Below are 72,089 nucleotides of genomic sequence, written 5' to 3' on the forward strand. Positions count from 1 at the left end.
GATTTTTATTAGATATGGACTTGCTATTTTAGATTTTCCTATTAATGTTACCTAATATAGCCTAATTATGTAAATTTAGACAGGGTCATTTTGCAACCCATTACTAAGTGACTTCACTTTATATCTTTATATAGATGTATGTGTGTTTGATATTGAATTTGAATTCGAATTTTGTTGTGTGTTGAATTAGAAGTAGAATAATTTTCGTTGTCTGTAACTATGATCAGTTGAACGGCAATAAAATTATATCTATTTATTTTATTTATTGGAGGGTTAAGTGTAAGAGAGAGCCCTAACTTCGCCCTCCCAGATTTTTAATAAAGGCAGCTAATCAATCAATCAATCACTTCTTCTAATTGAAACTAAAAAGTTTATCCTAATGAACTTGATACACACGACATAAATTCCAGTATAAAATACACATTTCTTTGGGTATTGAAAAAAATCCAGTATTAATACTTCAATAGTTTCCCCTGAAATGAATATTTTGAAAAATTGTGTGAATACATCGTTTTGAAGCCCAAAAACTCGTTTACTAAAGCTGAAAGTTACTAAATCTTGTCACGAAATAGGAGAGACGGTGGATAAGAAATTTTACACATCCAACTCAAGAGCCAACAAATATAAAAAACGACAGAATTAACAAGAATTCAACTCAGCTTGTATCTCCAAAAAAATATTCACCAAGTCCAGACCTTTTGGAAATTCTCAGAAACCTGAAAGAAATTTTAAAGAAGATTTAGATGTAAGTGGAGAGGAGAAAATCGTTGGTGCCTCACCCGCGCCCAATTCAAACAATGAATATAAATGCAATTATATGATCCTAATCATATTACTTATAATGTAATTAAGATTTGTGATTTTCAATGTAATAAATAAATAAATGAATAAATAGCCAGGAATTATTATCTTCCAGCGAATTATCGGATGAGATGTTAGAAATGCGTCCTAATTATGATAAATTGAAAATGAACCCTGATAATTCCGAAGTGAAAAATGTACTGTAAAAACGATTCAAATCTAATATAATACACGATAAGCATCCACTTACTTCAAGGCAGGCCAGAAAGCAAAAATTCAGTCCAAAAATCCTTACGCGGAAAAGATTCAATCTGAACAAAATAAGAGATTATTAATGGATGTGATCAACAAAGACCAAACGAATTTTAATTTGAATCGCAATAGATCAAAATCATTGGAATCTCTACATAAAACAGTTACCAATTGATGTGAGAGACCTACTTTCAAACTTTCAACCAAAGAAAAACACAAATCACAGTTAATTTCTGAACAGCAAAAAAGTAAACAAAATTTGGTAAATTATAAAACTTGAACAAACGAAAAATAAATGTAGAAGAATTTGTGCAATTCAAGAAAACCTTGGACAGGAAGTGTTTTAGGAATATATTTTTCAAAGAAGATTCAAACAGGGAAAATACAAAAGGTTTATCAAAAAATAGCCATCAGTTTCATAATGAACATAGGTATTTAAATACCAATAAGAATGCTTCAACTATTTATCAGAAATACAATAGCCAAAGGTCTTTGGATGTCTCAGCTACGCGTTCACCACGCCTACCTCAAAGACACATTTTTCCGAAAGTTTAAATTAAAATAAGTGGATGGAAGAAAGAGCGATATAATAAAATATGTCAAGAACCATCAAGGAAAAGCAAAACAACTCACTGAAAAAATTCAAGATGTGTTTTTACAAGCTTATAGATGCTGGGTTTCGTTTGAATTTTGAAAAATGTAAATTGTTTAAGAAAAACATTTCTTATCATGGACATATCATTGATGCTGTGGAAATAAGAAAAGATTTGATCTATCGTGGAAGTTCCTAGGCCTACTGATGTAGCAGAGGTACGTTCTTATATTGGTATGTGTAACCATTATGGTAAGTTTGTTTCACAAATTTTCAAAAGTTTTGAATCCTTTGTATAGTTTGTTAAAGAAAAATGTTAAATTTGAATTGAGCAATGTGTGTGAAAAATCACCATTGTGGTATAGAGAATCATGTGGTCTGATTTAGTACTTGTTCACTACAATCCTGAATTAACCGGCAAACTGATATGTGATGCTAGTAGCAGAGATGACAGAAATAATATTTCCTTACTTTATGCTAATAGCAAAGGTATTGCAGGGGTGTTAGCTCATGTATTCAAAAACGATTATGAAAAGCCAATTTTATTTGTATCAAGAGAGTTATCTCTGGTTATTACTGGTCTGAAAAAAATGTATCAATATTTGTTAGGTAGGAAATTCACTCTAGTAACTGATCATAGGCCTTTATTAGCAATGTTGGTGAAAATAGGGGAATTCCACTGGTGGGTTCAAACCTTGTACAGAGATGGGCATTATGTTTGTCTGAATACTATGAAAATTCAATATGTTAATGGAAATAAAAATTTTGCTGATTGTTTTTCTCGTTTACCTATTAATGACGTATAGATTCACATGATGAAACTGGAAAATGTGTAAATCATTATGTAATTTTAGTTGGTGATTATGTGCCTATTGCTAATTTTCAAATTCGTATTGCAACTAGAAAAGACAAGATTCTAAGTAAGGTTCTGCATTACATTAGGTCAGGTTGGCCAGAGAATTGTAACTTGCCTGAATTGAAACCTTATTTTGTAAGAAGGTCTGAATTGAGCATTGACACTGTTCATTGTTCAATTGACACTTTGATAAGTAGATTTTTATTCACTTATAGAAATACACCACACTGGGTTACTAATGAGTCTCCTTCTTTCAGAATGTTCAATAGGAATTTTTAGAAACAGATTTCATTGTTTGAAAGAGTCTACATTTGATTGTAAGCCTAGCTATTCCAAACCTATTCCTACCTAGTGGTAGGAATGAATACTTTGATGTTGGAGCTTATGCCTGTGATTATAGAAACCCAAATACAAGAGTATGGCAAAAATTTTATGTTGAAGAAGTTGTTGGTTGTAGGAATTACATTGTAAAAATTGTAAATGATGGGTTAATTTGGCGTAGGCTTGCCGACCAGATGATAAAATCCTGTAATTACTATTCAGATAATGTAATATCTGATGAAATTGTTGACAAAAGTATGATTAGACCTAACGATAAGGTAGTTGAAATTATTGTACCGGATATTGTACTAATTACGAAATTTAATTGTACCAAATGAAATTGAAATGAAACTTAACGTTTTTGAAGATGATAAATCAATAAATGAGCCTATTGAAGTAGGAGGTGATGATAATGTAATTGTAAATCAAGGATTAAATTCGGAAAGGGCTTAAAGAGTTATTAAGCCACCAGAGCGTTTGAATTTATAACCCAAGTGTAAGTTGTTTTGATGGATTATTTGAATTGTATTAATTTCTTATTTGTATTGTATTTCACTATTTAATGCTGGATTATTGACTATGATTTATTATTGATTTGTCATTTGTATTAATGTACTTAATGTGGGGGTGTTTTATATCGATATTTCAATTTATAATTGTATTGATAAATGTATCGATAATTTGAATAGTAATCGATTTTTTTCTAGGTATGCCTGTAAAAACTCTTCTGCAGGACGGATGCAAGTGGCGCGAAGTCGGCTTTATTCACAAGATCCCAAACTACTAGTCTCTTAGTGGCGCAGCACTCTGCAATCTGCAATGGCTTTCGAAGAAAATCATTGAAATTACTTTCCGGACAGAGCATATAATTGATACCACCTAGTATGAAAAAAGTATCAGAAATATTGTGTAAATTACCTCAGTGGAGATTATTAGAATAATAAAATTCTGGAATCAAAATAATGTAATAATCAATTACATTAGATGATGTTTGATAAATTTAGATCATCGATTTAAGGGCTCGCTGATTTCTTTATCCAGAGGACTGCAATTTACAACATGCGTACACTCCAAAGTAAATTAGAGAGATCACGATTGAAGAATTCGTTTTAGACTACCAATTTATAAGCAATCCTGTAAATTGGGAAATATTTGCTGTCAAGGTTTGTTAAAATAATCTAAATCTAGAATAAAGCTGTGTAAATTCACATTCGGTTACGATTACAGTCACAGTCACATTACGGTCAAAGAGATCACCATTGAAAAATCCGTTTCAGACGTCTTGTAAGTTGGGAGATGAAATATGTTGAATAAACACATTTGGATTAGTTCGACTAGATTAGTTCGCTCTACAAAACAAAACAAAAAACGTCTTATAATGATATGTGGCATTTTAAATGAATCGAATTCAATTAAGAAGCAACCAATAAATATGACTAGTTTGACTAGCATGGAACTTAATAATTATTTAGCCTTACTGTCACATTAAGAAAAATGGTAGAATTGACTAACGTTTTGTAATATACTACAAAATGGCATTTCTACCAGGCCCATCAATTGATGATAACAATAACTGAACCAATATTTTTGTCTTTTCACCATGAAAAGACAGATGAATGAATTGACTATTTTAGAATTCACCGAGGGAATTGATGAAGACCAAATCCAAGTCCTAGGCCCCTATGTGTGTGAGTGCTTACGCGAGCCACTTCATACTGCATCTCCATCGAGTTGAACATTTCCTCTTGCTTCTTCATCGAATCGTTAGTTGATGTACTCGAAGTACCACTTCCAAATTCTGAAAAAAATTATACCAATCAAGCAATTGAATATAAAACAGCAATATTTCTTATTCATTTGCACAAAATGTTATTTACGGTCTCTGGCCGAGTTCAAATTATAAATATTGAGAAAAACTCAAATATGGATTAACTTTTCTTAATGTTTGCTAAAACTAAATTTCATTTTTAGCTGAAATGAAACGAATTCAAATGATAAATTTTGAGAAAAACTCAAATAAGGGTTAACGTTTTCTATAATTAATCCAAATGTTCTTCTAAGACTAACACCTACTGTGAAAATTGTGACTGAAATTGATAAAAAAATAAGGTAGAGGGAATTTAAATAATCTGATTTGAAAGAATAATTACAGTTAAGTTCTTTCAATTAATTTGGAAAATATGGAACTATTGCTAGATAACGGAGTAATGAACCAAATGGGTAGAGCTGCAATGAAAGTTTGAAAAAATACATTTAGATTGTAGTTGAGTTGCTCCAAAGTATTCTGTATTCAGGCAATATCTGGTGTGTAATTGGCACAGTGCCACCTGTTGTCTGTCCTGATCTGTTCTGATTGATATCACAATGTTAATCATATGCGCTTGCTATTAGATCGCTGTTAATAGCCTACATAGGGTTGGGTGGAAAGCAAACATTTAAAGGTTCATACAGTACATCATCATGAGAACTGCTCACTAGTGATCTATGTTAGTTTTATGTCCAAATTATTGTTAAATATAAGAGTAAAATTGAATTGTGTAGCTTACGTGCTTCAGCTTCAGTTGGTTTCATTCCCATCAAGCGTTTAAATTTTGCTCTTAGTCTTCCGTCGGTGTCTTGGGAAAATTTAGCATCCTTCCAATGATTGCTTATGGTTTCAGCCTTACTTTCACAGCCAGTCCCCTGAAAAGTCAGAGTAAATGATAATTATTAATGAACAAATATAGTCTAATTGCCAAAAACTGTTTTTCTTCCAAGGAAAATCCAATTTGTCCTAATTGTAAAAAATCAACAAACTGGCAATCATGAAGCAAATGATTCTGAATGCCAATGTTACTAAAATGCTTTGCAATAAGTAATTGACAGAACTAATTATGGGATTCTTCAAAAATTGGAAAATAGAATTTTTAACCATGAAATACAAAGTACAAAGTAAAGTAAATATTAACAAAGAGAGTCAATCACCATGAAAAATTATTGAATGATATTAATAGATTGAATGTAAACAATCAAACAGCAAAGAGTAGAGTATCATTAATAAATAATTATGGGAAATTCTCAGACATCAATATTTATCTATTGCCTACGTAGGTAAAAAGAAAATTCGAGTGTCAGATGGACTGTCACAAATCGAAATTACTGACACCCGAAGAATGGAATAACCTTGATTCTATTTATTCCCAAAGTAGAATCACCAACTGTTTTATGTTATGTAAACTTATGGGACAATGAAGAAGTTTAAAAATAAAATAAATTTAAAATTAGAAACAAACCAGACAAACAAAATGTACGGAACTTCTTGCTATCAGTGAATAATGAGAATTTTCTATAGGAAACTAATAAAATATTATCAGTGGGCATCAAACTGTCTGCTTGCTGAAATATCTTTAGTTGATTTTCTCAGCTTCATCTTAGAAACCGGTAATTTGAAATATATTTTCTTTCATCGAGGCACTGGCAGTAGAAATTTTCTCAATATTCCCGAAGCAGAACAACCGGACGAGACCGAATGTCCAAAAGGCTTTCTAGCGAGAGATGATAGAAATAATAGCTTAGGCAATTGCATGATAGAACTGAGAATCGTTTACAGCAATACGATAGTCAATGGAACAGTTTTCAAAGAAGTTTTATTGACACTCCAAAGCACAAATATAAATGCTTCTTCGGCGATTTTCAGAGAGATTCATTTGAGGGGTATGAATGTGTATAACAACGAATTGAAAATGTTTCTGAAACCAACAAGTTCAAAATACAGAATGGGGTTTAGTCTTGAACGTGGCGGAATTTATGTACCATTCAATAAACATTCTCACATGTTCATTAACGAAAAATATTTTATTGTTAGTAGATATACTCAAGTGATGTTAAATGAGGAATTTATGGATTCTATCAAGAAAGTTAAAATGGCAAAATGTGAATTACCAAAGGTCAGATGGATAGATGGTGTTCCAATTAGTGGAAAATCACATATTTCAGTTATCAAACCTCGTCCTAAATTTCATGAAATATCCATCAGTAGTTTGGGATAGAATAAATTACAAAAAGTGGAAAACAATGTCATAATACTAGTGAAGAAATAGGTTTTCACAATGTTATTTATGAGGGAAAGAAAAAGTATACAAATTGGAAATAGATCTCTAGAACAATCTTTGAACCCAAATCTCCATTATGAATAAAAATAAATTTCAACTTAGGGAAACGTCCGTCCGTAAATTGATGCAGTTGATCTAACTGAATCTATTGAGACCTCTGAGATTGGCTTCATAATGTACCATTTTCTTCAGATAAGGAATTTAAAAACAAAGGAAGAGGAACCCATGAAGTGTATGCTGATGAAGAGAATGATATAACAGCTGTAAAATGGTTTGACAAGTGTGATGTTGTTGCATCAACATACTGTGGCATGTCACCCATTCAAGAGGTAAAGAGATGGAGTGTTCAAGAAAAAAGAAGACTCGCCGTTCCAGTAGCTATATTAGAGTACAACCGCTCAAAGGGTGATGCAGACCTGCACAATATGTTGGTCGAGCTGTACCGTATTGACATCAGACCAAAACGCTACTACCTCAGAATTTTTTCCTTATGATTGGCATGTGTTGTGTGAATGCATGGCTGTATTATAGACGTCACTGTAAACAACTGAAGAAGAAACACAGGCCACTAAAAGACTTCAAAACAGACATAGCTCTTGCACTATTGAATGCAGGAAAGACACACCAACGGAAAAGAGGCCGCCCTTCACAAGAAGACCAGATGCTGAAGAAGAGGAAGGTGATTGCACCACGTCCCATTGATGATATCAGATATGACAACCTTGGACATTGGCCTAAACACATTGAACCGAAACAAAGATGTTAACTCTGTATTAAAGCATATTCCAGAAGATATTGTGAAAAATGCAAAGTTGCCCTGTGCTTTACGAAAGACAAAAACTGCTTTTATACTTTTCATAACAAATAAAAAACTCTGTGAAAAATACAAAGTTGCCCTGTGCTTTACAAAAGACAAAAACTGTTCTTATAGATTTCATATCAAACTCTCAGTTTAATGTATAGAAATGATCTTGTGTATAATCCCAATGATACCATATGGAATCATGTCAAGAAAACAATAAAAATTTCCAAAAAAATCTGGGTGAGTGCATTTTTTTATTTAGACTACTATTTTTAAGCATATAAAGCATGAAAAATTTTGTTTTTATATTTGGGAGATTATTTTGGGGCTGAGAGGTTTATGACGAAATATATTATTAGGTTTGTTTCTAAAAATGATAACAAAGGAGTTTGTTCCATTAAGAGCCAAACAGTGGAAACCCGTTCATGAGTTCATTGACATGAGTGACGCAAGCTCGGTTCTTCCTATAGAAGGGTGGCTGCTTCGTGATAAGATGAATCAACATCAGTTATATGGTTTATGATAACCTTTCTGATCCCACTAGACATGAGTTCAATTCTTCAATTGAACTTTGTAGAGCTTTGAACTTTGGATTCTTTAGCATGAAAAGCATCAACTGTGGAGCATTATTCTGGGCAAACAAATTCTTTACAGAGAATGATGTAGTTATAAAGTGTTAACGATGAAAAATTTACAACAGATTGTAAGTAAATAATTAGTTGACAGTGTATAAAATAATTTACCTGTTTTTCACCACTCCAAAGTAGCTTTCTTTTTTGGACTTGATCAGCATACTTGGTAGAATAAGCCGAACTCCTATTACAATTATTTGATAACTTCATATCCATGGTTGAATCTTTCGTTTGTGATGAATGGTCATCACCCAACTTCTGTGCACAGTTTTCAACACTGCTGGTTCTTAATTCTGGAAGAAGAAATATTTGAAGAATTTCTGATCGGGAAATTTATTTTTTTGAGATTTAATCATGATTTTCTTGGTATTACAATCTCAAATGATTTCCCAGTTATTGAATATTTTTCCATTCTTATCAGTAATGATGTAAAACAGTAAAACAGAAAGATTTCATTCAATGAAAGTATGCTAGTAGAAACAAGTTAAAACAAAAACGAAAAGTTTTTATTATATTATTTTATTTTATCAAGTTCAATAAGTATTAAGATCTGGGGCCCGTTTCTCAAAAATCACAAGTGTCATATCCACTAGTAAATTTAAACAGATTTGTTACTTACTTTTTGTCTCATGCAAAAGTCACCTAAATTTCTGTCAATAGCAATTTCTTTGAATCACCAGTGAGATTTTTGAATTATCCTTTTATTTTCATGATATTCAGTTAATTCCTTTCATAACCGGTTATCACTAGTGGAAGCAAGCCAAAATTATCACTACCTTTTATTTGAAAGTGAAATTCAGATGTCAAATTGAAAATAAAATGTTAAATTCTCTATTCACAAATGATAGAGGGTTGAGGAATATCATATCACTACAAACACATATAATGATGCTCTTTAAAAGTATGAAGTTAGTCACTACAAAAACATATGATGTTCTTAGAAGTAAAGTTCGTTTTTTTTTTCTATAGTAGCTGCACCACTAAGGCCCATATGGCTATTTTCAATAGTGGATTGAAAGTTACCGTATTTATGGAATAAAGGAGATGTTTTATTTGAGTCACCTGTTCCGTTGAAATTCATAGGTAAATATTTATCTAGTGACTCAAGAAATGGGTCCCTGGCAACCAGAAATCCACATTATGGATATTTAGAATATTATAAGGGTGATATCTAATTACTACTGTTGGTGAGCCACGTTCTGTTTAGGAAGACTTGATTTCATCAAATAAAGAATATTTTCATTCAATTTCCTTTTAAAACTGTCAATAATGTGCTTCAAAATCACTTCCCGGTGTTTGGAATCAACCTGAAAGTATGGGTTAATCATCAACATCCCTTCTCACTACCCACACGTGATTTCAGTGTTCCACACCGAAAATAAATCTTAGCTACATTCTTAGGATTAATTCAGTGAACAACGGAACATGGATGGTGTTTGGTTAAATTAATTATTTGGGAAAAATAAATCTTACCCAAAGGACTGAGGAAGATTCAATTTTCAAAAAAGGTTTTGGTGCTGGTTACTTGTCACTCATATCAATAATACAGAGTGTTTAGGAACACCCTAACAATACTCTAGAGGATTGTTCCTGGGTAAAAAACATATCTAAATATCATATTTAAATTATCCGCAAGTTTATACAGCGGCCATTTTGCTTTTTTCACTTATTATTTTTTCCAAATAATGGTTTTACATACGAAATTGAAACTTTGCACAATCATTTATAACAACTAGACAAAGCTACAAAAAAATCATGATGATTTTTCAAATGCATAAAACAAAATGGCGGCCATTTGAAATTTTGTTTCTTAAATAACTCAGAAACTGATGGTTTTACATAAAATTACAAGAGTAACTTTTTTTAGTGAATTCAATTGCCTATCGATTGGATAGATTTTTTAAGATTGGACCAATATTAACTGAGATATGGCAGCCTTAGTGATAGGTGACCACTGAAAGTTTGTTGCAGTGCAAACCAAGGCATGCTGATAGAGTCGCCTCAATGATGCAACAATCTCTATTTGCATTGCATATTAATAGTAAGCGATTTTAGGTCATTTCAAACAAAAAAATAACTTTACACAGTCCTCTAAAGGTGCGTTCAACTACTAAAGCTGCCATATCTCAGTTAATATTGGTCCAATCTTGAAAAATCTTGCACCAATCGATAGGCAATTAAATTTACTAAAAATAGTTACTCTTGTATAATGTTTGTAAAATCATTGGTTTCTGAGAAACACAATTTTAAATGGCTGCCATTTTGTTTTATGAATTTGAAAAATTATCATAATTTTTTTTTTGTAAGTGAAAAAAGCGAAATGGCCGGTGTGTGAGTAACTGACGACTTACGGACAATTTAGATATGTTTTTTAACCAGGAACAATGTCCTATAGTATTGTTAGGGAGTTGGTAAACCTAAGCACCCTGCATAATCATCTTGTATTGTTCACGCGAATCAACTTACCTGATCTTTCATCATCACTTTCACCACATCGTAGTCGATAATTTTTCTCGTTATCTGATTCTCTAAAACAAAAAAACATTAATTTATTAGTTGCATGATTGACCATGGTAAATGATTCATTACCATTTTCATGATGAATCACTTATACCAACAACATTTTGTGATACAAGTTCCATTTTGTAAGTTATTATTAATTGATTGTTTGTTGCTGCAATTCATCACAAAATGCACCAACATTTGTAAATCACATATAAAAACAAGGTAGATTGATAATGGAAGTTGACAATGTGATAATGTATATATTACAATGTTAAGTAAAGTATCTGAAATGGAAGGACTGAGGAAGATTTGATTCCGAAAAAAAGTTTTGGAGCTGGTTACTAGTCACACATATCATAAGAGAATCTTTTCCATCAGAATAATGTTTGAGGTTTTCAAATTTGAAATTTAACTGGAGTTATGGAGAACTTTACCTTGAATATCTTCGGCTGTGTGACTGCGAGTATTTTGAAGTCGATCCTTGATGGTGGAACTTTTCACTGGAACGAGAGCTGTCATCGTATTCATACCTAAAAAAATATTAAATTAGATTACATTTCTTTATTTCTGAAGACCACAAAATATACTGGCTTGGTAGTCACACAAACAAATGATAGCACATTTGAGGTTTGGGTTACACGACGTTTCCATCACTACATACAATATTGTATTATATAGTAGACATATACTCAAGACGCAATGTTAAGATATAAGATATTGATGTAGGCTAGCCATACGTGGATATCATGTGAGCACGGTTGTCAAGGTGACTGTTTTAGCAACGAACGTTTACAAGTAAATAACTAGTTGAAGTTAGAGTTTGATGAAGAGTTCATGAGAAATGTTAAAACATGATGTTTTATTTTATTTTTAATCTTGTTCAATGTAAACTTTTAATTAATAAAGTGTTAATTACAAAAGCACATTTACAACATTGGTGTCAGAAGTGAGATTTAATCATTGAAATAGTTATTTGTGCAACTAGTGCGCAAAGTGACAGTTTGCTGCATCGAAAGAAACGTTTACGCCCGAGCCGTAGGCGAGGGCGGAATGGTTTCTTGAGTGCAGCAAACGAACTTTGCGCACGTATTTCACATTAAATTTTTCCTACAGTTACCATTGAATATGAAAAGTGGGTAATTATGGGTAAAATTGCCTGAATAATGTAGTAGTGTTTGAATGGCGGGGGGCAGCTGTGTGGTGTGTGCTGTGGTGGCACTGTGCTGTCGTTGTCCTCCATTATAATATCTACTTAATAATTAGCGCGTTGTGCTTCGTTGCACCTCTGCTCACTATAGCAGCCACAGCAGTCACTGTTACCAACTTAATTTTGATTTTGCTGCACTGGTGCTCCATATAACCTACTAACTATTTTGCGTTGTCATGCTGCAAATCTGGAGTACGCAAAGTACTCACTTTGCGTACTAGTGCGGAAAAGTGATTCTTTGCAGCCTGCAATCAGTGCACAAATGGTCACTTTTCAGGGTATCTGTAGGAAAAAATAATTGTGCTAAAAGTTTGTTACACAAAAAAAGTTTTACATGAAAACAAGAGCAAGATCAAAAAGGGAGATGGAAGCATTCAACGAGATGGTAAATTCGATAAAAGAAGGTATGCAAGAATTTGTATCTAATATGGAACAAAATTTGCAACAGGAAATCGAGGAAAGTTTTAAAACCGTTTGAGATTATTTATTTTAGTGTTGATGGCGAAAAATAAAAGATGCTGGATGACTTTTAGAAAAATCATTGCCATTGGTTTGCTCTGTACTTTGATGAGCATTTTAGGTTGGCTCTGAGATCTATGTATAACATTTTTAGTGTGCCAAGAGTTATTGTGATTCACTGGGGAATCTGATCACGTGATGAGGCTTACAAGAGATACAGGCGATTGAAGTCAATGTTCTTGTAATCTGGTCTGACTGATTTGAAAATTTAATGAATTTTAAAACAAGATTTTATGATTCTAAATTTCTTTCTGATGAAGAATGGTTTTATTCAAATAGATGAATTGAGAATGATCTGACTGATTGTGAAATGGTTTTAAATATTAAAAGTTATTCAATGACAATTCCAAGATAAGAAGGGTATATCTATCTCTCGACCTAGAGTGTCAGATAAATAGTTGGAAGCAACAGACCGTCGGAAGCAACATTGTTTGGTGCCTCAAGGAAGTCACACATAAGGTGTGTGGTTACGACATGCATTAGGGTATGCATAAGTGAGAAGAACAGGAGCAAGTGATGATGTCACTAGCTCGAATGGAACTCCTCAGTCCTCAGCATGTAGCTGAGTGGAAGCACAGCTGTCCGCAACTGCAGAAGCATGGCTGTCTGGCAGGGAGGAAGTGTGTCTGTCCTGAGGTTTGGCTGAGCAGAGTATTGTTCGATTTAGAGGTTTGACACATCGTTGGTGGGGACGCGATAAAGCCCACAAGGTTGAGGATCACATGCTGCTATACCTAATTGTTCAAGTTTCGTTGGAAATCAGAAGAATCCAAATTGTTTGTTATTTGCAAGAATTGAATTTGGCAATTTAAAAAAAATTTTTGCTCAAAATAAGAAAGAGCAAGGGAAGGCATGTACTACATTGTAAAGAGGATAATTGTGTACAGGATTGAGAAAACTGAATGAAGAACCAAATCAAAGGTTGAAACACAATCGTCTACCACCTTATCAAGGAAATCTGGATATTGGAGACCAATATCCCTAAGGGGGGGATAGTGATGTAGGCTAGCCATACGTGGATATCATGTGAGCACGGTTGTCAAGGTGACTGTTTTAGCAACGAACGTTTACAAGTAAATAACTAGTAGAAGTTAGAGTTTGATGAAGAGTTTATGAGGGATGTTAAAACATGATGTTTTATTTTATTTTTAATCTTGTTCAATGTAAACTTTTAATTAATAAAGTGTTAATTACAAAAGCACATTTACAACAATATGTATATGTGTATATCTTAGTACTAAGATATACAGTATTATACATACTAAATGTGTATGAATTGAATACGTATTTCTAGTTTTAATCAGATTAGGTGTGTATAATTGGCTGTAATTTTATTTTTCCTTGTTTATTATTTTCAACATATTCTGTAACTTACTGCCAACGTATAAGATATTATTTGCCGGTAGTGCCATATTGTAATTGATAATATTAATTTTATAATTTGTAATTATTTAATGGCAAATAAATTAATTTGATTTTTTAATATTTTTCAAATATGTAATTAATTTTGAATCACTTTGAAGTTTGAAGTAAATTTTTCAATTTAACAACATTAATTTTTTACATTTAATCGAATTGAATAACTGAACAGTTTGATAACAAGAGCCTACCACTCTGTTAGTAGTAGCGGAATCAGTTATACAGAATGTACTAAGGTGTAGCAACCGGAAACCATAGATTCCCCATGTAATTTGCAACAAAAAATGACCAGTAAAATTTTCTCATATCGATCTTAGTTTTCGAGATATATAGATTATTCGATATTTTTGAAAAATGTCAATAACTATAGTCCGAGAGATATTACTTTTAACATGAAGAGGGGACCCAGATTTCGCCTCCCACAGTTGAATGGGACAGAGTAGTGGAAAGGAGTAAGCATGCTGCGCACAATTGGATGCTGACACAAAAGTAGGGGGAATGCTGTTAGGTAGTGGCAGTGATTAGTGAAGGAAAGAGCATCGTACCTGTCTTCGAGAGAGAACAGTGTAAAAATGAATATCTCTCTGACTTTAGAAAGCTGTCATTCAAAATCGAATTCTCTAACTTTTGATGAGCGTTCAAACTGTTTGAAATTTGGCTTTGAACTCGACGAATATATACATTTTTCAACATTGAACGCTCATTCAAAGTTCAAAAAAGGAACAAATCATAGCCTATAATTTTCATATAATTTTTATAAGATTCATATAAATCTTGTTGGAAATTTCTTCCTCTTTCCAAACATATCCTTGGAATAAGTTAGATGTTGACTGATATTTTTATAGTTATTGACGTTTTTAGCAAATCGAGAAATCTATACATCTTGAAACTAAGGTCGATAATATCTTATATTAAAAGAAAATTTTACTGGACATTTTTTGTTGCAAATTTCATGAAGAATATATAGTTTTCGGTTGTTACACTTTCTTGGGACATCCTGTGCAATTGAATTGACTACTATCATGTTGAAATTGTCCACTATTTTAAATACTGTTACTTTTATTTGAAAAAATAATAAATCCGATGTCAAAAAGACTAACAATATTACAAGATCCCAATTTTTTTAATTGGGATAACGGGGTGTACTCGGAAAGGTTATTTAAAATAAACTGGATGAACATCTCTCATTCTTAGTAGACCTACACTAATACATTTCTAACTCAAGCAGACATGAGAATGTACAAAATATTATTTAAAATTTTTACTTGATTCATACTGGAGTAATTCACTTTGCAGTTACATAAGGTACCATGACCATATATAACATATAAGGTAAGGTCATATGAGGTGTGTAATGATCAAGACATTGGTTTTCAAAATTAGAGATGATTTTCAATTGATTATGCTCTTTTTACGCACTTTCATAGTTCAATTGAACACATTTATAATTATTAATAATTATTATTATCAAACAAAAATCCAAATTAAATGTTGCAAATAAAAAAAATTGATTAAATGCGATATCTCAGTAATTTCAATCTCAAGACATTTATCGATCATTCTGTACAATATTAAAAAACTGTACACAGTTTCGCTACAACGGAAGCGGTAGAGAACTGAACACCCAATCTATTGCACCGTTTTTTCTCTCTACTCCTTGGTTGAGAAAATTCTTCTCTATCATCTTGCTTCCCCTGCTTCTTATCTGTCTCTCTTATATTCACATCGTGCATATAGAATATATTTCAAATCTTATTTAAAGGACATTATTCAGGGATTCTGCTGGGAGGCTTGCACTTGGCTCCGAAATGAGTTTCTTACAGAGAAAACGTAAAGCTCCTTAGAGGTTAGTTCTGATATATGAGAGAGAATGAGTATGACTTTACTATTAAATTATAAATGCTTACCTTAATTTTTTGGAATTTGTTAATGAAGAAGAACAGGATGATAATCTTGCCAAACCTTCAGTGCCCAGTTTTCTCTTCCTTGATCCATTACTTTCATCCCTAGTGTTCTGTTGATAAATAAAAGGTTCGGTTAATAAATTAGACATTATACATTCATATATTTATGTTTTGGTATGCATTCATATTATTAAATATTAATATATTGAGTTGATAATAGTAAAAAGATATGTGAACTGAAAACTTTTTTTAGTAATAATGAAATCGAATAAATAATGAAAGCTATATAAACAATAAAACTAAGGACTTCTGGTACTGCAAATATTGACCGAAGAACTAATTAGCAGAACGATAATTAGGATTCGTTGAGTAAAATTGCCCAAAACCGGGAATCGAACCCGGTACCTCTCAGTTGCTAGCCGAGCGGCTTTACCTCTGTTTTACCTCTGAAAAATGGTTTTCTTCAATAACAACACTATTAAAAGTTCGTTGCGTTTGCCATAGCAATGGCACTCATAAATCTGTAGGCTAACACATGTGACGCCATATTACCCCCGCGACAGACAATTCAGCTATAAATTTTAATGTTGCTGAATTTGACCGGTCTGCCTGACCATGTAGTATACCCAGAGCTCGGTATCGCTTTGGTTCTCCCCATAGTCAGGATCCGGTTCCGGGACAGGTTTTGATTCAGTAACTTCATCTTGCTTAATATAGGCAGGTTTCACACGGTCAATGGAAATTTTGTTGGGTTTACCATGGACATTGAATGTATTATTTTTTCGTCTGTGTCAAGAACTTCATACGGGCCATCATATGGTGGTTGAAGTACCTTCAGAATTGATCCTTCTCTCGAAAAAAACATGACTGCATTTGGAGATTTATTTGAAAACAAAAACACCCGGATGTCCATGTCATCATGATGCTGGAATTGGGCGTAAGCGTGACATGGGTTATCTTAAACTTGAAATGAAAATGCTTGAAACATCAAGATTCGCATTTTGTTGGTTTGAAGATAGTAGTTCAAAGGGCAAACAAAGAGTCTCTCAATAGCCTAATTCTGATGAAGTAGTCTTGATATGTTCCTTGCAAACATAGATTCGAGCCCAGGGCCTCTTGATTACAAAGTCAGTCTCTGAACCACTCGACTACGGACACCTCTTTTCGTAGTAATAATATTGTGAAACTAATGACGTAGAACATAAAATTGTACTTGTAAGCTTGATAACAAACATGATTTATAATAAAGGTTAACTTGGTGCACTAAAATCAAAATTTTAGTGAAGGTTTACGATAACTTGAAATAATATTTACAGCATATAATATTAATAATAATGATAATAAGTTAAAAAAGTGTGAAATGAAGATAGGATAAAGTACGATTAAATCATTTTTCGCCGGCAATGCACAAGAGTTGGACGTACTTGATAATTTTTTCTATAAAATACATTTTCAGTGAGAAAAAACCCTTGGCTCTCTATGCATCTAAAACAGTACAGTAGGGAAAAGTAGTATTCCATTTACGAAAGACACTGACAAATTTAAATTCAGAATAAATACTAGACAAATGATTCTGTATCCTAAAAGTATTTTCGCCTTTTGAATTGGTATTTAATTTAGTATCAAATATTTTTTACAAGAAGGAAGCCTCTTGAACTAGTTTAAAATCAATTTGTGATATTGTGTGTAGACTGGGCCTATAATTATAAAGTTCACTGCTCTCATAACCTCAGAACTGCTTGGGACAATTGAATGGATAAGGTGCAGTTTTATAGTTTTTCATACAATAAGATTTATAGTGAAATGAAAATTAATGGTTTGTCTTTAAGACTAGTTTTAATGGCAATCATCATAAAATATTTTGCGACCGTGTGTACCGCAAATTCGGACACCAGTGAGACACCAGCCAGGATTGGTGGCTGGACTGGCGACCCGAGTGATACCACCCGGTCGCCAGAATCTGGTGACCCTCTATCGACCCTAGTGTGATTAGTGCAACAACACCTAATGCCCCGCGATTCACTCTAACCTGATTCCACTGGTAGCCTAATTTGATACAATCCTAGTCAACAAAAAGCATTTATTCATTCATATGACTTTTATTGGCAGGGAGATCCTTTCGGATGTTCTGCACCGCCGTATTACCCAATGTCACTTCCTATATAAACTCAAGTTTATAGGTTATATATTGGGTTCATTAAGTTTTATCACTAAAAATTCACACTTGAAATGATACTTTACAATTTACAAGTTCTAAAAACTTGTAAACAAACAAACTTTACAAGTTCAAAACTAATAAAAACTATTCCTAAACACCATTTCACACTGAATAAAAATATTAAGTTTCGATAATAATTTTCAAATTAAAAATTTCACATTACAAATTTCAAAATAGCATTTTGGTGACAGTCAAGATTGAAGATACGTGAAATGTTGTAAAAATATCCACTCTATTTTAATAAAAATTATTATATGTGTGCTCACACATCAAGCATGCTCCTGTAAAATAATAATTTTTATTAAAATAAAGTTGATATTCTAACAACATTTCAAGTCTCTTCAATTATGGAAAAGTTCCACAACATCAATATTCACGCTACAGTCAAGATTTTTAAAAATGTCTGAACCGTACCTGACTTTTTGTTATGTTCATAGCAACTATCCCATGGCTTCCATCTGAAGAACAGGAAATTGAATCAGAACCGCTGATCTCCGACGACTCAATGGCGCTGGACAAACATGTTTTTGTTTCAGATTCCAACGGTGATGATTTCTCCTAAAAGATAGTAAGATAGTAAGAATTATTTATTCACGTAAGTTACAATACATTCTGGTTTGTACACGAACTTACAATAAATTACAGTATAGCAGCTAATTATGCAACAAATTTCACATATTATGAAAACTTATTAATTACAATGAAGATTGAATGCAGCATTAGAATATTGATAATATAGTATTGTAATGTAACTACATAAATCGGCGGTGTTTCAACAATGAATAAATGAGAATTTCAATGAATAAATATACACCCCACTATAAATTATATGTGTTGGGCTATAAGTAATTAACTGCTTATTGCGTGTTATAATTACTATTTACAAAATTCATTCACTGATATGGGACTAAAGTTTTTTATAATAAAATTAGTAAAAATTTACAATACAAACCAAATTATGAAATTAGTAGATAATTTCATAATTAAATAATATTTATTAATGTTCTATTAAGGATAATAATAAGAAAGTTAATTTTTAGAAAAATGAAAAACAGTAAAGAAAAGAATGAAGAATAAATAGTTTCAATATTTACAGTCTAACTAAATTTTCACAATTCTCCACACCAATATCAACCAACCAGGAAAATAAACTTTTCTTGAACCTGTGTCTATTGAATTCTTCCCTAATGTAACTTGGTATTGAATTGTAAATTTTTGGTCCCAAATATATGTAGTTTCTTTGCCCAAATGTAGTGTTCATCCTTGGCACTATTAAATTCGTGTTTCTCTGCCTTGTTTGATGGTTATGATCTGCCAGTCTTATTTTTTTATTCAAATTTTATTTATTCAAGTAAGTTACAACACATTCTGGTTTATACAAGAATCTACAATAAATTACAGTACAACAGCCAATTATGCAACAAATTTCACATATTATGAAAACTTATTAATTACAATAGGACGTCCACGCAAGCGCTGGCTGGAGGATGGAGGATGTGGAAGATGATCTCCGGAAAATAGGCGTTAGGGGATGGAGACGTAAGACTGCCGACAGAGAGGAGTGGAGAGGCATTCTTGAGGAGGCCAAGGCCCTGGATGGGCTGTAGTGCCATGGAGTAAGTAAGTAAGTATTAATTACAATGAAGATTGAATGCAATATTAGAATATTGATAATATAGTATTGTAATGTAAGTACATAAATCAGCGGTGTTTCAACAATGAATCAAATCAAATCAAATCGTTTATTGCACAAAAATATATACAGAATACAACTGAAAGGAAATTGACAACTTTGTGCTACACGTCGGCAAAAGAAAACTTGTACGCCGACGTGGAGTCTTAATATAACTTATTCACTTATACATTAATATTAATATATAAAATGATCCTACAATATTATAATATAGGCTAACAGTAATTGACATTCAACCAACTAAATATTCCATTCTAAGAAATAACAATAAATTAAAGATATACATAAAGCTGAATTTAAGATTCATACAACATCAATCAATATTAAACCAAATCATTAATTGAATAAAAATAATTTTCTTTCACCCAGGTATGGAAATCTTTTATTTTAGGCTTCTTTAACAACCATCCTCTTGGAACTTTATTATAGAGTTTATTTCTCAAATATGAAATACTTCTACGGGATAGGGTGCTATCAACTCTTTCAATTGTGATTAAGTTTTGAGCGACTTGTCTAGTTACTCTTTGAAAATTTTGAATATTTTTTAATTTGAGCACATGTTTCTTAATAGTCTTTAAAATGAACAATTGTCTTATAGTGAACAGATTGGAATTTTGAAACAATGTGACACTTGGGAAATCTCTCGGATACCTCATTATTGTTTTGATAACTAACTTTTGTAAAACAAATAGAGGTTTTAAAGTTGAATCAAAAGTTCCTCCCCATATAGAATTACCATACTGAACTAAGGATTGGAATAGAGCAAAATAAACAGATTTTAGTAATTTTAGACTCAAAATACTTCTAAGCATGTACATTTTTAAATTGACCACCCTTAATTTTCTACAAAGGTAGCTAATCTGAGGTGACCAGCGTAGATGCTTATCAACAAAAATACCAAGATACTTGTAATTGTTTACACTCTCAATAACCTCATTGCAAGAATCACATGGATACCTGTTACAAGCATTATTCAAACAAAGCCTGTTCATATCTAGATCTCCTCTTGTTGTTGGACTGAAGGTCATACATTTTGTTTTACCAAGATTTAGTCTCAAATAATTACATTTTAGCCACTGAGAAACCTTATAGTAACCCACTTTTGTTTGCTTGATAACATCTTCCCAGGAACCTTCTTGGAAGATAAGTGCTGTGTCATCAGCAAAACAAATTGTCTTAGACCCAACTGAGTCCAGTACACTAGGCAGGTTATTAACATAGATCAAAAATAAAACTGGTCCCAATACAGTCCCTTGAGGTAGACCCCATGTCACATCTCTAATCTCACTATTACTACCACCACAGCTAACGATTTGGCTTCTACCCCTTAGATAACTTTCAAAGAAATCTAACTCTATTCCTTGAATACCAATATTAGATAGTTTCTGGATCATTTTATCATGTGGTACTGTGTCAAAAGCCTTGGCCAGGTCCAGAAACATTACCAAGGTTTTTTTATTTGTTTTGAAACCATTGTATATTGTCTCAGTTAAGGACTCCAATGCATCCTCTGTGCTTCTACCCTGTTGGAAACCAAACTGCCTCTTATCAAGGATTTTATTAACATCTAGATATTCAACTAATCTTTTCTTTACCAATTTTTCGAAAATTTTAGAAATAGAACTTAGCAAGCTAATTGGTCTATAATTTTGAGGTATTTCTTTACTCCCCCCCTTGTGTAAAGGAATAACTTTTGCATGCTTGAAATGCAAGGGAAAGTATCCAGATGAAAAACAACAATTGAAAATTTCTGAAAGAGGTTTAGAGATTGTGTCAGTTAAAAGTTTTAGCACGCTGTTGGATATGTTATCCCATCCAGGTGCCTTATTATCATTCAAACTTTTGATTACTTCCTTGATTTCTGTTTCAGTAACAAAATTGAAATTAAATGCATTTTCAATATCTATTGTTTGTTCCAAATATTGATCTTCATTCTGTCCATGTATATCAATTTCCTGCGCTTGATTTATACCTACATTCACAAAATAGTCATTCAAAGCATTAAGATCTTGATTTGCATGTAATTGTGAATTCTTATTTACCCCAATAATTGCTTGATTTATCACAGACCATATCTTCTTAGGGTCACCTTGAGCTTTATTTATTTCTGATTGATAATATAAATCTTTTGCTTTTCTAATTAGATCTACTATTCTATTTCTGTAAGACAGGAATTTCCTTCTCAGCTCTACATTAAATGGTTCATTTTTCAATCTTTTATATAATCTATCTCTTATAGTTATGGACTTTAGAATTCCATTGGACATCCAAGGTTTCAAATGTTTTTTAGTTAAATTAACCTTTTTAATAACTGTTGCTCTACTGATGCACGTTTTTACATTATTTACAAATTCATTTACTAATGTTTCAATACTTCTATTCGCGTCAATCTCCCAATTCATTAAAGCACTCTCCTCTAACAACTTTTCTTTATTAACATTCCTCACTTCAATAAACTTACATGGCTTACTAGATCGAGAACAAACATCTTTTTTAATTGATGCGTGAAGAGCAGTCGCATAATGATCAGTAATTGACATTTCTAATCCAGCAGTTTTTAATGAGTCATTATGTTTGGATTTAGAAAAAAAAAGGTCTAAACAAGTATTTGAAGCAGGACGAGTTTTTCTATTGACAAAGGACTCAAACCCATGCGAACTCATAATAGACAAATAATCATGCGTTTTTTTAGAGTTACATAACAAATCAATATTTACATCACCTATCACTAATGAATAATCAAAATTAAAGCATGAACCATTCATATAATTATCAAGTTGTTCTATAAATAAAGGTATACTTGTACTAGGAGATCTATAAACGGATGTTACTAAATATTTATTATTTTTAGTTTGCAGCTCAACAGCTAAGAAAGGATATTCGTTTGGACTATCAATTTTTTCGAGGAAATACTATTAGCTACATACATGACAATTCCATCTGAACGATTCAAGGAGTTACTTTTTATATATAAATTATAGCCATTAATGTTTAACAGTGATTTTTCTTCTTCAGAAGTCCAGGTTTCAGTAAAAATTAGAACCTCAAATTTTGTTCTCATGCTGTTCAAAATAATGAGAATTTGATCAAAATTTCTTTTCAAACTTCTTATATTTAAACTAAAAATATTCAATTCATAATTAAGGGGCTGGATATAGTTCAAGTATTCATCGGTACTTTCACATTCCCTAACACTGTTAATACTATCTACAAATTGCGTGAGATCATTCATAATAAATGTTTAATCAAACCTGTAGCAACACTTTATTCCTCTCCGTTGATAACTTTTTTCAGATAGTCCAGTCCCTTGACTTTGAATACAGGTGAGCCCTCCGACTTCTTAGCGCACATTTGTGAACCACGAAACCAGACGAATTTCAAATCATTTTCCCTAGCTAACTCACGAGCGGCTTTCAGTTCTTTAGCACTCTTGGCAGTCAGCTGATTCATTAGCCTGAAGTGTCCGTTCGGCAGGTTTCTGTTGATTTTTTTCACGTCGATTCCGGGGCTGCTCCTATCTTCTCTGCTTATGGTTTGGAAAGCCGTCATCCATTTGTCCCTCATACTCCTTCTCACGAACCTGACGACAATCATCGGTGTAGTCTCTCGGTTCATGGATGGCAGTCTGTGAGCGACGCTGATTTCGTTTGATGAAAAATCAGACACTTGGAGAGCACTGGCTACGCCTTGTAGGATTTCGTCCATGTTTTCGTTCTTTGTTGCAGGTATACCGGTTAATAATAAATTTTCCCTCCTGGTATATTCTTCTAATATTTCATTTCTCTTAGAAAGAAATTTCACTTCTTCTTTCAATTTTTGGTTTTCAGTGATTAATTGTTCATTAGCTTTTTTGATTTCTCCGATTTGAAACTATCAAAACTATCCGAAACAAATTTTACTGAGTGAGTTAGTTCCCCTAATTGTTGATCAATATCTTTTTTCAACGATTTTGAAAACTGTTCAAATAAAACAGTCATTTTTCGCATTAAAACATCACTTTCCATTTCACTCTCTTCTTGTCCTGGTGACACAGACACCTGTTTACAAGCACTGCACTTCCATTTATTCCGATTATCCTTTGAAAGTTTTTTGAAGTTCTTTTCGGTTAAATAGTGGCAGATGTAATGACATTTTTGTTTACACGAAGCACAAATTATTGAGTCTTCATCACTGAAATTGCCGAGGCAAACGTTGCAGTTATTCATATTTCAAACGTATCTATAATATGCGAGCTAAACAGAATACGAGTTTGATGAGTAGACGGTCACGATAAACAAGTCAGTACACTCAATAATAGATAAGCTGCAAACAATAGTACAATTCACTCCTTGTCACCACAAACACGTCCGCTCGTCACCGCTGCTCGACTAAGACTGAATAAATGAATAAATGATAATTTCAATGAATAAATATACACCCCACTATAAATTATATGTGTTGGGGGATAGTAATTAGTTGCCTATTGCGTGTTATAATTACTATTTACAAACTTCATTCACTGATATGAGATTAAGGTTATTTATAATAAAATAAGTAAAAATGAATAATACAAACAAAATTATGAAATTAGTAGATAAATATTAATGTTCTATTAAGGATACTAATAAGAAAGGTTATTTTTAGAAAAATGAAAAACAGTAAAGAGAAGAATGAAGAATAAATAGTTTCAATATTTACAGTCTAATAACTAAATTTTCACAATTTTCCACTCTAATATCAACCAACCAGGAAAATGAACTTTTCTTGAACCTGTGTCTATTGTGGTACGATTGAATGCGTGTTTCTCTGCCTTGTTTGATGGTTATGATCTGCCAGTCTTATGTATTCGTTGTTTCTCCTCATTCGCGTGATGATAGCCTGGATGTAGAGTTGTCTTACACTCAGTACTTTACTTTCCTTGAAAAGAATGTTCGTGGGGAATTGATTCTCCTTGAAGCCTATTATTTTTAGTAGGCCTATTCGTTTTTGAAGTTTATAGAGAGGTTCAACATGTATAAAATTCGTAGCTCCCAAGATAATTATGACGTATCTTAAAATTGATTGCACTAAAGAAAAATAAACAGTTTTTAATGTCTCATAGTTGAGGATTTTACGGAGTTGATAGAATTTGTAGAGAAACTTCCTGATCCGGGTATTTGATAAATTAATGTGCTTGTCCCATTTGAATTTGTTGTCCACTATTGTTCCTAAATATTTTATTTCATTGACTTGTTGAATTGAAGGGCAATCACACGGGTTGTTGGTGCTTCCAGAGTGATGCAGGATTATTGAAGAATCCGGTGGTCTCGTCTGTTCTGTCAGAGAAAAGGCTAAAAATTTCGTTTTTGTTGCATTTACTGTAAGCAAATTTTCTCTCAACCATTTATCGACTTTCATCAATTCTTCCTGTGCCAGATTAAAAACTTCCTCCTTCAAATAGTATACACGTATCATCAGCAAAAGCTATTACTCTTCCTCTTATCTTAATTGAACATAGCTCATTTGCATATGCCAGATACAGAATTGGCCCAAGAACTGTTCCTTGGGGAATCCCAAACTTCATCGTTTCCTCTGAACTGAGATGTTCTTCAACTTTGACTTTCTGACGCCGGTCACAGAGGTATGATCTAAACCATTCTAGAGGAGCTCCTCTAATTCCCATGGCTTCTGATTTCTTCAGCAGCAAACTGTGATTAACAGTGTCAAAAGCTTTTGCTAGGTCCAGGAACACTGCTGCACATTTTTTGTTATGGAACACTGCTGCACATTTTTTGTTATTTTCTATCTGTGACAAAATTTGACAATTCTAGTACCGCATCTTCTGTACTCCTCCCCTCACGAAAGCCAAATTGATTCCTAGATAGTAAGTTGTTTTTTCCATGTAATCCACAAGACGTTTCTTTACCAGTTTTTCCAAAATCTTAGAAATATTGCTTATAAGTGGAATAGGTCTGTAATTGGTGGTATTTGTTTTGTCGCCTCCTTTATGTAATGGTCTAACACATGTCTCTTTCATAGCTTTTGGAAAAATTCCTTTTGACAGACTTAAATTAAATATGTGAATTAATGGTTTAACAATTACATTTTTTATCGACTTGAATGTTCTATTATTGATTCCATCAAGTCCTGGAGCACTGTCATTTCGCAAACTACTAATAGCTTCAAGAAGCTCATCTTCAGTTACTGGGTGAAAGTAGATGGAGTGTAAAGTTCTTGAAACAGGTTTATATTGGGATATGATTTGGTCAAGTGGTTTTCTCAAGGAATCTATTATTGTCTCTGCCATTTCTTCACCTACATTTGTGAAAAAGTTGTTCACGTGGTTGAGCACAGTTTCTGGATTTTCCTTTAGATTGAAAATCCTATCATCTATTGATAGATTTTAGAAAACATGAGTTTGTGGATTTGAGTGGAACTTTCAATATTTTTTTGCAATTGTGAAGGAAGAGTTTTGTTTGGATTCGTATTTGGAAATTGATCAATCTAATAAATTCAAAATTGTAGTAGATACATTTTTTGACTCAAAATTGTGTACGAATTATCATTTAAGTTACGTAAGTAGCATAACCTTCAGACTGTGTATTCCAAATTAAGGTTTGAAGCAGTTTTGGGCAAATGCCTGTTGTTTTTACCTGAATTGTATTTGCATATGAATAAATAAATAAATAAATAATAAATAAATCTATTCTAATATCATTCCATTTCATTTTTGTTTTTGATTTAGAGTCAGTAGCAAATTTGATTACTTTCCACTTTTTTTTATTATCCTTTCCAGCTTCATACAATTTCTCTCTATAGTATTGGTCCTTTGTTTCATGAATTAAAGCTGTGAGTATATTCCTATACCGACGATAGAAGTTGGTTAAGTTAATGTTGTTTGGGTCTTCCTTTCTTCTTTTGTTGAGTAGATTTCTGGTTCTTATTGCTGCTATTATACCTCTGGTGATCCATGGTTTGATGGGTTTGTACTTCCTCTGCCGCCGATGCTGCTTCATATTATTTTGTATATGTTGTCTCAGAGTTGATAAGAAGGTGTCATAAGATGTATCTGGATTATTATCTTCTAAAACATGAATCCACTCCTCATTCATTCTTCAAGCTATTAATGTCTATTTTCTTGTTTATTTCATGTGTTCCAGTTTCATGACCAAAACATTTTAGATTGTCACAAACAATTTGAGGCACAAACAACAACTATTGTTTATCATCTATTTTCCATTTAAAACAAGAACATTGAGAGATTTATTGAAATTTCATTACTTTTGCTGACTTGAGAGATTACTCTATCTGAGGAAAATTCATAGAATAAAATTTATTTTGTTATAATAACCATAGCCTACATATTATTATTGCAACTGAATTTCCGTTTGTCAGTAAGTGAATTTGTGCCTGTGGTGATTTGAAGTAATTTGAATAGTTATTTCGTTTATAGCATTCCTGTTAAGCTTCTTATGGAAATAATAATTGGGATTTATTATTTTATAATAATTTAGAATAGAATGTTATTATAGTTATTATTGCTTCCTGACTCGAATAGCAGCTTGTTTATAGGTATTTACTAAAGTCAGCTCGGGAGCTGAGATAAGTGGTGGCTGCTCTGATGACCGCTCACCCCTCACCCCTCACCGCTGGCTCGTTAGTGTTTTGGCAGATTTAGTGGCGTAAACATCTCTGATACTTCCGCTCCGCGACGCTTACCTATCGGCGGCGGCAAGTGCGCTATCCTGCCCCATCCGGTAGGGCACCCTACCTTATCCTGTCCGTACGGTAGGGCCGACTCCGTACCCTATGTACTCTCTACGCTACGGCAACAGCTTCTTCGTCTACTTTGCGACGATTTTGTACACGAAAGAGTTCTTGAGCTGTTGAGCTACCTCAAGACTTTATCCCTATCCTTTCGCGACGACTTCGAGCGCGGTGCGAGTTCGTGAGCCGACTCAAGACTCTATCCCATTTTCTACGCGACGTCTTCGACCTCGCATAAGATCCCCGATCGTATTCCGGCATCCTGATCCCTATATCTTTTCCATAAGCAGTTTTCAGATTGCTGTTCTCTACCCTACGCAGTTCCAGACTAGTATTATTGCAACAAAGTAGTTCCAATGCAAAGCAAGAGTAGAACATACTAGTGATAAATATTTTATCAATGCAAGAAAAGTAGTGTGAGTGTGCTACACCAGATTTTTCACGGTTGCTATGAAACTTTAATTACATAAGAAATATGGAATAGCAAAAGCCTTGACAATGAAGCTTACGGTACTCCCAGTGTCTAATATTGCATTAGATCTGATGCCGTTAATAAGAATTATCGAGATAACAGTTATATCAGTTATATCGAGTGAGTTTGTTATCGGATGAAACTGGAGTAGAAATACAATTGGATAAAGCAGTAGTTTTCTTAATTGAGAATCGACTTGATTTGCAGACTTTGGCAAGATGGCTTGGTTTTCCACATTGATTATAATTTAATGATCTGGCAGGACAATGAGCACGATCATGTTGTTGAAAATTCCACAAAATTACTTTCCACTTAAAAGGGACATGTGCAGGATAGAAGCCATACAGCGGTAGGGATTCAACGGCGGCGATGTTGCCGTTCTGAACCGGCCAGCGTTCTCAAATTTCTAGTGAGTATTCAATCGCTCATGTTAAACTTTAGAAGTTTCCTCTCTGAAGGCATTGAGTAGACTGACTCTAATCGACAAATTGGCATTTTTTAAATTGACAAATCTAATCAACAACTGCGCTTCTACCTATGACTCTATACATCACTGTAATTGGCTGATCTCCCTCCATTTCTCTGCGCCGCATATTCCTCCAAGTCAGAAGTAATTTTGTACGGAGTATAGGATTTATTAGCAAGTGCTTCAGATTTCTCTGATGTCTTCCATACAACTTTATGTATAATTATTAAGTGCATTGACATTTGGAGTAGTCTTTTCATAAGATTCATTGAAAATCTCGGCTACTTCCATAAAAAGAGATCGATCTAAAGCTTTGAACAATGATAAAGATCATTTCTCTAATGATCGTTGTATAATCTGTGAAGACTGGAGACCAGAAACAAGAACATCCCTGACATGATAATTTCGATTCTGTTCTGTCGTTAGACTAAGGGCCGTTTGCACAGTGTAAGTTTAAGCTAAAGCTTGAACCAAATCTGGATTTTTTTTTGGTTCAAATTAAAATTCCGTTTGCACAGTATGAGCTTAAAATCTGTATTGAGTTTAAAACTCTTGGAAAGTTTAAACCTCCAAAGCAGGAGGTTTAAACCAAATAATTTGGATTAACTTGACATCTGTAAAGATTTGATGGAGAAACAGCTGATAGTAAATTATTTTTCAACGTTTGTTTTTAATGCTTCTGTAGACGATAATAATTATTATTTAGGTTATAAGTGAATCATTATTTGAATGTAAATATAATTATAATGGTAGAATTGATAGGAGTTTTTATTGTGATTGATAAAGATGACTGTGAAGAAATTTGGAAACTGAGAAAAATTAAGCAAAAAACGAATCATATGAATTTCTGGGATGATAAGATAATTTTTCAAACGGTTTTGCTTGAGTAAAGCAACTGCCAATTTAGTATCTGATTAAATACACTACTTGATAGAAAATAAGACAACTTTTAACAGTGGTCTTTGATTAGAAAACATGTTCTTAAAACACATAAAAGAGATATTTTGCTTTCGAAAGATTTCTAATAAACAAGGAAGACCGTAGTAGATTTAAGCGTAACAAAATAACTTTTTCTTACATTCTAAAATATATTTTTTGGTGCCAACTAAATATAAATTATATATAATAGTAATATAGCAATCCTTCATTTCATGAAGAACTTCTTGATCGCTTTTCACTTTTATTACCGTACAGCTTACAGCTCTGTGGATTTGGTACGAGGAAATAGTAGCTACATAACCTCAATTTACTGATGGTTTGTAAACAAATAACAAATTTCCTGTAAAAATCAGCCTTCCTGATATTATGAACAATGACATTCTATTACCAACTTAACGCTGAACTAGTTTAACTTAAACTGGATTAGTAAATGCTCTGAGTAAACCGATTCAAGTTTAAACTTTCAGATTAACTTAAACTCGATTAACTTAATCGAGTTTAGCAATGTATACTGTGCAAACGGCCCTAAGAAAATTACAGCCCAAGTGTAATAGGAATGAGAGTAAACACGACATTAAGTATTCAATACCTTTAGAAAGGTTTTTAATAAGTTGAACTATACAGGTTTCGAATTGGAATGAGTTTGTTTGGAGACTTAGTAACAGTAATAACAAATTCAAAAACATAGGTTGTTATACTACATTCTTCCCCCCAAAGATTTAATGAATGTAATCATTCAAATAATTAGGAGGTCTTCTATTTCTAAAACTTCTTCTTGGATGTGTATTTTGATTTTCTTGTCCAGTAGTCTGTTGTCTAGGTTGTAAGCTTTCGGCAGTAGTACTAGTTTCGTTTTCTTGGTTTTGGGTTGCTTGAGGATTATGAAAGTATTCGAGTTCAGGTTGGGGAGTTGGTTTGTTCTTCGTGATCTCTGTTTTCGTACTCTCCAACCTGAGCAAGATGACGTGTTGATACTGTGGTTTCTCTTCCATCAGGTAGCTTTACATGTGCATATTCAGCATTTCCATGTAGAAGTTGGACCTCTTCAACAAGTGGCTCATATTTAGATGTTCGATTGATTTTTTCAAATAGACAGGGCCGGAATTGAGAAGCCAAGAAGGAGCTGAAACACAATTGTTTCCAGATCTACGTGGGTGTAAGAGCATACGCTCATGAGGAGTTTGATTTGTGGCTGTGCAAAGTAATGTTCTTGTTGAGCTAAGAGCATCTTCTAAAACTGACTCCCATTGATTTATTTCTAGATTAAGTAATTTCAATGCTACCTCAATCGTTTTCCATAGAATACCATTATATCTTTCAACCTGTCCATTACCTGCTGGGTTGTAAGCAGTGGTTCTGCTAGTTGCAATTCCATGCGAGTTTAGGTAATTTTTCAAGTCTTGACTCATAAATGATGTTCCTCTGTCTGAATGTATGTAACTAGGAACCCCAAATGTAGAAAACAGGGGTTTCAGTTTTGATGTAACTGTAGATGATGACATGTCTGGACATGGGAAAGCAAAAGGGAACCGTGAAAACTCATCTACCATTACCAATAGATAACGATTTCGACTTGATGAAGGCAGAGGGCCTTTGAAATCGATATTTAGCCGTTCAAATGCAGAAGTGGCTTTAATCAAAGTCCCTTTGTGTTTGAAGAATTTGGGCTTGACAGCAGCACACACTTTGCAGGAGTTTGTTATGCGTCTGATTTCATCAATTGAGTAGGGTAAGTTTTTACTCCGAACCCAGTGGTACAAGCGTGTTACGCCTGGGTGGCATAGAGACTCATGTAAATCAACTAATAGATTTTCCTGATTTTGGATTGAAGAACATACTCTAGACAGAGCATCAGCAGCCATATTATCTTTGCCAGGTCTATATACAATATCTTAATGAAAACAAGACAGTTCCAGTATCTACCTCATTATCTTTTCATTTTTCACTTTACCATGACGGTTGTTATCAAACATAAAAGCTACCGACCTCTGATCAGTAATTAGCTTGAAATGTTTGCCAACCAAGTACCTAGTGACGCCATTTTCGCAGTGCTTCTACAATGGCTTGTGCTTCTTTCTCAACACTTGAATGTCTTTGTTCTGCTGGTGAGAGTATCCTTGAGAAGAATGCAACTGGACGGTTTGATTGAGTCAAAGTAGCAGCAATGGTGCTCTCAGATGCATCAGTTTCCACAATGAATTGTACTTCAGGGTCAATGCAGCTCACTACAGATCCAACTATTTCACTTTTTATAGTTTCAAACGATTGTAACCCTGCTTTAGACAAGGGAAATGCAGTACGCGCAAGAGGAATCACCTTAGTGGTGTTATCTGGTATTATTGATGCATAATGTGAAAACATACCAAGGGTCCTCCTCAGCGATGCAGTGTCTCTAGGCGGAGGTAAATTTTTCAGGGGTTCCAATCGGCTGGGGTCAGGCTTGATAGTTTTGTTAGATATATGATAGCCCAACAAGTTGATCGATTTCAATGAAAATGAAGATATCATTATTGATAGGTTGTATTTGTTTGCAGCTTTGATAAACTTTTTCAAGTTTATATCGTGTTGCTCCTGTGTTTTGCCACAGATTGTAACATCATCAAGGTAAGCATAAGTGTCTTGTAGCTGTTCAGACCGTATAACTTGGTCAATTACACGTTGGAACACTGCCACTCCATTAGTGACCCCAAACGGAATGCGTTTAAACTGGTAGAGTTGACCACATGCCTCAAATGCTGTGTACTGCTTTTCTTCTTTCCTTATCGTAATTTGGTGGTATGCACTTTTCAAGTCGATAGTACTGAAAAACTCATAATTTGCAACTTTGTTTACAATATCATCGATTCTTGGTAGTGGGTAAGCATCCAGTAATGTAAAACGATTTATAGTTTTGGAGTAATCAATGACCATTCTTTTCCTATGATTTTCGTTTGTAACCACTAACGCTTGAGCTCTCCATGGAGAAATGCTAGGCTCTATAACATCGTCTTCAAGCATTTTACTTACTTCATTTTCAATGAACTTTAAATCATCCGTACTGTGTCGATGATATTTGATTGCAATTGGTTTACATTGCGGTTTTAAATTAAAAAACAATGAAACCGGTTCTACAGTTGAGGCTACAGGATTGATCAAATATTATATATTATAATATAAATATATGATAGTAATATTTTATATTATTTATATATTGATCAATAGTCTCATTAGGCTGTTGTTGACGTGCAGATAGTTTATGTCTTGAAAATATTTCATTTACAGGTTTTACATAGATTCTCCTTAAAGTAGATATAGCATCGTTACACGTACCACTTTCGCTTATGTACTCATAAATATCAGGAGTGATGAAGTTGATAAGTGTTTTGAGCTTTTCAGAGTCTGATGATTGTGGTGCGACACTAGTAATGAAGTTCTGGAAAGTTTTGTGCCAATGTGTCCATTCCTTGCTTGCAATTGATAAGTTTGGATCCACACTAAACTTGTCTGGCTTTAGTATAGTATTCATTTTACAATATCAAGTTATTGAAATTGTAATAGGAATAAGAGCAAACACGACATAAGTATTCAATACCTTCAGAAAGGTTTTTAATAACTTGAACTATACATGTTTCGAATTGGAATGAGTTTGTTTGGAGACTTAGTAACAGTAATAACAAATTCAAAAACATATGTTGTTATACTACACCAATCTTAGTGCTTTAAGATATATAAAGAAGTGATAATTTTTGTTGCTTTCTACTAGCTAGGTGGAAACGGCTGTAAATCTCATTTTCGTTGCTTCCCACTAGCTAGGTGGAAGCGGCTGTAAATCTCATTTTTGTTGTTTTCTACTAGCTAGGTGGAAACGGCTGTAAATCTCATTTTTGTTGCTTTCTACTAGCTAGGTGGAAACGGCTGTAAATCTCATTTTTGTTGCTTTCTACTAGCTAGGTGGAAACGGCTGTAAATCTCATTTTTGTTGCTTTCTACTAGCTAGGTGGAAACGGCTGAATCTCATTTTTCGTCTTCTAATGGATTAATAGTTACTGTTCTATAGGTGGTGCATTCTGCTATTAAGTTGAAAAGTGCTGGATGAATAGCTCTGGATTCTTATCCTCGCTAATGTTACACAACGCCAGATAATTCTAAAAAGTTACTCGCCAGTGTTTACATTCTACTTCTGCTGTTGGGGAGTATGGATCAGAGTTGAGTCTTGCAGGTCGAAACACGTTTTCGTTATGAGAAATATAATTTTTAATGTCGTCTTCAGCAGGTATTTGTTTCTGTCTTGGCATCTTGAGCTAATAAAATTGTAGTGAGAATTGAACTACTTTTTCTAGTTGAAGTTATATTACCTCAAGAGAAGACCAAGAATAACATGATTGGTGAAGTTTGGTATAGATGTGAATTTGATATTTGTTTAAGGTTAATATGGAACTTGGAGTAGTAGTATAGATGTGAATTTGATATTTGTTTAAGGTTGATATGGAACTTGGAGTAGTCATGAAATATCATCACAGGACCTTTGAAAGCTATTACAACGCCTTAAAACAATGAACGATCTGGATCGTCTATCCATAAGTCTCCTAGGCAGTCCTCTTGTTGGTTCATCGAGTCCATTTTCACATATACAAAATGGCAGACCGAAAACTGACAGAAAGTGATAATGCAAAGAAAAGGCTACTATTGATAAACTAACTAATTTCTTTCATAATATGAGAAACTACAATTTTTTAATTCAACATCAAACATCTATTGATACAGCATGATGAACCATTTGTCAACAATACAGTTCGATTACAGTATAAAAGATTTAATTGATGGATAAAATTAGTGAATTGAGAGTCAACAAAGTCATTCACATAACTGAAGGTTGAACAAAACTGAACTCACCTCATCATCAGAGCTCATTTCCATAGCAACAGAGTCGTAATTTGCATCAAGTTCTTCGGGTTCTTCATCCTACAAACAAAAAAAAAATTAACAATAGTTGAAAAACGTGATTAGGAAATTTTCCAGGTCTGCTTTTCCAGGCCAAATTTACTTGGAGTGATTAAAGAAGTAGCCTATATGAGTGAACATTTCATAGAAATGAGTAAGTATTGTAAGTATTAATTCCCATTCATATTAAGTATGATTAGGATTTAGGATTGTTTCAAACCTCTTACAATGGACCAGGCAATATCGTTCGTATTTGGCGAAAGTTAGAAATTTCATAATCCATTTATTGTAATAAATTTTTAAGTTGATTGTCCTAAAAATGCAACACAGTTAGGCCAATCTCAATTTTCACTATTTAATGTCAAGAAATTCCAGAGTTGATTAATCGGGGTTTGTGCAAACATCCGTCAGTGAGATATTAATTGAACTTGATGCGCTTTTTTTATCAAAGCATTCTTTTAAATTTCCGTATTAACGACGGTCATATTTTTGAACTTCGACCATAAACAATAGACGAATGTATATAAAAGAATATTTTTTCACTTTAAATTACATTATTTATGATTATTCTTCGACATAATTGCCGTGAAGTTTGTCTTAACACATTTGTCTTACTAGTGGACCAGCCTACCAAGACCCTGTTCATAAGATGCTGCCGCCAAATGAGTTTAAGTGGGCTATGACGTTGTTTTGGTGCTCCTCGTTAGTTTGAGAGCTCTGCCCCAAATTCATGTCTTGAGTTTGGGAAACGGTTCAAGTTACTAGTGGCCAAGTTAAGTTTGTATGGCGAGTGTTTGAAATTATCCCATTTGGTTTGCTAGAGAAGACTTTTGGTTGCAGCAGCACTGTGAGGCCGAGTTGTCACGATTCATTTCAATTGACGTCATTAATTTTCCAACAATATTCTCGCACAATAATAACAGTAATAATTAATATTATCTCTTATAACGTATCCTGCGTAAACTTGAATAATTCTTCGTTAGATTTATGATGAACTATTCCTTATGCTTGCAAAAACGAATAATGCTATGCGACAAGCACTTGACGGCAGACTAAAGTGAAGTGGCCATGCTTCAGGGTCTATGAATCAACAATAATTGATGATTTGGCCGCACCGATCACAGGGCGTTGGTTGGGGATGAAAAGCTGTTCAGATCTGTGAAAATCATCCTCCTACCGCTTGTCTGTGTCGTATGATATGTGATCGGAGGTTGGAAATAATGACCCTCGTACTTTAGTGAATTAATATTAGTTACTAGCCTATTACCAGTTACAAATCTCATATTTTAATATCAGTAGGCCTACAGTTTGTATGCATTAGCCACTATCAGATATTTGATAAAAGATAATGCTATAAGGAAGGAGTGTTTGGAAGAAATTGAAATTGATGGTAATGTCTATAGTGCTAGGGATAATCCCAATATATGTGCTAATGCTTTTAACGATTTTTTCATCTCTATAGTAGAGAAAATGGTACAAAATATTCCTAGTGAGCCTGGTGACGATTTGCAACCAGACAATCCCCACAATCCGCAAGATTATTTTACTTTTCAATATGTATCGGAGACTGAGGTTGTGGAGGCGATCGAGAGTCTTAGAGGTGCATCTGGGCCTGGTCATGATGGCATTACTGTATCTGTTTTAAAATCTGTTAAAAGTATTGTTGCCTCTCCACTCAAACACATTATTAATGTAAGTTTTGAACAAGGTATTTTTCCAGATTCTTTTAAAACAACTGTAGTAAAACCAATATTCAAATCACAAGACAAAAGGAAAATTACCAACTATAGACCCATAAGTTTACTTTCGAATTTGGCTAAAATAATTGAAAAATGTGTAAAGAGACAGCTACATAAATTTTTGGAAGTGAATAATATTCTGTCAAAAAATCAATTTGGTTTTAGGGAGGGGATGGGAACACAGGAAGCAATTGCTGCTTTTGTTCAAGAAACAATCTTAAACTTGGATGTAGGTAGGAGACAAATAGCTATTTTTCTTGATCTTGCAAAAGCCTTTGATACAGTTTGCCATGATCGTCTACTTGATTGTCTCCGTAGCCTTGGTCTTGAGGATGTGACACTGGGATGGTTTTGCAGTTATTTAAAGAATAGGCAACAATGTGTTAGAGTCAATAACACTGTTAGTGAATATAAATCTGTTAAAATGGGAATCCCGCAGGGAACAGTGATTGGACCTTGCCTCTTCCTGATCTATATTAATGACTTTTGTAACCTTAATTTAATCAATGGGAAAATATTGTCATTTGCAGACGATGCAGTTTTAATTTTTCATGAAGAAAACTGGGCTAGCACATATGACTCAGCTGCTAGGGGACTGGGAGAACTAAAAAAATGGCTTGATAGAAGAAAACTGACTCTGAATTTGTCCAAAACAAAATACATCTCTTTTTCCTTGAATATACAGAATCAGCCAGTTAATATGTCACTTGTTTTGCATTCTCCAAATTGTCTTAGTCATGTAGATTTAGGGTGTTCAGTTAATTGTAATAAAATAGAGAAGGTTAGCAGTATCAGATATCTTGGAGTAATGGTTGATCAGCATTTAAAGTGGGATGTACATTTGTCGCAGCTTACTACACGATCTAGAAAACTTATTTATTTATTTGTGAAACTACGTTCTGTTTTGCCTATGAAAGTCATGAAGATAGTGTATTATGCACTGGCACAGTCATTGCTCCAATATGGTATTGTGGGTTGGGTGGTGCATATACAAATGTTCTAAAACCAGTAAAAACAATACAAAATTTAATATTAAAAATTATTCTGAAAAAGAATAGAATGTATTCAACAAGATTGGCTTTTTTGGAATTTTCAGTTCTACCGATTAGACAGATATACCTGAAACACATCATATTATATTATAAGAAGCTATCACTTTTTCATTTCATTAATAGAACGGATTGTGCTATTACAAGACGGGAGGAGTCAGGTCTGGTTACTGTTCCTAGATTATTGACTACTGCTGGTCAGCGTAGCTTCATATATTTATCTCCATCATTTTTTAATATTCTTCCAAGTAATTTGAGAGGTTTACTCGCCCAAAAAAACTTTGGACTACATTTGAAAAAGTATCTGGTTAGCTCTCATGGCTGGGATAGTGCCGAGAATTTCTGGATTACATTAGTATAGTAATTATTCCAATTGAATAGATTTCATTTTGTACCACATCTTATATCATGTTATACACTGGGCTAGGCAATATCAGGTCATTATTATAATTTATTATAATTTACAAATTTTGTTGCATTCTAACACATATTGTATGTAAATATATTGATCTATTATAGCATCACTGATTTATCTTGTTTATTGAAAGGATTTGATTTTAGTTGTTAATGTATATACTGTAATGTTAATTAATAATAAGTAAGTAGTCAAAGTACGGCTGCTCCTTCCCCAAGCTCGAGCTTGCTCTTTTGGGGAAGTAGTTCCTTATGTTTATTTGTATTTCCTATTGATTCATTTTGTTGTTATCTTTCTAAATTGTGAATTATTGTAATGCTTTTTCAAGGAATAAATAAATAAATAAATAATAATAAAGATCTATCCAAGATAGATATGTTAAGATATCACATTTTAACAGTTTGTCAGCCACTTCACCCTTCTCTTCCTGATGTACATAAAAAAGAACCAACAAGACTTGGTAACCCGGTCAGATGTGCATCACTACCACCAGGTTTAGATAGATGTACAAGACCAGGCAGGCATCGAGAGCTGATTACTATTCCCAGGGTGCACCTCCAGAGATCGCAGGTATGCTACAGGAGCTCAGTATTTGCTTCTTCAACAAGCTGCCAGCACAGTTTGGATTGGGTGCACTTGAGAAAGTGGTAGGTTAACCAAATACTTGAAGGTTTGGGACTACTAGTGTTCGGGAGTTTCTAGACAACGACTTGATTGAGATTTCGGTCTATTATCCAGACATGTTAACCTATAGTATGTTTTATTATTTGAAACCTGGGTTGGACCCCAACATCCCACACACTGCTATCTTTATCATAATCAAAGACCAAGTAAACATACTAGTAAGTGGACTAAGTTAGATCTGTGGTACGGGTTAGTAATAAACCATTATCTATTATGCATAGGTAATTCAACATAAACAGTAACAAGGCACCGATAATTAATTAGTGTTGTATGTTAATGAATGAAATAGTTGAGTAGAATAATGTAAGTTACTTTAGTTTTAAGAGCCATGTAAAAATGGAATACCGTATACTAACTTACACCCAGCTTCAATAACGGTCAAGTTGTAATGATTTGAGAATTGAAGCCAATTTATTGTAAATCAGAAACTTACCTTGTCTTGACTGTCTTCATCAGATTCATAATTAAAGAGAGACTCCATTTTTGATTGATAGAATTTTCGATCACTCTAGTAAAACTATTATTATAGAGGGACCAGTTTAAAATGTCATTGCAGATTCAAGTTTATCGAAGTACAGAAAATGTTTTGATTATAATGACACAGTAATAGTTATAATGTAAGGTAAAAATAGGAAAATACAGATGCAGGAATTCTATAGCCTCTGATTTATAAATAAGTCATAGCTTATTATTGGTTAGGAACAATTTCTGGCTGTTAGCTTTGGCTTGAAATGGTTGACAAATTCATGATCAGATGCTGTCTGCAGTCTGTCAGCTGGGCATCAAGGCCATCTGTGTCCAACACTAAGAGGCGTTTACATTTGTCAAGTTTACTCGAATTCCAGTTTTGTATAAATTAATGTATTTTGCAAACTTAAAGTCAAGCTTACAAACTTGAATCCATTAGCCTACCAATGTAGACAATTCTTCAAGTTTTGTTGATTCAACATGTTTGACTTTTGAATTCAACTTAAATCTTGAAGGTATAATCCAACGGCCAACCTACGAATCAGAATATGAGATGAATATTGGATACAGTGTTGTAAGTCAATGTGGAATGTATAGAAACAACTTAACAGAAAAGTATGATGCAAGAGAAGTAGGAAGAAAACTTTGAGACCAAGTAGAATTACAATTCATAATTAATTATATACTACTTTTACTTTTATATACTAATTTTATACTAATTTAATTATATACTACTTCTGAGGTTATGAAAACTTGAATGCACGTAAACTTGAAGTTTTCGAAATCACCCATTTAACCAAATGTAAAGAAACTGTAATTCTAGTGAACTTGGCTAAAAGTGTAAACCCCACTTAGCAAAGCACTGCAATACGCATGCGCAGGCAGGTAACGTATTTGTTGGATCTGTTCCGTTTTCTGTGATTACTGAGTAGTAGCGGTGACTGATCGAGTGCGCATGCGTGTGATTTATGTGTTCATTGTTAATCATAGAAAATTTTGGAACACTTCTAGTCCAAACAATGAATGCTCAAAGGAATGCATAAAGGGATATCGAAGGAAAAGTTTGGAGAACAATTTTTTACCCCGCAGTTCTGTTTGAGGTGGTTAGGAGGTAAACATATCAAAAGTACCCACCCCTATGGTGAGGTCCACGTTATAATGGCATGGTTTGATTTGCAATGGTATTGCTATCCTTGTCTATCACTCTACAAAGCGTATAGAGTGAAAGCGTATAGCGTAAACGTGAGTAACCAATAATTATGGGTTGGGTTGAGTTTGGTCGTTTGGTCTTGTCCATTCCACTATCAAACTTATGTCTTGATTCATTTTTTGCACGGTTTCATTTAGTTTAGTGATAGGACAACTTGCATGAATTTGAAGGTCATCTGCATATGTATGGAAACTGGAAAATTTTATAGAATAGGGGAGGTCATTTGCATACAGAGTAAAAAGAAGAGGGCCTAAAATTGAACCTTGAGGAACACCATGTGAAACATTCAACCAATTCGACCTGTTCTCTCCAAGAGAGACACATTGTTTCCTATCTGTAATATATGAATTGAACCAAACTATAGATTGATGACTAAAACCAAGAATAGCTAATTCATTTAGAAGAACTTTGTGATCAACAGTATCAAATGCTTTAGAAAAGTCAAAAAGAGTCAAGATTGTACATTTCCTTTGACCCATTGCTAACCCAATATCATCAGTGACATGTAGAAGTGCAGTTTCTGTTGAATGAGATTTACGAAACGCTGTGGCTACAGTGATGGTAACCGTAGCTACATTCGCGTTCCGGTAAATATTTGCGCATGCGCGGCTACCGCTATTTACATGTGCACTGTGGTGTTGATGGTTTTTTGTCACATGGTTATGATAACCTATCGTTTCAATGTTTCAATCATGAAGTTTACATCCTTGCAGGATTTAAAAAAAATTAGTGATGAAAAAGAAAAAAAATTAAAGGACGAGCTTGTATATTATGAATTGAAGTATAAATGTAATCATGGAGGTGTAATGAAAAGTAAGTCCAAGTGACATCGACCAAAAAAAAGTAAGTTTAAGGGAAAAGATATGTGAAAAGCCTTTAAACGAATCATTATAGACCTAAGCTATTTATTACCTAAACTCCCGATTTTTTTGTTGTGTTAGAGAGGGGCATAGGGGGTTTTGTACCCGAAAGATAGATTAGGAAACAACTTCAGAAGTGATACTTTTAGTTTCAGTTGGTGTTCAATTTTCAGCTGCTCTAATATAATTATGCTCTATTCAGATATGCTACACCATACATCCGCATAAATACACACTAAGCTCACCTTTTCTAAATACAGCATTGTAATGCTTATATGGATATATAATATATGAACATTAAAATGCTGCATTTAGACAAGGTAAGCTCCGGTAATGAGTGCTGTGACAAACGAAGTTTGTTGGCGCATCCGCAAACGAAGTCATAACTTTACTGGAACGCGAACTGGAGCTATGGGGTTACCGTAACTGTAACCACTGCGTTTACGAAAACCAGACTGAAAGTTATGAAGCTTCTTTTCCTACAGTTACATTGAAAAGTGGCCATTGCTGCACTGATTACAGAACGCAAAGAATCACTTTTCCGCTCTAGTGCGGGAAAAATTTTTTCTGCACTCCAGATTTGCAACATGGCAACTCAAAATAGTTAGTAGGTTATATGGAGCACCAGTGCAACAAAATCAAAATTAAGTTGGTAACTGTGACTGTGTTGCATGTTATAAGGAATATTGAGGCGGTGGACAACAGTGGATGACAGCCGCCTTCATTCATTTACTACTACATTATTATTCAATTTGACAATAAATTAAGGTTTTTATTAATAATAAAATTACACAGAAAAATATTTGATGCATTTCAGGGAATTTTACCCATAATTACCCACTTTTCATATTCAACGGTAACTGTAGGAAAAATTAAATGTGAAATATGTGCGCAAAGTTCCTTTGCTGCACTAAAGAAACCATTCCGCCCAAGCCATAGGCGTAAACGTTTCTTTCGGTGCAGCAAACTGTCACTTTGCGCACTACTTGCACAAATAACTATTTTCTGCTCAAGGAGCTCAGTAACTTGTGCATGTACAAGTCTTTCAAGTACTTTTGATAGTGAGGATAAAATACTACTGATAGGTCTGAGGTCTTCAAGGTCTGATAGGTCTGATAGCTCTATATTTGGAGATGGAACTTTATTCAAAGGACGAACTAGAGCAGCCTTCCAACTTTCAGGAAAAGATCTGTTCTCAAGAGACTTATTGAAAATAAATGTGATAGATGATAGAAAAGCAAAGAGCATTTTCTTGATAAATTTGATTGGTATTTTGTCAGCCTCAGTGGCATTGCTATGAATATGCTGGATTGCTTTGAGAGCTTCTTATTCTGAAATTGGATGGAAATGGAATTGATCTTCTAATTGTATGTTGAGGTTTGTTACTCGATCATTAAGGTCATTGCAATGATTTCTTATTGCTGACTCATCATGCTGATTTGAATGTGAAATTAAATGATTGTTTATATTGTCTAGATGTACCTAAGTCAATTTGGATTTGGGATTTCTGTTTGCCAAGACAAAATTCTTTTATACCATGCCATAGTGATGAAGAGTCTTATTTGTTGTCAGTAATGAATGAATTCAGGTACCTGATTGAAGAGCATAAGCATACTTTTGTAATCCTATCATTTGATATTATCATTAAATCTATTGCCTTTAATCACTAAACCAGTATAAAATATGAGATTTTCTATGTATGTTCCAATTACTAGGAAACATTTTTCGAAATTTAATAATTTACATTGAATGTAAATCGAATTTTGATAATATACATAAATATATTTCTTTAATCACTACTATTATTATCATTATTATATTCATTTAGTAATTAATCAACGCCACCTTAAGTACCGAACATTACATGGATATATGAACTTATTTAGGCTAATGTATAGATATATATATATATATAATATATATATATATATATATATATATATATCAGTAAAAGGATCGGCAGTAAGAAAAATGAATGTGTTAGATGAATTGAGTGACTACAGACACATTGGTTGTGAGGAGTTTGATGAGTGTGGTGTGTATGCTGGATTTTTGAGAGAGAATGGAATGAATGCTTTAAGTGTTATACATCTGAATATTAGGAGCTACCATAAAAATTTTGACAATTTTATTGTTCTTTTGGAATGTCTTGGATTTAAATTTGATGTCTGTTAGATTTCGTCTCATATTTTAGCCAGTATTATGGTCGTCCATCTTGTTTTTGTAATATTTGAATCTTCTGCTGCTACAGCCCCTGGACAACATCTCACTTGTCATGCGATCTCTGACGTCACATGAACTTTCAACAATTCTCAACATGAACCTTTGATTCAATATTTATCACTTCAATTTTACTGAGCATCAGTACACATTATTTAGTGGTTTCATTCATTCATCTTGTATGCTCGTAGGAGATACATTTTAACTTGGGAAGTTTGTGCAAGTGCAGCTTACCTTATTCAACATTTCAACTCAGGAAATTTGTGCAAGTGCAGTTTGCCCTTCATCGTCAACCGCTACTCATTTTTAGCTACTCAGTCTTAGCTACTCATCATTTATTTAGTCGAACTTTATCAATCTCAATTCTTACTGATGCCAGTGATTTCATTCGTCAAGAACATTTTATCTCGTTATTCAAATATTTATTCACTTCAATTTCATCAACATTAGGACATAACCTCAAACATTTATTCTACTTAATTCATGGTGGAACATTTTTCCAATTAACATTCAATCAGTGAAACTCATTCAATTTGTGAAGTGCCCATTCGTCAATATATTCATTACCAACTTTAATATCGGAACAGTCTCAACCTTCAATATCTCAACGTATTCAAGTCAAGTTCTCTTCTGCATCAGTCACCGTTTATCAGGATATAGTCAGAATATCAACATCATTCAACTTCTATCAACCCAGCAGCTGTCTGCAACTACAATGTACTTGACAGGAGTCAAGTTTCATCCACGGATTTTGAGTCACCATAGGCCTATCACTTCGGCAACACATCATTATTTATTCAGGGAAGTCTTATTCTAATATTCACATTTTGTACTTACCCTTTCAGAGGCACTGTGTTTACTGGTAGTCTTCATCCCATCAATTTGGTTCTTGATTAACATCTTATTCCTGAATATTACCTATTTAAATACTATCAATCATTCAATTTCATCTTATATTATTATTACTTATGTGATCTACATATGGTAATATTCCCTATGTAATTTGACATGCATTGAGCTGTCATTTCCCAGCCCGCTTATGTCATACAATATGCTGAGCTTCGTCTCCTTTCAATATTGTATTTGGTATTTTTCAACCTTTTCTATTTTTAATTATTAATCGAACCTTCAGTTCTGGACAGACTTTCTGCTCCTTCTGCGTACACTATAGCCAAGTTGCTATAGTTGTCCTCTTTCAGTGTTACAAAGTCAACAGCTTGAAAGCATCAGGTACGATTGGATTCTACCTAAACTGAATTCCTAGTTATCATTTTTGAAATTAGGTAATTGTTCATAATCTTATAAATTTTTTGTACTTTCATACCTTTAGGATTGCTAAGGATTTGCAGGACTATTTTTTGGATTTTCATCTCTCGACTGAATTTATTAATCAGGTTAGGATTCTCATCATTACTATCATTTTCAAGTATTTTAAATTCAATTAAATATTGCCAAATTGTACGTTCAATTCAATCATTACTCAACGTCAATATTGCTCTGTTATTAGTTTCAGCATTAATATATTCTATTGTGTATTTCAGCATTAATATTGAAATTCCAATTTCATCTTTGTATTATTCAATCTTTTACGCTCACAGAGGTAACGTCATTTTGAAACATTGTAACACTAATCTTAAACGTACTAGCAAAAAGCCTAGGTACAATAAACAACTTAAGTGCATTTCTAATTCTTTTTATTTTAATTACAATTACATTAATTTTAAGCATTCCAATAGTTACATACAAATATCAGCATTACATACGGATAATAAGAAATGTATTATCTATCACTCTTCAATTATTGGTCATCATTATTGCACTACTTTCGTTCATTCTACTTGTGCTCAGACGCACATTAAACCAGAGGTATTTTTTCGGATCTACACATTCAAGGTATGTAAATCCGCTCATAGCAAATAATGGAGAGCTGTCAGTGCCTAGATCAGATATAAATCTCATCTATACACTTTCACACAGTCCACTACTTTGCAGATCGGCCTTACAACCCGACAGTTAACAATGTCATTATTTTAACCGAGACCTGGTTGAGTGTGGATTAGAACATAACACACTTGGAAGAATATTCTAGCTTTCATACTTCAGTTAAATTTAATCAGAATGATGGAGTAGTTATTTATGTAAGATCTGAACTGAATGCATCCTGTGAAGAGATTAATGTTGGAGGAGTAAATTGTCTAATATTGGATTGCCAAAAATACGAGCTGAGTTATAACGTTTTATGTGCTTATCGCTGTCAGGGCTTGGACCTGTCAAATTTTATCAGTGGACTTGAAGATAGATTCATCGATAGGAGGAATAGATTGAACAACACTATATCGCTGGAGATATCAATTGCAATATTCTTACTGACCAAATTAATAATATTAGTAACAGATATCTAGATGTGCTCTATGGGGCTGGTTTTGTTTCCTGCGTTAACGTTCCTATAAGGCGGACGGCCTTCACTTGGACTTGCATCGACCACATTTTTGTCAGGCACTTTGATACGGAGGCTCTCCGTCCGGCCGTTTTCCGGTCTGACATTACTGACCACTATGTAACGTCTATTTTGATTAAAAATGATAATCAAGCTCAGAATGTACCAAGATTTGAACCTCTCCAATTCCATGCTTCCATTGATTACTTGAAATTCTCAGAAACTGTTTCACAGCAAACCTGGCAGGATGTAACTATGATAGAAAGCGTCAATGAATCTACTGAATCATTCGTTAAGAAAATTCAAGAAATTAAACATAGTTGTACAACAAATAAACCAAAAAGAGTCCAATTAAAAAAATTAAAGCCCTGGATAACTGATTCGCTTATCAAATCGATTAAAAAGAGGAATAAATTAAGTAAGCTTGTTATCAGACAACCCTTTAATTTACAATTGAAATTATACTACAATAAAATTATAGGAAAACATTGAATAGATCATTAAAAACTACAAAATATAATAATTATTATAGGAATAAATTATTATCCGATTCTAAACCTATTTCCTTTTGGAGAACAATTAATGAAATATCGGGTGTAAATCCAAGGAATACCGTAACTCATTTCCTATACAAAGTTTTCTTACTAATAGTAACGACAGCCGAAGTCCTCAAACAAGAAGTTGTACTACGGTTTCTGATGTTACCAATAAATTTAATATATTTTTTTCAAAAGTTGGAGAATCTCTTGCAGACGTTATAAAACAAGGCAACCATAATATTAATCTACCTGACATGGATCACCCTCCATGCAATTCGATTTTTGACTTACAGCAGGTGAGTGAGATGGATGTTGAAAACTGCATTTTGGAGCTACGAGGTGGTTCTGCGCCTGGCTGCGATGGCATATCAGCATCTCTTTTGAAGGATAATATGAAATCTACTGTTACTCCTCTTCGTCACATTATTAATAGAAGCTTTACATCAGGAACTTTTCCGGATATTCTCAAATTAGCGAAAGTTATTCCACTCTATAAGTCTGGCATTAAAAATGATTTAAATAATTATAGACCTATAAACCTTCTTAGTTTCATTTCTAAGGTCATCGAGAAATGTTTCAAGAAGCAATTGACCAAGTACCTTAAAAACAATAACATTCTAATGGATAATCAATTTGGCTTTAGGGATGACCGGAATTCGTCTAATTGTTTCTTTCAGCTTAGCGACTATCTGAGACAGGGTATTAATAATAATAAATATATTCTTTTACTATTTATTGATCTGGCAAAAGCTTTTGACTCCATTGATCACGATTTGTTGTTGAATAAACTGACGGCCATAGGAATAATTGGTGCTGCACACGATTGGCTTAAAAGTTTCCTGTCAAAGCGTCGCCAGTTGGTATCTATTGCAGGAGTCGAAAGTAGCATCCAAGATATCAATTATGGTGTGGTTCAGGGCAGTACCCTCGGACCAATTCCATTTCTGGTCTACATTAATGTTATTATTTAGGTAAATATGAGTGGTAAAATGATGCTTTTTGCTGATGACACAGCCTTTTACTTTGAGGGAGACAGTTGGGAAAATGTGTACAGAGTAGCTTCAAGTGAGCTAAGACAATTGAAAAGCTGGTTTGATATCAATATACTCAGCATGAATACAAAAAAAACTAAGTGTTTGCCTATTTTCCTGCGTGACAGTCGTGCTCCCCCTACCAACTTGGAATTGAGGGTTCACACGTGCGGGGCTGATTGGGGTAATGCGTGTGGCTGTGATTTAATAGAGACTGTCTATGAATATAAATATTTGGGCATTCATATAGATAGTCGATTGACATGGAGCTCTCATGTTAGATACCTTAATAGTAGGCTGAGAAAAATGATTTATGTGTTCAACCAGCTTAGGGGAATCCTCAATTTAAACCATTTGAGAACAGTGTATTATGCGTACATTCAGTCCATTATTTCCTACGGTATTATCCTTTGGGGAAGTGCACCCAAAGCGTTGTTAGATCAAATATCAGTGACTCAGAAAACTATAATAAAAGTTGGCCTTGGTCTATGCAGAAGATTTTCATCCGTACGATTGTTTCAGGTCTTTAACGTTTTCAGAATCAGGCAGCTATTCATTAAATCAATACTGATGTACATGTCCAAGAATAAAATATATTTCAATTCAGAGTCCAATCATCATTACATGACAAGACATTCCCGCTTTCATCACTCGGGTCTTCAACGAAACACCCGTTCAGCCTGTGATAGGAATATATCATACCTATGCCACACTATTATGAATAACATTCCTCAAGAAATAAGTCAGCCGGGCGCATGTAGTTTCTCAAAATATAAATCAATAATTACAAATTGGATAAAAACGCTGAATGAAGATCAATGTGAACGGCTACTTCAATCTATTTATCAATAGGATATTGGTTACTTCTAATGTTTGGATATTCTCTTTGTCCCAATCAATATATCTTTTTCCCTAGCGGTTCACCTTGTGATGACCAACGTGTCTGTGGTGTGTGTGTGTCTGTGGTGTGTGTGTGTATGTGGTGTGTGTGTGTGTGTGTGTGTGTGTGTGTGTGTGTGTGTGCGATTATGAAATTGAAAAAACTTATTTCTCCTAAGTTCAATCAGGAAAAAAATGTATACTTTAATCACACAGTACTGGACTCATTGACCCACGAACAGGCCAAAAAGGTCTATGTGGGCTCTTATATTTCATTAAATAGAGTGAATCCACTTGGGGTAGGTGCAATAAGATAAGTTATACCACAATAAAATATGCTAAAACACTGTTGAACTGGATTAAACTAGGAATATTATTATCATAAATATAATATAGATATATATGATAGGGAATAGGATAAGGTATTAATAGTATTATTTGTATTACATATCTCAAGTTGTGTATTTGCTCTGTTGAAATATTATTGTAAATTGTGTAAATTCTGCTGAAATAAATTCAATTCAATTGATCTTAGTTATGTGATATGATAAACCGAAAAATTGAAATAAATAAACTGAAATCACTCAGTTTCGTTTGAACCAAATTAATCTCTACGAAAGTTGAAAAAGTTTCTCTTTAATTTCAATAGAACATAACCCTGAAACAAGAGCATCTCTAATATGCTCGTTTTTGTTTTCTTCGGCTGACACTCTAGTGAAGTTACATGATAAGCTTAATCTTTTTAGTTCAGAATAGTAGTGATCAATGGACTCACCTATTTGTTGTTTTGCATTAGCAAGGCAGTATCGTGCATAAATTTCGTTCTTCGGTTTAACGAACATATCTTCCAACATGGATATAGTTTCTTCATATGAAGTATAGCTTTCCACAATTTCGTATAAAGCAGGTGATAAGAAGTTTACCAATATTTTCATTTTGTCTTTGGTTGTCGTTCCTTCTAAGAAATTTTCGAACGTCTTTTTCCAATGTTTCCACTCTCTCTCTTTTGACAGTTATGTATTATGTAACTGTTGTTTTACTTTATTTCTAAGGCTCCTATACTCCATTAGACTGTCTAAGTCGAAGGTCTTCCTGAATTTCCGATGTGCTTTGTCTCTTCTACCCATCATTTTCAGTACCTATGTCGTCAGTCATCCACGGTACACGTCGTTTTTTATTTATTCTCCGAGTAACATAAGGCGCACGTTTGTCATATAAGTCAAGAGTCCAATTTTCAAAAGAAGTTTCTACCATTTCATCAACTGAAGTTGAGGCTTCAATGTGATGACATGGAGTCTGAGCTACATCAGTCAGAAAAACGGGCTCATTGAAATGTTTAAAGTCTCTAAAAGTTATGAATTTCTGTGCTGGTTTTGGTGGCTTATGAGAGAGCACACAGTAAATCAGGCCATGTCCAGAAATAGCTGGGACTGATATTTGTCCTGTTTGAACAACCTCGATGGGATCACTGACTATGAGAAAATCAATGAAAGTGTCAGATTCATTTGTATGGTGAGTTAGATCAAATGGTAGAATAGTCAAGTTGAGGCACTGAAATATGTTAGTGACCTGATAATAGTCAAAGTTGCGATTAGTCATGTTGAGGTCAGTGTTCATATCACCCATGACAAGGACACGGCTATAAGATGGCATAAGAGAAAGCAAAGCATTTTCAAAATCAGTAAAATGACTGATTTTCGGAGGACGATAGCAAATTCCAAGTAATCTATTGTGTCTGGACAACGATAATTCAAGGAATATGAATTCTGGTCAAGCAGAGTATACTGGCTCAGATATGAGAGTAATATTTTAGTTTTTATACCGTCTTTGACATGCATTGCTACGCCACCACAAGCTTTATTCAACCTATCATTACGGAAAAGATTATACCCAGGCAGGGCTACTTGGTTGGATGAAATGCTAGTAGGTTTCAAGAATGATTCCGAAATACCTATTATACTGATGAAGTCCTGAAAACGGAAGATTGCTCTGAGTTCGTCGATGTGACAACTGAGGGACTGGACATTAAGGTGGGCGGTCTTAAGAAGTTTATTATTAAGGCTGAAGCTTATCTGATAACAAGGCACCCACGTCAATGTTAGAATTACTATATAACATAGTCGTTCAAATTGCTATGAATCGAGAGCAAGCGAGCTACTTCATCATTGGTGCTCAGCATTGTTGACGAAGCAGGCCAAAATTAGTCCAAACAAAGAGCATATCATGACAGGAAGGATGAAGTTTAAAAATGAATTAAAACTAAAATTACTTAGTCTAGGTGACATAGAAGTCATTTTTCATTTTATGAGCGAGTGCATAATAGATGCATCGTCAGTTCGATTCTTGTCAAAAGCCAATAAAAATAATTATACAGTTTTTAAAATCATTGAAAATAATTACAGAGAGAAAGAGAGGGTGAGGAAACAGAGAGAAAAGAAGAAGTGGAACAAGAAAAAGAAGGAAGAGTAGAAGAGGACGAAGGAGAAGGAGGAAGAGGAAAAAAAATTGAGAGGAAGAATATGAAGAAGGAGAAAAAGAAGATGAAGAAGGAGAAGGAAAAGAATAAGAAAGAGAAGGCGAAAAAGAAGAAGAAGAGGGAGAAAAAGAAGAGGAAAAAAGAAAAAATAGTTTAATAAAGTCGCACATTAAGTCGACCCGGGATAACCTAGTATAACTTGAAAACTACTGTATGCATCTTACTGACATGACTAATTGACTATCATATACAAAATTGAAGTATCAAACCATTATTGACAATATTCAAATCAAGTGTCAACCAGTGTTGAGGAAGGGCCTAGTGTCCGAAAGTGCTTCAGAAAGGTAAGTAGAAGCTAATAGCTTTATTTATAACAATCAGACTGCTATGTCGTAACTTAAGTAGGCTATTCAAAAGTGATCAAAATTATAGCTTACATTATTTCCTACAATATTCATCTCACAACTTTTCCTATATCTTACAAAGTTTTCGAATTATCCGCTCTTGAAGGTATTACATTTCTGAAAAACCACGTTCGCCTCCAATTCAATTTGTTTCTACTTTTGCTCCTACAACTTTTTAAAAATCAATGCGAAAATCCACGCTGACCATGAGCTTATGGAGCATTAAATTCAGTTCAATTTCATGTATAATTTCACGCATTTCCCCACGAATGTTGCAGCAGCTTCTCAGACGAATTGGAGGATTGAACGGTATTCAATGTGAAATCCTCAATATTTTTCTAGGAAATACTGAAATTGCATCTAACAGGTGGTTCTCAGAGAACATGATCCTATGAACTTATATCATTGTGCGATTCTCAATGTAAGGACAATGGAGTTGGTGATGATGATTGAAGCTAAAAAGGTATTTCTCAAAATACAAGGAGTATTATATAGCTTACTTGAAAATCTATATGAGATAGGACGCATTACCTGTCACAGGTTGTAGAGTACAAAATTACCCCTAGAGGGATTTTGAATTATACATTTAAATGGCAATAATCGGAAGATATTGTTGATCAAAAACTGACGAGATTCATTGATTGATGTTTTCTTGAAATTCTACCAATTTTTTAAAAATTGTAACTCAGTAGGCCTACTTATTGAGGATATAGAGATAGAGATGTAATCACATTTTATTCAAAATTTCATGATCTGAAAAAAGGCGAGAGCGAATTTTTCTTGCCGATGAATGGATTTGGTGGAAATAGCTGGAAACTGGTAAATGAACCGAAAATATAGGGTTTTTGGGCTACTCTGTATCAAGGAAATGTTGCATGAAAAAAGTGGCTTTAATAAAACATTAGAACTGCAATATAAATTACAAGCGTACCCCATTTTCCATGTTGTGAGATGAATATTGTGGGAAATTATGTAAGCTTCAAATTTGTATACAGATTTTTTCCAATCTCTCTTCTAACAGTGGCGTAGCCAGAAAAAAATTTCGGGGGGATCATAGCATTGAATTGGAAAGTACATAAATTTTGAGCTAGACGCAGGGGAGTGTGGAATACCCCCCACCTAAGGGGGGTCCGGGGAAAATTTTGAAAATATACCTTCAATTTGGTGCGATTTTACGCGACTTTCCACTTGAAAACAGACATTCTATTCAAGTTTTTTTGGTGATCAGTAGGCCATTTCTTATTTCAATTTGTCCTTGAAAATTTCATAGGCCTATGGGTTTTTGATTATTTTTATCAGTCATTCAGTTGTTTAAAAAAATAGTGATTTGCAGAAGGCCTACTCATTATTAGATGACAAGCTAGAATGTTTAAGGCTGTTCGGTACACTTTTTTATTATTCAAATTGGATAATCTTTTTCAATATAATTTTTAAGATCATTAAAAGAGTGAGAAAAAGTGGCAACTGTAATTTTTAAGTGGTCTAATAAGCGAGTTATGGGTTCTTTAAGTGCTAACTTTCCAGATTCCGTTTTCTTTCCGGATCATAAACGGTCTCGACTATTGATATTATTAGAATCGATTAACTAAGGTAGATTGCCCTGACAACAGTAGGGACACCAATATTTGTAATAGATTCAATATTTCCTGAACATTTTCCCGGAACAAATGCACAGTAGATGATATGTCAATAAGAATAATTCATATGAGTTTCAATACAATAGTAAGTCTAATAATAAAATAATTATTATAAAAAGAAGGAGCAAGGATGCTACAAAATAATCATTAGATTTCAAGAAAAAAATTATAACATTAAAAAATAATTACAAAAATTATTTCTCAAATTGAGACTTTATCGCAAGAAAATCCCCTATATATATTATGATACGAATCATATATAGTATCTTATACTATCTAATGTGTGTATCTAGAAGAATGAATAAAAGGAGTAATTTCAACTATACTTTTACTTGATATTATTTCATATGATAGAACTCCAGAATCTCTCTGCCATATCCCAGCCATGTGAATCAACCAGATATTTTTTCAAGCACAAGCCAAAATGATTTTGGGCAAATACATATCTCTTACATTACTGGGAATATTATTGAAAAATGATGGTGCTAAGTAGAGTAGTAGCTGTAGTAGTAGTAGTAGCTGGCCGTAGTTGATAACCGTGGAACATTAAGGCTGTTCCTTACACTTTTTTTCATTATTTGAATTGGATAATTTTTTCAATACAATTATATCATTAGATCATTATAAGAATGAGAAAAAGTGGCTGTGGTTGTTGAAGTGCTAATTTTCTAGATTCCGTTTTCTTTTCAGATCATAAACGGTTTCGACTATATTATTAAAACTTCTCTTAAAAATTCAAAAAAAGTATCTTTCCTAACTAAAACATTTTATTCCCCACATCGTTCATGAATAAAAAAGTAACATTTTTTGTAAATTCGATAACTTGTTTATTTTGGCATTAATCGCGAAAAAACGCGTATCCCCCCCCCCTGGATACACCACTGCCTACTGATATTCTAGGGCATTTTTCTTCGATACAAAACATATCTGAATATAATTTTCAAACTGTCCGAAAGTCGTTTCAAAACACAAAAACAGATCCTTTCTAAGGTTATGTTCATCTCATTTTATAGGAAGGACAAATTTAAATCTAGCTGATCTGAGATTCACCCAAAATATTGGTCATATATTATTTTTTAATTTTCTTTTCAAGTATTTCCCTTTCTAAATTATCAAAATATTCTATCTCAATTGCGAAGTAGTGAATATTTTAATAATGAAATAAAAACACATAGATGTTGTCAGTTTTCTACACTTTAATTTGGTACACTTTAATTTGGTGGCAACGAAACCATGGTCGTGTACCAAATTAAAGTGTAGAAAACTGACAACATCTATGTGTTTTTATTTCATCATGGAACGTTTCTACAACATCGACCACAACTCAGTTGAAATATTTTAATAGTTTGAAACTTGAATGGTGAAAATGAAAAACTGCTGAAAAAAACAAGTGAATAATAAAAATATATGTTGAAAAAGGATAGACCTACTTTGCTTTTCAATTTTCATGTAAATCAAGAATAAGAATAAGAATAAGAATGCTTTTATTCCTTTGAGCACATAACAAATGGCAATTGGAAACGTCAATACAATATAATACTAATTATAATTAAAATACATTGTTAAAAATACAATTACTATAAAATAACTTGAAAACACATGTGTAAAATGAAGTGCTTTTATATAATCATACACAGGAAATAATAGGAAACCATGGTCAGCCTTGTGGAAAATAGAAAAATCGATAAGCTCAATATGGCCATCCTAGACTTAAACCGAGTTGAAAAATTAAAGCTTGAAAAAGTTGTCCATTCTCATCTGGAAGAAGTCATCAAAAGAATATAGAGGGTTTTGCAAAAGAATGCCCTCCAGTTCAGATTTAAATCTGGACTCCTGCAAAACCCTTGCCGAGCATGGCAGCACATTAAAAAGCTTAAGGGAAATGTGCTTGGGACTTTTCAAAATCTTCCCCAACCTAGAATAAGGAACATCAATTTATATCTGTTTCTTGTAATATAACTGTGCACTTCATCTCTGCAAAGGAAACTGTCTATTCTCCTCTTCACACTCATTAGAAGCCTAAATGCTACCATGCTATACACTGTCATAATTTTCTCCTTAATGAAGAGAGGCTTGCAATGTTCAAGTTAAGTGGCACCGGAGATTATCCTGATAGCTTTCTTTTGCAAAAGGAGTACCTTTTGGACATCTGGGGCACAGCCCCACAGTTCCAGACCGTAAACAAAGACACTTTGAAAAAACGCAAAGTAACATGACCTCAGGTACTTTTTGGGAACTGATTCCCTTAGACTACGAAGCAAGTATATGGATCTAGAGAGTTTAGAGCATACACTATCTATGTGCTCACTCCAAGAAAGCTTTCGGTCAAGTGTGAGACCAAGAAGCCTGCCACTTCCTGCACCCTCAGCGACCTCAGTGATTTGTCTCAGTGCAAGCACCAACAACTGAGTTTTATCTCTATTCAGAAGCAAACCATTTGCACAGAACCACACTGCAGCCTCATCCTGACACTTGATCATTTTCTGCTGAAGAGCATTTAAGTCCCTATCCACAGTTACCATGGATGAGTCATCAGCATAACAGACGACTTTAGAACCAATACTGTACTCAATATCGTTCATCATGATTATAAAGAGTAGAGGCCCAACAATGGATCCTTGAGGAACTCCATGAGGAACAGATAGAGGACTTGAGAGACTGGAGTTCACACACACAGTCTGACTTCTATCTCTCAAATATGATTGAAGAAATTCTAGAGCCTTGTTACGTACACCAAGATGATGGAGTTTTTTCGCTAAGATATTATGATCAACAACATCAAAAGCTCGACTCAGATCGAAAAGTACAACACCTGTGTAGTTTTTACTGCCAAAATTTTTTTCAACTTCGGCCACAACTGAAGTGACTGCATCAGTAGTAGATTTTCCTCGGCTAAAACCAAACTGTGAAGTGGACAACAGACTATCTCTCTCAAGGAACTTGTACAATTGATTAGCAACAGCATATTCCAATATCTTACTGAAAATAGGTGGGATGGATATGGGTCTGAAATTTTTGGGTGAATTTTTGCAACCTTTTTTATGAATAGGCACTGTTCTGGAATGCTTGAGTATCCGTCGAAAAACGGACTCTCTAATGCAGGCATTGAAACAAAAAGTTAATGGTTCCAAAATAACATTTATGACAGTTTTTATCATAGAGCTGGAATGAACATAAATATCTTTACTGATAGATGACCTAATTTTGGATACTATATCTGCAATTTCTTTAGATGACAATTCCCTCAGACCGAACTCAAACTTGGATCCGGGAGAAGACGCTAAAAGCTCCTCAGCTGACACATTAGCTGGTTCAATTGCTTCCCGCATTTCAGAGACAGTATTTACAAAGAAATTATTGAAGTCTTCGGCGGAAACCAATGTTGAATTTGACAGAGGTGGTTTGGAACTTTTTCTTATAATTTTCCAAGCAGCTACACATTTATTTTTGGCTGATTCAATGAAGTTGGCATTGCATTTTAGTTGTGTCATCTTCAACTCATATTTGTACAGTCTTTTTAATTTATTATACGTTAATCTGGCTGAGTCTGTTCTGTCTTTTTTAAATTTGTCATATGCAATCAGCACATAACATCTCAAACTTTCCATAGCAGGCAGTGGCGGATCTACGGGGGGGGGGGGGGGCTTTCGGGTTCAAGCCCCCCCAAAACGCCTAAATTTTTTTTTGTAAGAATGTAAATTTTATACAAATATAATTAGTTTGAAGCTGGTAAAGTATATTCATTGGCAAGAATGACCTAATTCCACTACTACGTCTTCAATTGTATGATATCCGTTAACGTTTTAATACTTTGTATAATATCTTAGTTACATTTACATTAATCTGTCTTTTATTAACTTTGATGTATTTCATTATTAAATAAATAAACAAAACATCCTGAAAACTTTTACTGTGAAACACACGTTTTTACTCCATAAAACTTCAACAATTAACTTCATTAAATGTAAGCCCTTTCACAAAATTTTCCCCCTGTTCAGCCCCCCCCCCCCAAAATAAAATTCTAGATCCGCCACTGATAGCAGGTGAAGAAAGGTAAGATTTCTTTCTTTTTAAATTATTAGATCTCAGACTAGAATTAACAAATGGGAAAGACTGTAGGAACAATTCCTGAAATCTGTCAAAAAATGCATTGAAGTTTTCTTCAGCGTTTCCGTATGTAATAATTTTGGACCAGTCAACTGAGCTCAATCGCGAGCAGAAGCTTTCAAGTCCAGACAAAGTAATTGGTCTCAATTTCCGTTTATGAGGAATATTAAAGGGTTGTTCATGTGGAAACATCAAAAAATCCGATTTCAGATGAAAACACACTGCATCATGATCACCCAAAGCAACTGGTTCCACCTTCACCGAGAAAGATTCCGAGCTCAAGTCTGTCGCAATGTTGTCCAATGCTGAGTCAAGTCTAGTAGGCCTAGACTCGAAATTTGTGAGAGTTGGGTTAATACACTTCAAGAGATCAATCAAATCAGACGTTTCAGAGTTTGCAGACAAAACATTCACATTAAAATCCCCTCCTACCATAAAATTATATCTATTTTTATATTTAACTCTTAAATATACAATAAGTTTTTCCAAAGCTTCAAGGAAGAGATTCAGATTGCCTCTCGGTGATCTATAAATAGCTATTATTATAATATTTAGTTTTTTGATAATTATCCCGGCAAATTCATGATGAATTTCACAGTTATATGCAGTCACATCTATTACCTTGATTTGATCAGTATGCTTATTTGCCACAAAAATGACGACTCCACCATTCCTCGCCTCACTTCTGCAGAAAGCAGATACAAGTGAAAACTCGTGTATTTTAACCAACTCTAAAGTGTTTGCCTTCAACCAATGCTCAGATATACAAAGCACATCAAAATTATGTTTATTGTTCAACATATTGATTTCATTAATTTTGTTCCCAATGCTTTGTACGTTACAAAAGAATAGTGAAAAATTATTTTTACTACTGTGACCATCTAAATTGAATTGTTCAGGACCGGGAACTGAGACAAGCCTAAAAAATTCATAGATTGAGAAGAAGCTGACATATTTGAGAAATTTTGATTTGAATGTAAGATTGTTTGTACGAACAGTCACATTGGGAGTCAGGCAAAGAGATTTTGGAATCATCGTGGGCGTATCCGTTACATATTGTATAGCTGGAGAACAGCAAGCATTGAGATTAGGTTTATCCAATAGCACTTCAGTTCTTAACGATGCGAGATCGGCACCAAATAAGTCTATCACATATCTCGCAAGCCGTTTGACCATGATCCTCTTCCCTCGTCGGTTGAGATGAAGCCCATGCCTCGTAAAGTGGAATCTTTTCAGGAACGTGTTTATAACCATGAAGTGAATATTGAGTCCTTCTGTATAGTTTTTCACCGCTCTTGATAGGTAGGCGTTGGCGTAGCTGATATTCTCATTGAGGGCAGGATCGTCGTACCTGTAGGGCACACTGCATACAAGGATATTAGTTTTTAGATCCACATTAGTAAGAGATCGCATTGCTTGGTCCAATGTCAGTTGAAAAGGTTCGTTACGATGGAGGTCATTTGAACCCGCCGATAAAATGACACAGTCATCTTCTGTAAAATCTTTGACTATGTCAAGACCTTGCTGAATAACGTGCTTCAACTTTGCACTAGCTTTAGTACTTACTAAAACTTCCAATACATCTACAAATTCACTCGTAAAATTACAGAATTACTTTCCCTGACTATCTGCTAGAATTGTGACTCTTTTTTTCTTTTTGGAAGTAAGCTCGCCACCGTAATAATGAGTCTTTGGTTTCCTTTGAGTTGAGGGGGGTTGATGAACCTGAGCTATCAACTGTATTTTTTGTGGTATCAAAGGTGACGATGTATTTGAAGAGAGCACCGAAAATCGGTTTACTGTTTCTATGGATCTGACCTGTCTGTGTTCATTTCTTAGTTTAATCGTTTTTCTAGGTGTAACAAAGTCCGTAAACTCAATAGAATTTCGCTCCGAATTTAGTTTTTCTCTGTTGAGAATACTATTTTGCTTAGCTTGAATTATGTCTATGATAGCATTCTTACTCTTCAACTCTTCATTCAAAGCAAGCCTGGATGCCTCCAGACATTTAATTCGAGATTTAAGGAAATTTATTTCCTCCTCTGCTTTCAGGTGGCCCTGAACAAGAAAGTGATCATGGAATACGGCGTATCCACCAACCAAAACTCATGCATAAATGGACATATATAGGTATTTAAAAAGAGTGATTTAAAAAGTACATAATTCAATAAATTCAAATGATTCTAAAGAACTTATTCAATCATTTGAAAGTCATTTCGAATGATTCTCAAGTAGTTTATAAATCAAAATTTAGCCCACTTACAGCATTGTAAATCATTGTAAAGTCATTTGAAAGTGATTTGAATCTACTTTGAAATGCTTTGAAAAGTACATAAATCGATGATTCTAAATGATTCTGAAGAACTTATTCAATCATTAAAAAGTGATTTCAAATTATTTTCAAGTAATTTATAAATCACAATTTTGCCCACTTAAAGCATTGTAAATCATCGTACAATCATTTAAAATTGATTTAAATCTACTTTGAAATGCTTTGAAGTGATTTGAAAAGTACAAAAATCGATGATTCTAAAATAATGATTCTGAAGAACTTATTCAATTATTTGAAAGTGATTTCAAATGATTTTCAACTAGTCTATAAATCACAATTTTGCCCACTTAGCATTGTAAATCATTGTACAATCATTTAAAAGTGATTGAAAGTGATCTAAAATTACTTTTTAAAGTACTTTCAACTGATTATTTTGATGCTTGGGTAAATATTGAAAGATAACAAAGGTCAGAAAGGAAACCATATTGTTCACATTACTACTTGTTGTCATACATGACATTGAATGAGGCCATGTGATTTTCCTTAGATTCAATTTTGAATATTATTTGGAAATTTTAGTCGTATTATATCACGTTTCATGAAGGCAATTATTATGATTTGACTCCATGCACTATACAAACTGGAGTGATTTGGCTTTTTGGTCTGCAAGTCAAGGTCTGGTTTGAATCACTTATAAGGTTTTTGATTTTCTCTAGTCAAGGCCCATTGTCCGTCTTAAGTTAAAAGGTGATTTTGTTCAAGACATCACTTACATGAATGGATCCTTGTCTTTGAAAATCAATTATTGGCTGTCTCAGTTCCGGCAGTTCAAACCTACATAATTACTGAATGAAAAAGACTAAGAAATTGTCAAAAACCACAGATTTATTGATACTTAGAAAAATCATCAGTTTCTAAGTATCAATAAATCTGTGGTTTTTGACAATTTCTTAGTCTTTTTCATTCAATATGAAATTACCACAATATCAACTTCTCAACTACGGTACACAAAAAGTGACTACATAATTACCTACATTTTTCGGGATTAAGGATCTTGTAGGGAAAATTGGTGTTTCAAACATTCATTTTGTGGAAGTTTTATTTCATATATTTTTATAACGTCGTGAGTGGTCAACACAATAACCTGGAGTGCAGGCCAATGACCGAAGATTCAAGGTAAGGTTTTCAGATAATAGGATTTGTTTCAGTTCCCCTTCCCCCTTGAATTAATTGCAGTTGATATTTTTGAGCGACCACAGACTGCAAAGCGAGTAGCCCTAATTGATATTTTTGTTATGTGAATTAATCATTGTTTGTTTCAAATAATTAATTAAAAGCTAGAACTTATTGCTTGTTTTGTAATGATCTTATTTTGTTTCACGTAAGAGTAATTATAAATAAGAAGTTTAGTTCTTCTGTTAACATTGTTCTTAATCACACCCACCAATATCATATTAGCCTTCTCTTATCTCTATATATTACATTGTTTACAGAATAATATTATTCCAAATTATGTTCAGGTTAATTCGAAAACAAAGTCGATTTCTTCTAGAACAGCTATAAGAACGATCAACACTGCAATACAAATTTGGATCAAAGAAGAAATACAGTTTTTCTATCCAATATTAGAAATATTTACTTAAATGAAGAGAATCTGATAATCCAAAGTCAAATAATAAGAATCAATTTGACAGTGAATCACTAGAAGATAAAACTTAATATGCCCACACACAAAAAAATACTAATACAAATTACTACAGTGATCGAAAAATATGAAAATCATATGATAAAGTAAAGAAATTTACAGATATTGAGTTTAATGAGAAAAATAAAATTATTTCTTGTCCAAGGCTATGAGATACAACATAAATTGTAAAACATAAATCATAACAACTGAGAGAGAAAATCAAAATTTATTGAGAACCAACTTTATTCAGGAAATTGGAAACGAGTAATACACAGAAAAAGAGAATTTTCTAAAGTTCTAAAAGGTGGACATGAAAGTGTTGGAGACTATATTAAACAAATTGACAAATTAAGAAGCAATGATTACAAAAGCGTATAAGTGTATTATAACCACAGTTATAATAATTCAAACAGATTCCAGTCTGATCTTTTTTGTGGAGGTCATTCCAACACAATGAATAAAAATACGGTAAAGTGCCACAATAAATACTAAAAATTTTTAAAAGAGGAAAATGAAAAATTTATAGTTTCCACGCCATTATCAATCTCTAGTGAACTGTAGAAGAATTCTTATTCATTTCATTTGAGAATTTAAATTATTGTTACAATCACATATTTATCAAAATAACGGAAAATTAATCTTAGTCTGTGTTTTTTTATACTTTACAAGATGGTGTGATTATTTAACAACCGAAAATAAGTTTCCATAATTTCAGTAAATAAGAGTGATTGAGACAACTTCACCTCTTTTAATTTAATAAGGATATTTATCACAATCGCATCTACTCTACACTACTACACAGAGAGCATTCTTATGCCAAATTAAAAATATCTGTTATTACAATAGTTTATATATGATACGAATCATATACTATCTTATAATGTAACAAATTCTTACCAACTAGTTCAAAAAATCAAGGGAATAACTATTCCAAGTCACGCAATTTTTCTATCATTTGATGTAGTCAACATGTATACTTCTATCCCTACTAATGAAAATATTAACATTTTAAAGCAAAACTTGATTGAAAATGATGTGAACAGTAATTAAATAGATGATTAAATAGCATTAGCAAAAACATGTATAGATCAAAATTATTTCACTTTCAATGACAACATTTATAAGCAAAAGGAAGGTTTAGCTATGGGATCACCATTATCAGGATACCTTGCTAACATATATATGAACAATTTGGAAAAATTTTAACTTATGAATAATAATAATAATCCTTTGAGAGAAAATATCATTTATTGGTATAGATATGTTGATGATATAATATGCTTATACAATAATAATAATGATGAAACACATGAAGATTTAGAAAAATATTTAAACTCAATTTCACCTTCTATAAAATTTACTATGGAAGTTCAAAAAGAGAAAATAAATTTTTTAGACTTGGAAATAAGTAAGAGAAATGGGAAACATAATTTTAATATCTTCAGGAAACCCATACAAATACTCTTATTCCAAAAGACTCTAACCATCCATGGCAGCAAAAAACAGCAGCATTCAGATCAATGATTTATAGATTGATAAATATTCCTATGTCAAAAGAAAATTATGAAAAAGGAGTGAAATTTATAAAACATTTTGCAGTAACAAATAGATATGATACCAAATTTATTTATAAGATGATATATAAGCAAAAATATAAACAAATTAATCCACAAAATGATAGAAATTCGGAAAATAAGGAATATTATATATTTGTGTTCCATACAACACTATTCTCAATAGGGCAATTAGGAAGACGTTCACAAAAAATTTTTATTTAGAATACAAAACAAAAATAATGCTTTTGATTTAATAAAGAAGATTTCTAATAAAAAAATACAACAGGAGCAGTTTAGAAAATCAGGCGTTTATGAACTGGAATGTAGTAATTGTGAAAAATTTTTTAAATTGGTCAAACATGTAGATATTTTCAAAAAAGGTTCAATGAACATATTCAGGCTTTAAATTCAAAAAATACTACTCAAAAATCAGCGTTTGCCGAGCATTTGATTGAGAATAATCATAATTATATCAATATAAATTCTAATATGACAATATTAAGCATTGGTAGTGAAAGTAATACATTGAATGTAGAAGAAGAATTTTATATCTATAAAACTGAAAAATTGAAGAGGAATAATTTAATAAATATAATCCAATTTGATTCAAATAATCCCATTTTTGATAAAATTAAAAGTGAATAAATAATATTTAAAATTTAAAAAAAAATTCAAAATATAAATTTTAATTTAATAACTTTTACCAAAAATAATTAGTGATATGAATTTAAACATATGTTCGTTTTATATCAATTTGTGAACAGTTATTGTATTTTATTTTAGAACCTGAAGATGGTGTAAACCGAAACTAGTTGTTCAACTCTTTTAATGTTTTTTAAAGAATTATTATTTATTTAGCGTATGGCATTTTTTTGTCAAATTTTTAAAATTTCAGACTTTTATAAGTGCACGTCAAGGGATGAAAACAATATACTATATTGCCTGGGGACTGGCTACAGTGAAGTCGTTAGCCTCGCCCAGGTAGGCACGTCTCTCATACTCAAATATAATGTGGTGCACTGTCTGCTCCATCACCCCACAGTCACATACTGGGGAGTCTCCAAGTCCCCATTTGAAACATGACACATTGCATCTCCCATGCTGGGTTCGAATTCTGTTGAGTGTCACCCAGATGCGCTGGGGGAGCTCAAAACCAGGAGGCCTAGTGCATGAGAAATAGCTCTCCGGTATTCCAGGGTGCACCTCCTCTCACCATCTTCTGTTCAGAGAGAACCTCTCATCTCTCAATTTCTCTGCTATCCAGACCGCTGGCCTTCTGCACTTCAGCTCCCTTCTACATAAATCCGGAATGTCCTGATGGATTGGAAGTAGATGATTGGACGAAATCCTTTCATAGAGCCTAAGGAGAGCTTGTGCTCTGCGAAGAGGAGGTGGGGGCGCTGCTGAGCACTGGGAGCCAGGAAACTGGAGTGGATTGTAAGGCTCCTGTAATTATTGTCACAATGTATATCGTAACTAGTGAGGGGAATTGAGTTTAGGGCTTGTTCTAAAGACGCTTGGTTATCTCTTGATGAAATCACAGAGTCCAATGAGCAGCCCAGCCGCTGGGCTACCGCTCAGCAGTGCTGCGCATCCTTACTCCCCTCCCTCTCGGCCACTGAGGGAGGCTCATGAAGGGCTAGGCTAGTAGGAGCTCAGTCTAGTGTGGGTGTCCAGTGCGAGTGGTCGACAGAGGGAGTGAAGGAAGCAGCGAAATTAGGACTTGGTGATCATAGGTGAGGCCCGGTGCGCGGGCTCCTATAGCTTGCCGATTCGCTTCCGAATAGCAGGCGGATCTCGAGAAAGGCCAGGGGAGGCCTTTCCCTCGACTCCGCAGCACGTTCCTGACCCCAGGGAGACACCCGGTGCCTGAGATTTGGGAAGCGGTGACCAGAGGTGAAGACCGGCGCGCGGGCTCCTGTAGCTTGCCGATTTACTTCCGAATAGCAGGAGGACCTCGAGGAAGGCCAGGGAAAGCCTTTCCTTTGACTCCGCGCACGATCCTGTCCCCAGGAAGACACCTGGTGCTCGAGAACTGGGACTTGATTATCAGAGGTGCAGCCCGGTGCGCGGGCTCCTATAGCTGGCTGATTCGCCTAAGAATAGCAGGAGGACCTCGAGGAAGGCTAGGGAAAGCCTTTCCTCCGCCTCCGCGCACGATCCTGACCCCAGGAGGTCTTCCAGTGACCGAGAGTTGGGACTTGGTGATTCAGAGGTGCAGCCTGGTGTGCAGGCCCCTGTAGCTTGCTGATTCGCTTTGAATAGCAGGCAGACCTCAAGAAAGGCCAAGGGAGGCCTTTCCCTCGACTCCGCGGCACGTTCCTGACCCCAGGAAGACACCCAATGCCCGAGATTCGGGACCCGGAGACCAGCGGTAAAGCCCGGTGCGTGGGCTCCTATAGCTGGCTGATTCGTCTTCGAAGAACAGGCGGACCTCGAGAAAGGCCAGGGGAGGCCTTTCCCTTGACTCCGCAGCAAGTTCTTGACCCCAGGGAGACAACTGGTACCCGAGATTTGGGAAGCGGTGACCAGAGGCAAAGCCCGGTGCGCGGGCTCCCGTAACTCACCAATTCGATTCCGAATAGCCAGCGGACCTCGAGAAAGGCCAGGGAAGGCCTTTCCTTTGACTCCGCAGTACATTCCTGACCCCAGGAAAACACCCGGTGCCCGAGATTAGTGACCCTGTGACCGACTCTAGCAATCAATTCCAAGACTCCCAAACCCTGGATTTCAGTTTGTCACTGATGATATAAGGTTAGCTATGGACCAAAGAAAATGCACCATCCTCACCCTATTTGATTTTTCTAAAGCATTTGATACTGTTGATCATACAGTCCTTCTGAATAAGTTGGCTATTCTTGGCTTCAGTCACAACTCGTTAGTTTGGTTTAAATCCTGTCTATTAGGTAGGAAACAATGTGTATCTGTCGGTGACAAAAAGTCTACTTGGAAAAACGTTATGCATGGAGTACCACAAGGTTCAATTTCGGGCCCTCTCCTCTTCACTTTGTATGCTAATGACCTTTCTTCCATTATCAAATTCTCCAGTTTCCATACTTATGCAGACGACCTTCAAATCTATTTAAGCTGTCCCAGAACAAAAATTAATGAAACAGTTGGAATAATGAATCAGGATATCAATTCGATAGTGGAATGGACAAAGAAAAATGGCCTTAAGCTTAATCCCATCAAAACACAACCCATTATAATTGGATATTCTCGTCTTATAAACAATATTGACCTTGAATCGATTCACAAAATTAGTGTAGATGGTAATGACATTCCTTACTGTAGCTCAGTTAAAAATTTAGGCATTATTATGAATAATACTCCTGACTGGTCAGAACAAGTGAACAAAACTTGTAAAAAGGTATTCTCAGCCATGCATGCATTGAAGAAAATGCACGATATTCTCCCTAGAAACATTAAATTATTATTGGTTCAATCTCTCATCTTCCCACATTTAATGTATTGTAATTCTGTTCTGATAATTATGACATAATGATATCTTCTACTATTGCCACAGCTCGAACATTAAAAGCTAATGTGTGAAGAGTTATTGATGGAACAGAGAGGTGGGTCGTCTGTTCATATGCTTATAAAGGGGCTGTGTTTCATTTAACGTTATCTTAGACATTCATCACTAAAGTATTAAAGTACTCAATTTACTACTTTTATCGTTATTGCAACTCCCAATATTTAATTATACTTCTAATACTATATAATATTTTTTAAACTTCACTGTTCAATCCTATTTAAAACTCATCTAGAATAATCTAGCTCTTTCTCAAGCGTCTCCTCTACTTCTTATTTTTCTTTCTCATTTCTTGATTTTTGCAATGATGATTATTATTATTTTCTATTCTTCTTCGTCTTCTTCTTCTCCTTCTCTTTCTTTTTCTTCTCTTCTTCTTCTTTCCTTGATCAATTCAAGATCACAATACGATGTTCTATTTCTTATTCTATAGTTCAGTTTCATAATTTCTTCTCAATTGTGCACATTCCTTCTTTCTCTTCTCTTCTTCCCCATTATTATCATTATTTTCCCTGTGATTTTTCCACTAGCTATCCAGCATGTTCAAATTTTTATTTCTCTTTCTATCTCAATTATTTCTCTTTCTACCTTTTCTCTTTCTATCTGATTACTTTCCTCTAATATCCATATTTGATATTCAGTTCTTTCTCACATTAAATCATACTATTCCTCTTCCATTTTATCTCTTCCATTTATGCAAATATTATTCATTATCAGTTGTATTAAGTATCTTTTCTCAATTGATAACTTTCTCCAAAGATCTTTTGTTTTTCTGCTGGCTTTTTCTTCTCTTTTGCAGTTTTTAATGGATCCCTTTTCGCTCTATCTCCACCTTGAACACGATCTTCCACTACTGGATTCCATCTCTCTCTATCTCAAATTGGACTCGATTTTCCAACACTGGATTTCATCTCTCTCTGTCACCACTTGGACTCGATCTTTCCACTACTGGATTCCTACTCGCACAATCTTCACTTCGACTCGATCTTCCACTACTGGATACCTTCTCGCTCTACCTCCACTCGGACTCGATTCTTCCACTACTGGATACCTACTCACTCTATCTCAACTTAGACTAGATCTCCCACTACCAGTTCTTCTTCAATCTTCATCTTATTCACCATTAGGTGAATTATTCATCACCGTAACTCCACAGATCACAACATCTACATCTTATTGATGTTTTTAGTGAATTTTTTGAACTAGTGTTTTTAAATAGTGAAGGGAGCCGAACTGTCAAGGCATACAGGATGCACTCGAATCAAGAGACTTTTTCATTTAGGTTAAGTTTTATCAGTTTCATCCCCATTTTCCCCGTCATGTGTCGTTCTGAGGTCGGTTCACGATTGGTCTGCTGCTTCCATGATGCCTCTCACTGACACGTCAGCTCGCTCGCCCTCAAGTAGGTATGATTATTTCAATAATAGTAATAATGACGCAGGTATGTTTCTAGCAAATAAGCTCCACTCTTCCAAAAAACTTTTCAAGGCTGCTCACCTTAACGTCCAATCCCTCAGCTGCCACATTGATGAACTCAGAGCAATCTTCCGTTTTCAGGACTTCAATATAATTGGAATTTCTGAATCATTTTTAAAGCCTAGTATTTCATCAAATTTTGTTGCATTACCTGGATATAATCTTTTCCGGAATGATAGATTGAATAAAGCTTGTGGGGGTGTAGCAATTTATGTGAAAGATGGTATCAAAACAAAAGTTTTAATCACATCTAAACAAGAGTATTGTTCCAGACCAGAGTTTATGCTACTTGAATTATCCTTATCTAGTACTGATAAATTACTCGTTGGTATCTGTTATCGCCCACCAAAAATAGGTCATTTTACAGATTTCGAAAATGCCTTGCTTTCTCTTATGCCTTGTTATAGCCGTATACTAGTTATGGGGGATATGAACACCGACTTGAACATGACAAATCGTAACTTTGACTACTTTCAACTGACTACTATTTTCCAATGCCTAAACATGACTATTTTACCTCTCGATCCAACTCATCATACTAATGTATCTGACACACTCATTGACCTTCTCATTGTTAGTGATCCTAACGAGGTTGTTCAAGCAGGCCAAATCCCAGTCCCAGCTATTTCTGGACATGATTTGATCTACTGTGTACTTTCCCATAAGATACCCAAGCCAGAACAGAAAATTATCACTTATAGAGACTTCAAAAACTTTGATGAAGCCGCCTTCCTGACTGATGTGGCTCAGACTCCATGGCATCAAATTGAAGCATTACCCTCAGTTGATGACATGGTCAAGACTTTCGAGAATTGTACTTTGACTTTGTATGACAAACATGCACCTTATGTGACAAGGAGGATTAATAGAAAACGACGAGTACCATGGATGACTGAAGACATACTCAAGATGATGGGACGTAGAGACAAAGCACATAGAAAATTTAAAAAGACATTTGACTTGGACAGTTTGATAGAGTATAGGAGCCTTAGAAATAGAGTTAAACAGGAATTACAGATCTCAAAGATTAGGTACTTGAATTCGTTTATGACAAACAATAGACAAGACTCTAAATCACTTTGCCAGGGAATAAAAAAATTCGGGCTTGGCAAACAGAAATCGAATCCACAAATAGACTCACCATTGAACAATATAAATGACCATTTCGTTTCACACTCTAACCAACGCGACGAAGTTGTCATTGCTAATCATATCAATGATCTTGAAGAGCAGGTTACAAACTTAGATTTACCAATTACTAATCGATTTCATTCCCATCCAATCTCAGAAGAAGACACTTTCAGAGCAATTCAACGTATTCATAGTAATGCTACGGGTGTAGACAAAATTCCTATCAAATTTATCAAGAATATATTATTTGCTGTTTTACCAACCATTACATACATTTTCAACAAGTCACTTGAAGAAGGCATTTTCCCTGAAAATTGGAAGTTTGCTCTGCTTCACCCTCTAAATGAAGTTCCATCACCCAATAAAGTGAGGATTTTAGACCAATCAGTATTTTACCTACATTGTCCAAAGTGCTGGAAAGACTCATTCATGCTCAAGTTGTAAAATTTCTAGACAACAATAGTAAGCTTCATAACTTTCAATCAGGCTTTAGAAAATTCCATTCAACTGAGACAGCTCTGCTTCATGTCACTGATGATATAAGGTTAGCTATGGACCAAAGAAAATGCACCATCCTCACCCTATTTGATTTTTCTAAAGCATTCGATACTGTTGATCATACAGTCCTTCTGAATAAGTTGGCTATTCTTGGTTTCAGTCACAACTCGTTAGTTTGGTTTAAATCCTATCTATCAGGTAGGAAACAATGTGTATCTGTCGGTGACAAAAAGTCTACTTGGAAAAACGTTATGCATGGAGTACCACAAGGTTCAATTTTAGGCCCTCTCCTCTTCACTTTGTATGCTAATGACCTTTCTTCCATTATCAAATTCTCCAGTTTCCATACTTATGCAGACGACCTTCAAATCTATTTAAGCTGTCCCATAACAAAAATTGATGAAACAGTTGGAATAATGAATCAGGATATCAATTCGATAGTGGAATGGACAAAGAAAAATGGCCTCAAGCTTAATCCCATCAAAACACAACCCATTATAATTGGATATTCTCGTCTTATAAACAATATTGACCTTGAATTGATTCAGAAAATTAGTGTAGACGGTAATGACATTCCTTACTGTAGCTCAGTTAAAAATTTAGGCATCAATATGAATAATACTCTTGAATGGTCAGAACAAGTGAACAAAACTTGTAAAAAGGTATTCTCAGCCATGCATGCATTAAAGAAAATGCACGATATTCTCCCTAGAAACATTAAATTATTATTGGTTCAATCTCTCATCTTCCCATATTTAATGTATTGTAATTCTGTTCTTAACGATATGCAAGTCACTCTGAATGATAAACTACAGCGTTGCCAAAATTATTGTCTACGTTTCGTCTACTCTCTCCAACGCCATGATCATATCACCCCAGCCCACATTGCTAGTTCAACATTAAAGCTTCCCGATCAAAGGCTTTTTCGAATAGTCAAGCTTGTTAGAGATATCTTGAAATACGGTAATCCGAACTATTTTAAAGATGATTTCAAATTTGTCTCTGAAGGTAGGAGGATAGATGCTTCACATACTAGAACCGGAGAAAGTACTTTAAGGATACCCAATCATCGAACTACTATTTTCACAAAATCCTTCTTAGTCAGTGCCTGTCGTGCATGGAATGCACTTCCTGTTTCTATCAGGTCCATCGAGAGACGAGCAAGCTTCATCCTGACTTTAAAAAAACATCTTTTGGAACAAATGACTGAAACTGTCTGGCCCTAGAATGATCACATGACAACCATCCCCCACCCATCCAACAAATACAAACCTTTAAACCTGTTATAGAATGAATTGTATATATATTATATAAACTCATGTTATTTTAATTATCCACTGCTACTGCTGTATATTACTTAAAGTTGATTACCCTGATCCACTTTCAGCCTACTTCATTTTATTAATCAATAATTTGATCTTATCTACCTTTATAATTATTTTACTCTATAAATTTTCTGTTTTTTTTCTCTTAAATATTTATATTAATTAAAACTTTTACAATATTTCCATTAATAAATAAATCCTTAGTTTAATTAATTAAATTAACGTTTTGGTAGAGAGTTAGTGGGGAGGATATTTTTAATATTCTTTCCGAAGAATGGACATTGATATGTCCAAAGCTCCGCCAATTAATGTAGATGCATAACAATATAATATCTATAGTTATTATATTACAAATTACTTTTTCATATCATATACAGTTCAATAATAATTTTCTTAGTCTATATTATGTAAATTCATCTATAATTTAGCTGTATTGTAAGCTATTGCATATAAGTGTATAAGCCAGTATATTGTCATCTACATAAATAAAGTATTCAATCAATCAATCAATCTCTCTCTCTCTCTCTCTCTCTCTCTCTCTCTCTCTCTCTATGTCGAGCAGACGAAATCATACCTGAATTCATTCAATTTCTTTGATCAAAATAAGTCTGGCTATCGCTCATTGCATAGTACATCTACAGCTCTTTTGAAAATAGCAGATGACATTCGTAATGCCATGGACAACCGTATGTTCTCTCTCTTGTCACATTTGATTTCACTAAAGCTTTTGATAACGTTTGCCATTCAATTCTGCTACATAAACTTGCAAATCAATGTAATTTTTCTTGTTCATGTCTCTCCTGGTTTGAATCCTACCTAAGCAATAGGTATCAACGTGTGAGAGGAGCTGATGGCAAAACTTCAGAGTGGTTACCTGTTGTAGCAGGCGTTCCTCAGGGAACAATACTTGGTCCCCTCCTCTTCTCTATTTATATGAATAATCTCCCTCAAATTTTTCATGACATATCATACCATATTTATGCTGATGACCTTGTGTTTTACAATCACTTTCCTTCCGACAGTGCTGCTGACTCTATTGCCGCGATGAATGTTAACATTCAGAATTTGATTGTTTGGGCTAATGCGCACCGCTTGAGACTCAATGCAAATAAATGCAAAAGCATCATTATCGCTTATGGTCGGTTGTATAACCAAATAGATTTTAATACACTTCCTCGAGTAATGATGGCCAATCATGCTCTGCACTTTGAAAGTTGTGTGAAAGTCTTGGGCATACAGCTTGATAAAAACATGAATTGGTCGAATCAGATTGGTGAACTGACGAAGCGAGTGTTTGCCACTATGCACCAATTGAAACGGTTGAAAAATTTCCTTCCAACCCACCTTCGTGTTTCACTAGTACAGAGCTTGGTAATTCCAATCATTGAATACTGCAGCATCGTTTATAACGACATTACTGAGGAGCTGAATTTGAAATTACAATGATCGCTCAACTACGCAATTCGGTTTATTTTTGATGCGAGAAGAGATGACCACATCACTCCATATTACAGGAGGTTAAATTGGATGAAGTTGAAGGAGAGGAGAAAATACTTCATGTTGAGTCTTGTTTATCAGCTGATTATCAAGGGGAGAGGTCCTCAGTATTTGAAGGAAAGATTCACACTCCTGGCTCATATTCACAGCAGGAACACGAGACAGCATGAATACTTCCTCCAAATACCTCGTCACCGCACAGTTATGTATAATAACTCATTTACGGTCACGGCCTCAAGACTTTGGAACGATCTGCCCAATGATGTTATTTTTGCGGCAACCTTGGGTACGTTCAGGTCCAGGCTTGTTGCTCTGTTGAATGAGAATACAAGATATGTTTTTGCCACAATCTTTTTGTAGATGTTGTGAATACTTTTTTATTGGAAATTTGCAATAATCGTTGTACAGTAACAATATCATTTTGCTTGTTTTGCTGCAGTATTGGAGGGTTTGATTGACACCTACTAATACCTGTAAATAATAATATCCAATGGCATTTTATTTTCGTTTATTGTATGTATTATTATGCATCTTACATTTTTTGTTAATTATTTTAGAGTTATATAGAATTATTATCTAAGTATTATCATATCTCTTATTATTATGAGAATGTAATAGAATAA

At 34.1% G+C, this 72,089-nt stretch overlaps 1 protein-coding gene across 1 annotated transcript; it reads right to left on the bottom strand.

Annotated features, from left to right (window-relative positions):
* Positions 1–2,272: 2,272 nt before the first annotated feature.
* On the bottom strand, positions 2,273–38,965 carry LOC111052222 (uncharacterized protein ZC262.2). Its single transcript, XM_039441663.1, has 9 exons — positions 38,655–38,965; positions 34,287–34,355; positions 18,534–18,677; positions 15,905–16,011; positions 11,287–11,382; positions 10,814–10,875; positions 8,459–8,640; positions 5,369–5,504; positions 2,273–4,620 (listed from the first exon to the last, which is right to left on the bottom strand). Exons 1-9 carry the CDS (start codon positions 38,700–38,702, stop codon positions 4,460–4,462), a joined length of 1,005 nt encoding a protein of 334 aa, XP_039297597.1. The 5' UTR covers positions 38,703–38,965; the 3' UTR covers positions 2,273–4,459.
* Positions 38,966–72,089: the final 33,124 nt, after the last annotated feature.

The sequence above is a fragment of the Nilaparvata lugens genome, chromosome X (genome assembly GCF_014356525.2).
Source record: "Nilaparvata lugens isolate BPH chromosome X, ASM1435652v1, whole genome shotgun sequence".
NCBI lineage: Eukaryota > Metazoa > Arthropoda > Insecta > Hemiptera > Delphacidae > Nilaparvata > Nilaparvata lugens.

What these genes read in the sequence shown, in the direction of transcription:
- LOC111052222 (XM_039441663.1), bottom strand. Translation starts at nt 38,702, where the DNA reads ATGGAGTCTCTCTTTAATTATGAATCTGATGAAGACAGTCAAGACAAG. An exon ending in ATGAAGACAGTCAAGACAAG is followed by an intron (nt 34,356 to 38,654) that starts GTAAGTTTCTGA and finishes TTTTGTTTGTAG; the next exon opens with GATGAAGAACCCGAAGAACT. An exon ending in TTTGGAGTGGTGAAAAACAG is followed by an intron (nt 5,505 to 8,458) that starts GTAAATTATTTT and finishes CTGACTTTTCAG; the next exon opens with GGGACTGGCTGTGAAAGTAA.